This window comes from Aquarana catesbeiana, linkage group LG02 (genome assembly GCF_042186555.1).
Source record: "Aquarana catesbeiana isolate 2022-GZ linkage group LG02, ASM4218655v1, whole genome shotgun sequence".
Lineage (NCBI taxonomy): Eukaryota > Metazoa > Chordata > Amphibia > Anura > Ranidae > Aquarana > Aquarana catesbeiana.
This window is the reverse complement of record NC_133325.1, coordinates 657,922,059-657,994,147: the sequence shown is the minus strand read 5'-3', so window position 1 is coordinate 657,994,147 and position 72,089 is coordinate 657,922,059. Positions and strand designations below refer to the sequence as shown.

At 43.4% G+C, this 72,089-nt stretch overlaps 1 protein-coding gene across 1 annotated transcript; it reads right to left on the bottom strand.

Moving 5' to 3' along the window:
* Nucleotides 1-23,133: 23,133 nt before the first annotated feature.
* On the bottom strand, nucleotides 23,134-51,385 carry TBL2 (transducin beta like 2). The gene is made up of 7 exons (XM_073616578.1): nucleotides 51,193-51,385; nucleotides 41,284-41,411; nucleotides 37,909-38,093; nucleotides 37,564-37,712; nucleotides 35,378-35,504; nucleotides 28,218-28,370; nucleotides 23,134-23,648 (listed from the first exon to the last, which is right to left on the bottom strand). The coding sequence occupies exons 1-7, from the start codon at nucleotides 51,299-51,301 to the stop codon at nucleotides 23,192-23,194; spliced, it is 1,308 nt and encodes a 435-aa protein (XP_073472679.1). The 5' UTR covers nucleotides 51,302-51,385; the 3' UTR covers nucleotides 23,134-23,191.
* Nucleotides 51,386-72,089: the final 20,704 nt, after the last annotated feature.

Below are 72,089 nucleotides of genomic sequence, written 5' to 3'. Positions count from 1 at the left end.
AATGTATGGAGGAAGGTGCTCTGGTCTGATGAGACTAAAATTGAACTTTTTGGCCATAAAAGAAAACGCTATGTCTGGCGCAAACCCAACACATCACATCACCCAAAGAACACCACCCCCACAGTGGTGGCAGCATCATGCTGTCAGGATGTTTTTCAGCAGTTGGGACTGGGAAACTGGTCAGAGTTGAGGGAAAGATGGATGGTGCTAAATACAGGGATATTCTTGAGCAAATCCTGTAACACTCTGTGTGTGATTTGAGACTAGGACGGAGGTTCACCTTCCAGCAGGACAATGACCCCAAACACACTGGTAAAGCAACACTTGAGTGGTTTAAGGGGAAACATGTAAATGTGTTGGAATGGCCTAGTCAAAGCCCAGACCTCAATCCAATAGAAAATCTGTGGTCAGACTTGAAGATTGCTGTTCACAAGCGCAAACCATCCAACTTGAAGGAGCTGGAGCAGTTTTGCAAGGAAGATTGGGCAAAAATCCCAGTGGTAAGGTGTGGCAAGCTCAGAGACTTATCCAAAGCAACTTGGAGCTGTGATAGCCGCAAAAACGTGGCTCTACAAAGTATTGACTTTAGGGGGGTGAATAGTTATGCAAATTGACTTTTTCTGTTATTTTGTCCTATTTGTTGTTTGCTTCACAATAAAAAAAAATCTTCAAAGTTGTGGGCATGTTCTGTAAATTAAAATGATGCAAATCCTCAAACAATCCAGGTTGTGAGGCAACAAAACACGAAAAATGCCAAGGGGGGGTGAATAATTTTGCAAGGCACTGTAGTTAACAGCCATATGGGTCTTACAACAATAATAGCACAACATGACCTTTGTATTATACTGATACCACCTTACTACCTTAACGGTCTTGTTTTCACATATTTGAAATTATGAAATAAAGAATAAGGCGCTATACATGTTCATATAAAAAACCTGTCACAAAGAAAAACACTACATCAAACTCAAATGTGCACATTAATGAAAAAATAAGCAAGCATAAATTCCATAAGTGAATAAATACCAACACCAAAACGGAATCCTCTGAGATAAAACTTCTCGATCTTCCACCACGAGTGCTCAATATGAAGATGGCCACTCACCAGAGCTGTTTGACCCCTTTTTACAGGATGGTCAAGAAACACTTTAGGAACCCCAAATTGGTTCCACTAATAGCATGAATCCACTCCAATGGCCACTCAGGAAGGAGCTAGAATGTAAAAAATGACACCACAGGAGACACAGATGAAAGTCTCATAGTGTAGTAATTTTTAATAGAATAAAAAAAGCAGCAATAATAACAGTTACATTCACATGCGATAGTGCCTGGCCTGGCACTAGGTGTAATCATCGTGTGTGAGTCAACTGATCCCTGGGGGTAGCGTGCGTTCCACGTCTCAATCCGAAGGTGCAAAGCCTGGTGTGGTGTATCAAAAAATGGACCCGGAAATGACGGATCCTCTGCTCCGACATATGTTTCGCCGTGATTGGCTTTTCACATATGTCAACGTCACTACCAGGGATGTTTTTATATATACACTATATTACCAAAAGTATTGGGACACCTGCCTTTACACGCACATGAACTTTAATGTCATCCCATTCACACCTGAGCGATTATCTGCTTGAAGCTTGAAAATGAAAAACGCTGGAGGAGAAAAAAAAATAAATTATTCTCTATGGAGATGGTGCACATCTCTGCACTCCATGTTGCCTGAAGCCCAACACCTGAAGCTCAAACAAGTTCTGGAGCTTTTTTTGTCGTTCGAATCGGGCAGATTTGGGTGTTTTTGGTGCGTTGCATTCCCATAGAAATGAATGGAAATGCGCCATTCGCTCGATTTTCTGCTCAAATGAAAAAAAGTAAAAAATAAAATAGTAATAATATGGATTAAATCAATGTAAAATAAATACACAAGTAACTAAAAATCATCATAAATAAGTAAAATAAATGAATAATATGTAATAATACATTATAAATAAAAATTAACCTCTAACCTTAAAAAAATATTAAATACATTATTATTATTAATAATAATAATAATAATAACAATAAACACCAAGACTCGAACAAAAAAATACATTATTAATAATAATAATTTATTTTGTGCTAGGGTTAGGGTGTTTAGTTATTTTTTTTATGTTTTTAAGGGGTAAGGGTTAAAGTTAAGGGTTAATTATTTATTTATTGTTACTTAGTATTCATTTATTGAATTATTTTTTTTAATCTTATGATTTTTATTTGTGTATTTATTTTAGATTTATTCATTTATTATTATCCGTATAATAATTGAAATAATAATAAAAACCCTAACCCAAACTCCTAATCCTGACCCTAACCTAAACTGAACTCAACAAAAAAACATTATAATAAATGAATAATAATAAAAGAAGAAATAAAAGCAAATGGAAAAGCTAAAAACGCTGAAATACCTAGCAATACATAATGCAACAGATGATTTCTCTATTGGCTAATTAAAAAAAAAACGTTAAAGGCCAGAAATTCTGCATACAAACGTGCAAAAATCCGCCGGAAAAGAGCTCAAAGACACTACACTCAGGTGTGAATTCAGCCTTATGCCGTGTACACACGACCGACTTTTCAACAGCAAAGGTCCGATGGAACTAATCTGCCAGACAATTCGATCGTGTGTGGGCTTTATCGGACCTTTGCTGTCGAAAAATCAGACAGACTTTAGAAATAGAACAGGTTTCAAATCTTTCTGACAGACCCGAGTCCGGTCAAAAAATCCGTTCATCTGTATGCTAGTTCGACGCACACACGATGACTCAAGGGCAGCTACTGGCTACTGGCTATGAACTTCCTATTCTAGTCCGGTCGTACATCATCATGTTCGAATCAGTCGGACTTTGGTGTGATTGTGTGTAGGCAAGTCCGTTGCGTCGGAAATCTGACGAAATTCAGTCAAAAAGTCCTTCGGAGTTCAGTCCGTCGAAAGTCTGCTCGCGTGTACACGGCATTAGTCCGTAGGGTTCAGTATTGAGTTGGCCCACCCTTTGCATCTATAACAGCTTCAACTCTTCTGGGAAGGCTGTCCACAAGGTTTAGGAGTGTGTCTATGGGAACATTGGACCATTCTTCCAGAAGCGCATTTGTGAGGTCAGGAACTGATGTGGACGAGAAGGCCTGGCTTGCTGTCTCCGCTCTAATTCATCCCGAAGGTGTTTTGTCAGGTTGAGTTCAGGACCGCAGGCCAGTCAAGTTCTTTCACCCCAAACTCGCTCATCTGTGTTGTTATGGACCTTCCTTTGTGCACTGGTGCACAGTCATTTTGGAACAGGAAAGGGCCAAACTGTTTCCACAAAGTTGGGAGCATGAAATTGTCCAAAATGTCTTAGTATGCCAACGCCTTAAGAGTTCCCTTCACTGGAACTAAGGGGCCAAGCCAAACCCATGAAAAACAACCCCACACCATATTCCCCCCTCCACCAAATGATTTGGACCATTGCCAAAGCAAGGTCCATAAAGACGTGGATGAGCAACTATGGGGTGGAGGAACTTAACTGGCCTGCACAGAGTTCTGACCTCAACCTGATAGAACACTTCTGGGATTAATTGGAGCGGAGACTGTGAGCCAGGCCTTCTCGACCACATCGGTGCCTGACCTTGCAAATGCGCTTCTGAAACAATGGTGAAACATTCCCATAAACACACTCCTAAACCTTCCCAGAAGAGCTGAACTGTTATAGCTCCAAAGGGTGGGCCAACTCAATATTGTACTCTACGGACTAAAACTGGGATGCGATTAAATTTCATGTGTGTGTAAAGGCAGGCGTCCCAATACTTTTGGTAAAGTAGTGAATGTTCTTATACATATATATATTTATATGTGGGTAGCGCTTTAACAATATTATTTTCCATACCAGTTTGATATTGTGAAATTTTACCATGTTTTAGAACTTTAGCTTATTTTCTGACTGTTACCCCTGCAGCCATCAATTTATTTGAAGGCTTCATTTGAAGTACTTTGTCTTTTTGTAATTCGATTTACTATTGCATTTGTATTATTTGTATGTTTAATCTCTTTTTTTATTAGTGTCTTTGTATTGGCTATGTATTTTAGTCCTTTAATTACCAGTTTTATGCAGTCATTTAACCGCAGACACCTGTAATGCCACAGCCGTGCAGTATTCCCCCAGTCTATATAAGGTCTCCCACTGTAATACCACCCCAGGCCTCTTGAAGGAACATATAGTTTATAGCACGTAGCCTATCCATTCTCCGGCCATCTCCGCTCCTCCTAGTGATGTCACTTCCCCACTGTGGTCCATGCTGGGGGGGGGGGGATGACCACTACTCATTCCTAATTAACTGGTTATTAGCAAAGACTACACGCCTGTGGAAGGAAATTCCACATCCTTGCCGCTCTTACAGTAAAGAACCCTCTACGTAGTTTAACCACTTGCTTACTGGGCACTTAAACCCCCCTCCTGTCCAGACCAATTTTCAGCTTTTAGTGCTGTCGCACTTTGAATGACAATGGCGCGGTCATACAACACGGTACCCAAATGAAATTTTTATCATTTTTTTCCCACAAATAGAGCTTTCTTTTGATGGTATTTGATCACCTCTACGGTTTTTATTTTTTGTTAAAAAAAATTTAAAAAGACAGAATTTTTTTTAAAAAATTATATTTTTTTTATATTTTGTTATCAATTTTTGCAAACAGTTAATTTTTCTCCTTCGTTTATGTACGCCGATGAGGCGGCACTGATGGGCACCGATAGGTGGCAGTGATGGGCACTGATGGGTGGCGGTTATGGGCACTGATGGGTGGCAGTGTTGGGCACTGATTGGGCACTGACTGATGGCAGCACTGCTAGGTGGCACTAATAAGTGGCACTTGTGGGCATTGATAGGTGGCACTTTTGGGCATTGATAGGTGGCACTTGTGGGCTTTATTAGGTGGCACTTGTGGGCTTTATTAGGTGGCACTTGTGGGCACTGGTAGATGGCACTTGGAGGCACAGATGAGGCATCTGTGCCTCCTTCCTATTCGGGACCGATGTCCCTTTGACATGAGCCGGTGATCGGCTTTTTTTTTCCTCCAGCGTGAGGAGAAAACGAAACCGATCACCGAGCTTTTGTTTACATCATGTGACCAGCTGTCATTGGCTGTCATTGGCTGTCATTGGCTGAGTACTCCCAATTTATCACCACCCTCTGAACTCACGCTTGTAGCCAGTTTTCAATCCATGTACTCACCCTATGGTCCATGCCAACGGACCTTATTTTGTACAGTAAACGTTTATGGGGAACTGTGCCAAATGCTTTTGCAAAATCCAGATACACCACATATACGGGCCTTCCTTTATCTAGATGGCAACTCACCTCCTCATAGAAGGTTAGTAGATTGGTTTGGCAAGAACGATTCTTCATGAATCCATGCTGATTACCGATAATGATACCGTTCTCATTACTAAAATCTTCTATATAGTCCTTTATCATCCCCTCCAAGAGTTTACATACTATTGATGTTAGGCTAACTGGTCTGTAATTCCCAGGGATGTATTTTGGGCCCTTTTTAAATATTGGTGCTACATTGGCTTTTTTCCAATCAGCTGGTACCATTCCAGTCAGTAGCCTGTCTGTAAAAATTAGGAACAACGGTCTGGCAATCACTTGACTGAGTTCCCCAAGTACCCTCGGATGCAAGCCATCTGGTCCCGGTGATTTTTTTATGTTAAGTTTCTCAAGTCTAATTTTAATTCTGTCCTCTGTTAACCATGGAGTTGCTTCCTGTGTTGTGTCATGAGGATAAACACTGCAGTTTTGGTTACTGAAGCCCCCCGATTCACTTGTGAAGACTGAGAAGAATAAATTCAATACCTTCGCCATCTCCCCATCCTTTGTAACCAGATGTCCCTCCTCATTCTTTATGGGGCCAATATGGTCTGTCCTCCCTTTTTTACTGTTTACATACTTGAAGAATTTCTTGGGATTTTTTTTGCTCTCCTCCGCTATGTGTCTTTCATGTTCTATCTTAGCCGTCCTAAAGTCTAAATGATGAGGCTAATGCCCTTATTTAATATGCTCTTAAAGCAAACCCATCTCTCCTCCGTATTCTTTGTTCCTAATCTTTTATCCCAATTTATGCCTTTTAGCAAGGTTTGTAGTTTAGGGAAGTTGGCTCTTTTGAAATTCAGTGTCCTCAGTGTATTCCCTTTATGTTTCCTATTTGTGTGATTTATACTGAAACTAATTGACCTGTGATCGCTGTTACCTAAATTGCCCCGTATTTCCACATCCGTGATCAGGTCTGTATTGTTGGTAATCAGTAGATCCAGTAATGTTTTATTTATAGTTGGTGCGTCTACCATCTGACCCATAAAATTGTCCTGCAAGACATTAAGGAACTGGCGAGCCTTAAATGAATGTGCGGTTCCCTCCGCCCAGTCTATGTCTGGATAATTAAAATCCCCCATTATGATAACACTTCCCATCCTTGCTGCTAATCCAAATTGTGATAGGAGATCTGTCTCCACTTCCTCCCTCAGGTTAGGGGGCCTATAGCATACTCCCAGTATTATTTTCCCCTTAGCTTCATCCCTTTGGAGCTCTACCCATAAGGATTCCACCTCCTCCCTAGCTCCCTCAGTGATGTCATCTCTCACATTCACCTGTACATTATTCTTGATATATAGGCATACCCCTCCCCCTTTTTTACCCTCTCTATCCTTGCGGTAAAAGGTATACCCTTGAATGTTTGCCAGCCAATCATGAGAGCTGTTGAACTAGGTCTCTGAAATTCCCAAAAAATCCAAATCTTCCTCGTACAACAGTATCTCTAGTTCACCCATCTTGTCCGCCATGCTCCTGGCATTGGTGAACATGCCACATAGTTCAGACCGGTCGCATATTGTCCTCGTATTGGGTGTTTCGAGATTGCAACTAGGACTTGCTACTATACTTACCTTGTGTTTTTGTGCTTTGGTCAACCTACCACTAATGCCCCCAATACTACCCTGTGGAATATCTTCTGCGCTGACTATCTCTGCCTCTGGACCCCCCATTGCCTAGTTTAAAAACCATTCTAACTTTTTGGCCATCTTCATTCCCAGCAGATCTGCACCCTCCTCATTTAGCTGCAGTCCCTCCCTTCTATAGTATCGGTTATCAACTGAGAAGTCAGCCCAGTCCTCCAGGAATCCAAACCCCTCCTTACTACACCAACTCTTCAGCCACTTGTTTACTTCCCTAATCTTCCTCTGCCTTTCTGGTGTGGCTCGATGTACCGGTAGTATTCCTGAGAATACTACCTTGGAGGTCCTTTTCCTCAATTTAGCTCCTAAGTCCCTAAAATCGTTCTTTAGGACACTCCATCTGTCTCTGACTTTGTCATTGGTGCCAACGTGCACCATGACAGCTGGGTCTTCCCCAGCCCTTCCCAGTAATCTGTCCACAAGATTCGTGATGTGCCAAACCCGAGCGCCCGGTAGACAACATACAGTTCGGCGCTTCAGGTCTTGGTTACAGATTGCCCTCTCTGTCCTTCTAAGAATCGAGTCCCCTGCCACCAGAATCTGTCTTTCCTTTCCCTTCGCTGCCCCCCCCACTCTCACTGGAGGAGTTCTTTCCCCGGCAGCTAGGAGAGTCCCTCAGCTCCAGCAGTTCTGGTCCCTGACTGGTTTCACCAATGTCACTCAATGGAGCGTACTTATTGGGATGCTCCAGTCCTGGATCGGCCTCCCTGGCACTTCCCCCTCTACCCTTCCTGACTGTCACCCATCTACTCTTTGCTAGTGCCTGCACCTCTTTGTCTCCACCCGCCTCTGTGCTGGCCCCTGCCGTGTACGTTCCTGGCTCTCTGTTAGTATGGAGGGACTTCTCAGTGCTGACAATGAGGGTAGTGACAGTAACCCTATGGAGGAAGACAGCTTGCCCACATCCCTATGAAACTATATAATAGAACATTGTTTTCCTCTAGTGGGACTTTGTAAAGCAAGAGTCTTCAAACAAAATATAAAAAAAATATAAGTATAATTTTATTGTCAAAAAGTTAAGATCGTTACAAAAAACATAAAATACTTAAATAGGAAGAGAGGATGCTACCAATTCAAATAGTGATTGAGACCTCTTCTTCAGGGGCTGGTGATGAGATTAGTGATTATCATTTAACTTCTAAACCCACAATTAGAAAGCATCCAACTTTAAAAACAAGAATGAGCACAGTGACCCACTGGCAAGGAATGGACCCGTGAGACAATGCTAGCACCAAGGACACGGCACGGACACGTAGCCCAAAACAGGACACAAAGGGCATCCTACCATCTGCAAATTGACACCAATGATGACAGCTGTTGTGAATGGTATATATATCACCTATAGACTCATACGAGGTAGAAAGCACTCCTAGCATAAATAGGAGGAGGTCATGTGAGGGTCTAGCAATGGTAGGGAGGGATGCTATGTCCCTCCGTGTGACCAAGTCTCACATCAAAAGAGGGAGAGCAGGGTGGTTGGACACATCAGCATGCAATCGCTTGGAGAGTAGTGCGGCTGAACGACCGGTCCGACGCCTGTCATCATTGGTGTCAATTTGCAGATGGTAGGACGCCCTTTGTGTCCTGTTTTGGGCTACATGTCCATGCCGTGTCCTTGGTGCTAGCATTGGCTCATGGGTCCGTTCCTTGCCAGTGGGTCACTGTGCTTATTCTTGTTTTTAAAGTTGGATGCTTTCTAATTGTGGGTTCAGAAGTTAAATGATATTCACTCATCTCATCACCAGCCCCTGAAGAAGAGGTCTCAATCAATTTTAAACCTCGAAACGCGTCGGGCCTGTGTGTGTGTAGATTTCAGTCACCACAGTTGATGTTGCCATTGTCTTCACTATTTGAATTGGTAGCATCCTCTCTTCCTATTTAAGTATGTTATGTTTTTTGTAATGCTCTTAACTTTTTGACAATAAAATTATACTTATTTTTTTTTTATATTTTGTTTGAAGACTCTTGCCTTACAAAGTCCCACTAGAGGAAAACAATGTTCTATTCTCAGTGCTGACAGTTGTTCCCCAGATTCAGAACCTGGGCTTCCAGGGAAACAATGTGCTTACATTTTGCACAGCAGTATTCGCCCTCGATCGGATGATCAAGGAACGCATACATGCAGCAAGATGTACAAAGAGTTGCCTCTCCACACCTGCCAGGCATCGTACCTATTAAATTTAGTGAGGATTGGGGATTTTACCCTGTCCAAATTACCTAACTGCTAGCTTCCTTGCACTAATACTCAAGACAATACACAGGTACACAACAAGACAATACACAGGTACTCACAGACCTACGTGCACTCGCAGAACAGTCGCAGACCTACACACACTTGCAGACCTACGTGCACTCGCAGACCGCTCGCAGACCTACGTGCACTCGCAGGCCACTCGCAGACCTACGTGCACTCATAGGCCACTTGCAGACCTATGTGCACTCGAGGCCACTTGCAGATCTACGTGCACTCGCAGGCCACTCGCAGACCTACGTGCAATTGCAGACCTTCGTGCACTCGCAGACCACTCATGAAATAATAACAGCACAGCCATAGTAAGGACATAATTACTTTCCTCAGTTAATTTGTAATGTTTCAAGTCCATGCACCCCCATGTCAGTCAGTATGGGGAATCAATGGAACCCCTTAGCCTCCTAGGTAAAGTAGACATCTGAAACCTGTCATATTTATATTCATTCCAAAGCAAAATTTTACACTGAACAATAATATGCACATTAGCAGACTGTAAACCCGTAGGTATTTAGAGATATTAACACCTATAGAAAACTGTATCTGGGACTTGGTCATAAGCGTCTTGACATCCCAGCAATCACCACTTAGACTGGATGATTGGTCAGATGGTCTCTGACAACACCTCCTTGATATTAGAGAAAAGAAGACTGCTCCTGAAGTTTACAGATCTCCTGTACCATCAAGCAAATAAAGACCCCTCAAGCTATGAGAGCCAATATATCAACTTGCTCATGGACTGAAATCTGTTGAAACAGCATATTCAAATATTATTCTTGTTTCATCCCTTTATCTTTCTGTTGCTTGTTGTCTCTTTATTACTTTGTAATATCTTTGTTTTTTGTAATATTTTATTTGCACCATTTTTACCTTTTCATTATTAAACTATATTTTGAAACGCGCTAAAACAGTCTCTGACACCCTAATGAAAACTAAAAGAATCCCTGTCTCTTGAAGAGTGCTACTATAGTATAAATCTCTGAATATACCTGTCTGTGGTGACAGCGTGTGTACAAACGTTTATTTTAGAATCATAATTGTTATTGCTAATCTTGTGAAATTTTCCTGCTTTTCAGAAAAAGCAGGTGGTGGCAGTTAATTACCAGGGTGCCATGGCAAAATTACATAAAGCCCTGAATATTGTCCAATGATGTTAACTTCTGTGTATATGGAGCAGGGAGAGCACATCCCCTTCCTCCTCCAGGCTCTCTCTCCCTCTCTCCCTGCTGCTCTCTATAGTACTACAAAACTGAAAGCTGTATAAGCTGGTCGCCCGCATCCTACCAGCCAATGTCATCAGTTGCTAAGAAAAGGTCAGGCAGTGCACACAGCTTTCAGTTTTGCCAGCAGTAGTATAGATAGCAGCAGGTAGGGGGATAGAGCTGGAGGAGGAATAGGCAGTGGTGTATTTTGGTTTTGTGCTGCCCTAGGCAAGACCAAAACGGGCCCCATCCCAGCCGCTTTAAAATTGCGCACCCATGTAACAGCAACAAACTACGTAAATTTTATAACTTTAGATTTACAGAGGGGGTCTGGTGCTAGAATTACTGCCCACGAGCTGACGCTCACGGTGATACCTCACACGGGGCACTTACATTTTTTTAAAATTAAATAATTAATCTACTTATTTATGTTTGTACACTGTTGCTTTAACCACTTCAGCCCCGGACCATTTGGCTGGTCAAAGACCAGAGGACTTTTTACAATTTGGCACTGCGCTGCTTTAACTTGTAATTGCGCGGTCATGCAATGTTGTACCCAAACAAACTTTGCGTCCTTTTGTTCACACAAATAGAGCTTTCTTTTGATGGTATTTGATTGCCTCTGCAATTTTTATTTTTTGCGAAATAAACGGAAAAAGAACGAAAATTTTGAAAAAAAAAGATATTTTCTACTTTTGTTATAAGAAAAATCCAATAAACTAAATTTTCATACATTTAGGCCAAAATGTATTCAGCCATGTCTTTGGTAAGAAAAATGTCAATAAGCCTATATATAGTGTCTACAAACTAGGGTACATTTTCTGGAATTTACGTAGCATTTAGTTTATGACTGCCTATCTCATTTCTTGAGGTGCTAAAATGGCAGGGCAGTACAAACCCCCCCAAATGACCCCATTTTGGAAAGTAGACACCTAAAGTAAATTGCTAAGAGGCATGTTGAGCCCATTGAATATTTTATTTTTTTGTCCCAAGTGATTGAATAATGACAAAAAAATTTTTTTTACAAAAAGTTGTTACTAAATGATATATTGCTCACACATGCCATGGTTAAATGTGGAATTGCACCCCAAAATACATTTTGCTGCTTCTCCTGAGTACAGGGATACCACGTGTGGGACTTTTTGGGAGCCTAGCCGCCCTGAAAACCAATCACCAGGATTTCTAAGGCCGTAAATCTTTGATTTCACTCCTCACTACCTATCACAGTTTTGAAGGCCATAAAATGCCAAGATGGCACAACACCCCCCCCCCCCCAATGACCCCATTTTGGAAAGTAGACCACCCAAGCTATTTGCTGAGAGACATGGTGAATATTTTGCAGCTCTCATTTGTTTTTGAAAATGAAGAAAGAAAAGAAAAATGTATATATTTTTTTTTTCTTTTTTCAATTTTCAAAACTTTGTGACAAAAAGCGAGATCTGCAAAATACTCACCATACCTCTCAGCAAATAGCTTGGGATGTCTACTTTCCAAAATGGGGTCATTTGGGGGGGGGGGGGGGGTGCCATCTGGGCATTCCATGGCCTCTGAAACTGTGATTGGCAGTGAGGAGTGAAATCAAAAATTTACACCCTTAGAAAGCCTGTAGGCGGTGCTTGGCTAGGCTCCCAAAAAGTCTCACGTATGTGGTATCCCTGTACTCAGGAGAAGCAACAGAATGTATTTTGGGGTGCAATTTCACATATGCTCATGGCATGTTTGAGCAATATATCATTTAGTGATAACTTTGTGCAAAAAAAAAAAAAAATGTCTTTTTCCCGCAACTTGTGTCAAAATATAAAATATTACATGGACTCAACATGCCTCTCAGCAAATAACTTGGGGTGTCTACTTTCCAAAATGGGGTCATTTGGGGGGGGGGGGGTTGAACTGTCCTGGCATTTTATGCACAACATTTAGAACCCACTCTTCTAACCACTTGAAGACAAAGCCCTTTCTGACACTTTTTGTTTACATGAAAAAATATTTTTTTGCAAGAAAATTGCGCGAGAGCAGGGGGGGACAGGGGTGCTTTTTTTTAACTATTATTTATTTTGCTCTTTTATTTTATTTTTAAACTGTTCCTTTCATTTATATTTTTTTATCATTTTTATTGTTATGTCAGGGAATGTAAATATCCCCTATGATAGCAATAGGTAGTGACAGGTACTCTTTTTTTTAAAAAAAATTGGGGTCTATTAAACCCTAGATCTCTCCTCTGCCCTCAAAGCATCTGACCACACCAAGATCGGTGTGATAAAATGCTTTCCCAATTTCCCCATGGCGCTGTTTATATCAGGCGAAATCTAAGTCATGATATGGTCGTAGCCTCCGGTTTCATAGGCCATAGAGATGATTGGAGCTGTTCTGGTCTCTGATCAGCTCTATGGTCAGCTGGTGGAACCACCAGCTGCATTCTCAGGTTCCCTGTTGGAACAGGAGAGCCATAGAAAACCATGAAAGACAGTGGGGTGGGCATTCCCTCCCACTACTTGTAAAATCAGTCTAGAGGCTAATTAGCCACTAGGATTGCTTTTACATGAAAGCCAACCGCTGGCTGAGAAGATTGATACCAAGATGACACCTAAGCCCACAGGCATCATTCTGGTATAACCACTCAAATTCCAGCAACATACCAGTACGTTGCTGGTCCTTGTTGGGCATATATTGTAATCTTTTTTTCATGCAGCCTGTGGGCTGAACGAAAAAAAGAGATCGTGGGTATGCCCACCATTAGAATACCTCCCTTCATCCACCCACTTCTAATGATGGGCATACATGCACCATTTTGTTTTTAACTGTGGTGGTGAAATCACCTGCTACAGCGCTGGAGTCACGGCTTTATGTATTGTGGGAGCAAACGCTGTTGCTGTCAAGATAAATAAATCCATGCTGCAGCCGAATGGCGTACCTGCTAAGCAAATGATGGTTAACAATAAAACAAAGTAACATTACAGTATAACAGTAAGACTTACCATACCTGCAAAGCAAATACAAAAAAAAAACATATTAAAAAATAAAACATTTTTTAACGCAACCTGTGCCTAAAATTATATATATATATATATATATATATATATACACCGAAGCATGGGGGCATCCACCCCAAAAGTTAGAAGCAAATCGCACCTCCACCCCTGCTGCCCCCATGCTTCGGCATATATGCTCTTTTTTTTTTTTTTTTAAATCACCTCCGACAGCGCTGAAGTCACGGCTTTATGTATCGTGGGAGCAAACGCTGTTGCTGTCAAAATAAATAAATCAGCGCTGCAGTTGAATGGCGTACCTGAAAACAAAAAATTGTTAACAAAAAAACACAGTACACAGTAAAGTATAAAAAAAATTACATACCTGAAAAGCAAACATGATCAAATATAATAGCAATAAAACATTGCAGAATAGAATACAGTAAAAAAGAGCAGAACAATAGGGAGAGAAGAGAGAGAGAGAGAGAACACAATAAAACGACAGCTATTTTTGTTTTATTTTTTTTACACTTTTATTTGTAACTGTAACGATTCGGGTCTCTCAAAATGCGATGGCATCTTGGGAGACCCTGTGAAAGTGTGCCTAGTCTGTGCAATGCTGTACCCTATGCTAAAACTCCACTAGTGTATGGTAGCATTCAAAACATTCACCAATGCAAAGACCAGGATTGTCAGGACAGGAGGGACAAAAATAGCGAGTGTCATGCCTATATCCGCGCTTTCTACAGACACGACATTTTCTTTGGGGGGCCCGTTGGGTATGGGTACTCGGGAGGACATAAGGAAAATGCCTCTCATACACCTGGCTTGCTGCATTTGGATTGGGAAGGTGAGGTGGAGCACCATCTGGAAACAGAAGGGCTCTGACGATCTCTTCCTGGAATTTAAGGATCCAGTCCGTCCTGAAGCTCTGTATAACACATGAGCGTTCAGCAAAGCCAATTAAAATAAATAAACAGCCACTTTTTTGTACCAGCGTCTGGCCTTATGGGCAACTAGGTACGGCGCCAACAACTGGTCGTTGAGGTCCACCTCTCCCATATTTTGGTTATATTCATGGACACAGAGGGGTTTCTCCACAACACCAGTCACCGTAGTAATTTGGACCGTCGTGTCTGCATGAAGGGAGGCAAGAACAAAAACATTCTTATTATCCCTCTACTTCATAGCGAGCAAGTTATTACACTTCAAGCAGGCTCTCTCCCCCAGCCTAAGACGGGAATCTACAAGCCGCTGGGAAAATCCCTGGCGATTAGATCCAATCTGATGATCAAACAAGTGACTAAAAAGTGGCACGCTCGTGTAATAATTGTCCACATACAAATGGTACCCCTTTCCAAATAAGGGTGACACCAAGTCCCACACAATCTTGCCAGCGCTTCCTATGTAGTCAGTGCAGTTTGTCAGCTCTATGTGACTATCTCTTCCCTCGTAAACCATAAAACTACATGTATAACCTGTGGCCCTGTCACAGAGCTTATACATCTTGAACCCGTATCTGGCATGCTTACTGGGAAGATCCTGTTTGAATGACAAGCGGCCAGAAAACTTAATCAGGGACTCATCAACACAGACAACTTGATGGGGAGTAAACAAATCTGTAAAACGTTGGTTGAAGTGGTTTACGAGGGGCTGAATTTTGTAGAGCCGATTGTATCCAGGGTCTCCACGAGGACGACAGAGTTCATTGTTGTTGAAGTGCATTAAACGCAAGATCTGCTCGTATTGTGCCCTGGCCATGGAAGCAGAGAACACGGGCATATGGTAAATTGGGTCAGTGGACCAATATGACCACAACTTACTCATTTTAACTATGCCCATGTCAAGGGATAGGCCCAGAAAGGTCTTAAATTTGGAAACCGTAATTGGTTTCCAATCTCTGGCAAGGGAGGACTGGGGATTAGTGGCGATGAATTGACCAGCATACAAATTACTTTGGTCCACAATAGATCTATAGAGATCTTCGGTGAAAAACAGTGAATAAAAATCAAGTGACGTAAAATCAACTGCTTCCACCTGAATGCCGGGTTGGCCAGTGAATGGGGGAAGTACGGGTGCTGCAGAAGTGGTGGGCTCCCAATTAGGATTGGCGAATTCTGCAGGAATTCGTGCGGGGGGGGGGGGGATTTGTGTGCCTGCGTGTTCTACTATATGTGTAGTGTTGGTGCACTTACTTGATGTCTTTTCTCCTCAGCGCCGGAACGAAAAGACCGACATGAAGAGAGATTACATCACTTCTTCTGCTTCTGTTTACATTACAGAAGCAGAGGAAGCATTCCAATCGTCAGGAGCGATCGCGAGGGGGAAGCCCATGAATCGGTGGCCTCCCCCTCAGCACCGATCGCTCCTGTAATGAATCCGACCGCCGCAGGCCCCGGGGGGGGGCCCCGATCGGGCCCCCCCCCGCTGGGAGGCAGAGACGTACAGGTAAGCCCTTATGCCTGCCCTTGCCATTCTGCCGACATACATCGGCGTGTGACGGTCGTCAACTGGTTAATATTATTATTTTTTAGCACTTTTTTTACTGTCACAAGGCATGTAAACATCCTTCTGACAACAATAGGCAGTGACAGGTACTCTTTATGGAGAGATCTGGGGTCTATAAGACCCCAAATCCCTCCTCTGCACTTAAAAGCATTCAAAACACCAAGATCTGTGTTTTTGAATGCTTTAGATTTTTAAAAACTGGTGCTGATGGTTCCAGAGTAAACCAGAAGTGATGTCATATCTTTCGGTTTACTGTTACGAACAGCCGAGCAAAGCCAAACCGGCTTTGCTTGGCTGTCCGGCCAGCCTGGTAGCTTGGGTTTCCCGGTTGGATGGGAGAGTCGTAAAAGGCAGCGGGAGGGGAACTTTCCCTCCTGCTGCTTGTAATAGCAACCAAGCAGCTCGTAAGCTGCTCCAATTGTTATTACAGGAAAGCCGACCGCTGGCTCTAAAAAACGATACCGGGGTGATGGCCGCAGCTGCAGGCATCATCTCGGTACAGACTTGGCCCCCCTTAAAAATGCCACCCCAGGCTGTCACGCTTACCCCTAATGTAGGTGGTCTGACCCTATAGCTGGCTACTGTGTTCTTCACCTACAGCAGCCCCCATTCCCATAAGGCAAGCAGGCCTACCGCTGCCGTTGCCCCCAGGTCTTATACCCAATGCTATAGTGCCTGGCCACCACGCCAGGACAGACACGAACTGAGCAAAGCAAACAGGTACTTGCGCTTGGCAGACAGGCAGAGTGGTTCAGTGACAGTCCAGGTAAAAGGCAGGCAGAGTTCAGAGAATAGTAGTTATCTGGTCCAAGGTCATACATAGGGAAAGCCAAGCGAGCAGGACAGATAGACAGGGGCGTTGAGCAGATATTACACACATAATCACTCTCTATCACAAGCATGAGACTGAATGTTTGGCTGGCTTAAATCAGGTCTGGTCTCCACCCAGAGACTGGCCATATTAATCACCTTACAGGTAAACAAACAAGGATGCTGGAATGAGGAGCAGGATGCTAGTTGCTGCTGACATTACCCCCCTCAGAGGAGGGGCCCCAGGACCCATTGGAGCAGGTTTGTCAGGATTCTGGCGATGGAAGTTCTGTACAAGTCTGTTAGCATAAACAAATGCAGCTGGGACCCAAGAATTTTCTTCAGAACCAAAGCCCTTCCAGGCCACCAGATACTGGACAGAATTTCTTACCTTCCTGGGATCCAGAATACATTCTACCTCATATTCTTCCTGTCTGTTGACCATGAGAGAAGGCTGAGATGACTGAAGAGGTTTTAGAAGAGAAACATGGAAGACATTAGGGATCCTCATAGAGGCAGGAAGTTGTAATCTAAAAGATACCAGGTTAGCCTGGTGAATAACTATGCAAGGCCCAATAAACCTAGGGGCCAGTTTCCATCAGGGAACTTTTGAGAGACGGATTTCTTGTGGACAGCCAGACCCGATCTCCAACTTTAATCTGAAGAGCCTGAGAGCAGAGGCGATCTGCAAAGCATTTTTGGGCAGCGGAGCTAGGAGGACAAGGTAGCCTGGGCTTTACACCAAATCTGAGAAAAATGTGTGAATTGTGGTTAGCATAGGGAATATCAGAAGAAATGTCTGCGAACGAACAGAATTTAGGATGGAAACCATAAAAGCAATAGAAAAGAGAAATTCCAGTAGAAGAATGAGGCGAGTTGTTATGGGCACATTTAACCCAGGTCAATGCTGAGGACCATACCACTTGCTTATCAGAGATAAAACAGCAAAGATAGGTCTAAAGGGATTGGTTTGTCCTCTGCCCACTCGAATGAGGATGATAGGCAGACAAAAAAGAGAGGCTGGTTCCCAAGAGGTCACAGAAGGCTTTCCAGAACCTGGAAACAAATTGTGTACCCCTGTCGGAGACAATGTTCTGTGGCACCCCATGGAGCCAAGTATTTATCGGACAAACAAGGAAGCCAGAAGTTTTGGAAGAGGGGAGTTTGGCAAGTGGAATGAAATAAGCCATTCTACTAAAGTGGTCCACTACCACCCAGATGGCCGTGAGCCCATTTAGGAGGGGGGGGGGTCTACAGTAAAGTCCATGGCTACATGCGTCCAAGGGTGTTTAGGGACAGGCAAGGGTAGGAGTAGTCCAGAGGGCTTGACTTTTGAGGACTGCGAGAGAGCACAGGTTTCGCAAGCTTTTACATAGGAACAGGAGTCCTTACGGAGAGAGGGCCACCAAAGCCTGCGAGAAATCAAAGAAAAAGTTTTAGTAATCCCTGTGTCCCCAGCCATCTTAGCATCATGTGCTTCAGAAAGCACTTTAAGTCTAAGATGGAGGAGAACAAACAGCTTTCCTGGGAGTAGATGGAGCACTAGACTGAGCCTTTAAAAGAAGGTCAGACGAAAGGGCCCCTAACACTTGTACTGGAGGTAAGATATTATAAATCTTTTTGAACAGGGCTCAAAACTGCGAGACAAGGCGTAGGTAATTAGTGAAATCAAAGCAGGTAAAGAAGAGGGACCAAACAGGCCTGACGAGAATTAAGGTGCTTGGTCATCCTATTGTACTTCAGATTCATATGGTCGTTATAGGACTACAAATGGATGACGAGTGATTGTAAAGCTTCATTTTTGTATTTTTTTATTTAAAAAAAAAAAAAAAAAAACTATACTTACCAGCTCTGTGCAATGGTATCACACAGATCGGCCTAAAACTACTTCTTCTGGGGTTCACCACCAGCTCTCTGGGTTACTCCTCTTCTAGGTAAGCCACCATACGAGCTGGGCTGCGTGCATCTATTGACACACACACACACAGTGCAACCCAGCCCAGGCTCCCGCTCTCTGGTCTCAGGATTTTATTGACAGCAACAGAAGCCAATGGCCCTCGTTGCCTCTGTGAGCTGAGAAGAGAGATGCACTGCAGGTGCGCACAACACTGGATTGAGATTGGGCTCAGGTAAGTATAAAGGGGGGGGGGGGGGGCATTTTTGTTACCTTAACCACTTAAGGACCAAGCCTATATTTCTGACACTTGTTGTTTACCAGTCACAAGTTAAAAATCAGTGTTTATTTGCTAGAAAATTACTTAGAACCCCCAAACATTATAATATGATATAGATATAGATAGAGAGAGAGAGATACATCTCTCTCTCTCGATATATCTATCTATATATATTTAGCAAAGACTCTGGAGCACAAAATGGCGGTGGTTGCAATATTTTATGTCACACGGTATTTGCGCAGCGGTCTTTCAAACGCAAATTTTTTGGAAAATATACACTTTACTGAATTCTAAAAACAGTAAAAACAAGTAAATAGATACCCAACATGTTATGGTTTAAAATTGCGCACACTCGTGGAATGGCAACAAACTACAGTATTTAAATATCTCCATAGGCGACGCTTTAAAAGTTCTTACTGCTTACCAGTTTAGAGTTACAGAGGAGGTCTTTCTTTTTGTTAGAAGTATTGCTCTCGCTCTGATGATCGCGGCAATACCTCACGTGTGATTTGAACACTGTTTACATTTGTGGGTGCGACTTACATATGTGTTTTCTTTGGTGCATGAGCACACGGGGATGGGGGCGCTTTTTTTTCTCTTATTTTATTTTTTTTTTACACTGTCTGATCCGCTGATCCCCGCTGAGCAGGCAAATGATAGATCCTTGTCCGTTCTGTTGTGCACAGCGGGCACAGTCCCACTCTTCATTTCCATCTGATCCGCCGGACTGATGGAAAATAGGACCACCATCCGTCTGTTTTTGACGTACAGGATTGGATCGGATGGCGGCAGATCAGTGGACATGTGTCCGCTGACATCTGCCGCTCCATAGAGGACATTACAGTGTCCGATCAGGTCTGCCTGAAAAACTGGCAGGCAGACCTGATCGGAGAGCCCGTGTGATAAGGCCCTAAGTCAGAGTATTGTGTCAATCTTTGAGGAGCAAAAATTTTGCAATTTTAAAAGTGCACAGAGGACCTCCTGGTTGGGTCGCCTTGAGGAAGTGCAGTGATCATGCTTCCATGCGAATGTAATAGGGAAGAGCTTTTGGCCAGAAGTGCAGGTAAGCAGGTCTAAGAACCCCAGTAGCCCCACAGACCTGAGATTGCTCTGATGCAGGGGGGGGGGGGGATTTACTAAATCTGGTGCAGCTGTACATAGTAACCAATCAGGTTCTAGGTTTTATTGTCAAAGCTTAAAGTGGTTGTTAAACCACTGTATAAAGTACATGCAATCCCCTCTTGTTAGAAAACGTTCTATGCCCCACTGTCTGCTTTGTAAAAAAATATGCCCATTAATAACTTATTTCACAGCGCCGCTCGGCGCTCACATGACTCCTCGCTGCTCCCTCTCCTGACCTGACAGCTACAGTGGGAGGGGCCGAGAATCCCCCACTGACGTCAGTCGGGAGGAGAGAGCTGAGACTTCAGCCAGGGAGGAGGGGGGCAGCGAGGAGTCACGCAAGCGCCGAGCGGCGCTGTGAAAAAGGGTAGTAATGAGCATATTGTTTACAAAGCACAGACACTACAGCATGGAACTTTTTCTAACAGAGGGGACTGCATGTACTTTTTACTGTTATTTCAGCAGCAGGAGGGGTGTGGGGTGGGTGGTCCCTGACACAGAGCTGACAGGCAGGGAGGGAGGACTGAGGAGACCTGATGGTGGCACATAAACTGACCACGGTGTCAGGGCTCAGCAGTCATAATTAACTGTGGTCAGTTTACAGGGGGGGGCATAGCCAGGCAGGATCAGCCAGGTATTTTAGATGATATGGGGGTCAAATTACACAGCACAAACACTGTGCTGTATAACATGCTTTAAGGGAACAGGACCCCCCTCCCCTTTTTTTGGGGGTTGCAAACACTTTAAAAAGAAGTATGGCCAAACCTTTTTTGGCCATACTTCTATGGATCACAGGAGTTCAGTTCGTTCTGTACTCCTGTGGCCCACTCTCAGCTGATATTATTCAGCCAACCCAGAAGCCTGGACTGGCAGCTGGCTCAGGCTCCCAGCAATCCGCTGAGAGCCTGAGCCAGCCCCTCCCGCCCCCTCTTCAGCACATGGCTCCAGTAAGCACTGGAGGGGAGAGCAGAGACCTGCTGACTGACAGTCACTGCTCTCTGCTCACAGCTGAGGGGGAGGGCAAAGCAATCAGCGGTGTTTGATTGCTCAGTTCTCACTGCAGAGACAGCGGGGTACAGATGCAGCGTCGGATCGATGCTGCATCCATCTAGGGGAGTATAAATGTTTGTTATTTTTACAATTCCGAACTTCTCTTTTAATTGAAGTTAGATGCTGATTGGTTACTATGCACAGCTGCACCAGATTCTGTGCATGCCAGTTTTAGGTGGGGTACACACTATAACAAAATCGGGCAAATGTTCATCCAATTTTTCTCGATATTTCACAGTAAATCAGAACGAAAATTCGTATGAATATTCTCAAGAAAATTCTCCTACAACAAAGGCTTTTTCTTGTCGAATATGGTTTCTGATCATGTGCAGTCTTTCTTTTCTGATTTTTTTGTACGAAAACGGTACCCATTAAAATGAAAATCGTTTGTTCTGTTCCTGTATGAGAAAAATTTTGGAGTGTGTCCCTTCGGGAATTTTCGTACAAAATTCAGAATCGGCTGTCAAAAGTTGTGTACACCTATATACGATCATACGAAAATTCTTAAGACGAAAACGTTCGCCCGATTTACTTATAGTGTGTACAAGCCTATAGTACATCTCCTTCATATGGTTTTTCAGGTCATCCTGGTGGTGGTGTAATGCTTGAAGCTGGCTGGTCTAGTGTTCTGTCGAGTGCTACATCGGGGGTATCTAATCCCCAACTTGCTTGATGCAGGATTCGTTTTCAGTCAACCTGTCCTGAAGCCTCTTCCTACTCCATGCAAAGCCAGGACCACTCTCCATCCTTTATTGTTTTTAAATAAAAAATGTCTCTGATTAAAGAAAGGGGTTTCCGATTTACTGAAACTGTACACTGGTTTCATCTTAAAAATGGGCCTGTCAGTAATTTTAGAAATCTATGTAAATTCCCAATACGTCACAACATATAGCAACAGTATCATTTTTCAGAAAAGTTTTACCTTTTATTATTAAAAAGCAATTCTTGAGCTCCAGTTAACGGACTCTGCCTAGGCTGAGATGTCCGTCTGGTGCAGGCAGGAGGATTTACATAGTCACCGTGAATATCACCCGAAAGCACCCGAGCTGCAACACAGTAACATGTAAGGCACACGGGTCCCCACCCATCTAGCGGATCAGATGGAAACAGACAGGCGGTCTGTTTCCAAGCGATTGCCCCATAGAGGAGAGTGGGACTGTGTCCACTTTGTATAGCGGATTGGACACGGACCTCTCTTCCGCTTGCTTGGTGGAGGGATTCCCCCCCCCCCCGCTGAGCAAGCGGAGGCCTTAGTGTGGCTTGGAGTGCGCTGCCAACAATGTTGGAATTTTGGTTTGTTTAATGAGTTATGCAGTCTGCTCAGACTGTGAAAAAAAACATGTGTTAAAGTGGATCTTCACTGCATCTGAGCATCACAAACCAAAAACACTATTTAACTCATTTTTAACACTCAAAGCAAACTCCCCCATGGAGAGTGTGCTTAGCTGAGAAAACCCCTCCTCCTCTCATGAAGACTCCTGGGATGTATAACATCATCGCTTAGGCAGGAAACCAGGAAGTAACTGAAGAAATGTATAAAAAAAAAAAGTTTATAAAAAATAGGATATACTTTCCTATCAATTTACTAATGCTAGCAGCATGAGGATTAGAAATAATCAGCGTTGATAGGAAGAGTGATGTTCCACTGCAGGGGACTGGGCATGGTGTGAATGAGCTGCAATACAAGGAGAGGCCATTTTTCAAGCAAACCTGTGCTTTGCCAATCCAGGGAAATACAACATGTTTTCTGTTACTGTGCCGAGTCAAGCAATAGCATCACTTGGGCAGTCCATAATCCTGTGTTAGTTACAGTTTTAGTGACTCACAATTTACACACATTGCTATCGTTTCTCTCCTGGTGGCTAAATGGATGAGCAGGAAAGCAAATGGGAAGTACAAGGCACTGGGGAGGTATGCATTCATATGAACCTGTGCTTGCCCTAGGTGGACAAAGTGCAGATTCGTTTTAATGTCAGTCATGAGGCTACTGAACACACACACAACCAAAATAGCTGGCGAAGCATATATTACCAAGTTCCGCAGAAATATTTTAATTTAAAGGTTTTAATTTCTTTTAGTAAAAAATGGTAAAAAACAGAGTCGATCACTTTCCCTGTTTGCACACAGCATCTAATGCACTCTGAGCATCTTTAATTTGTTGCTGTAGCCGGTCCTTCATGCCCTTGTTAGTGGCTTTCTTTAGCAGCTCCTTCAGGTCGACAATAGCCGCTCTGTATCCAGCTGTATTATGGAATACACGGATAGCTCGATCTCCAGTGGAGACTATGAATCTATTGGTAGTGTCAAAACCAAGGTCTGAGATTATCTCTCCATGTACCAAATGGAATTCTTCCTCTATCTGCCCTGTTTGTGCATTGTACACCGTGATATCTGAGACACTGGCAATGGCAACAACACGGCCATCAGGAGACAATGCTATGCGGCAAGGCTCTCTCCCACACCATTGTCCTGTGAACAGCAAATAGGGGTCCTGCTGCTTCTTGTACTCCACATCTGTATTCCAGAGCTTCCATGTTCCATCTTTAGATACAGTTGCCATCCTGTTAATGAACAAATTAGGTAAATAGTAGAAGTATTTGAACACATCCTTTGCAGGAACATACAAAACAAAATGGCTTGTTTCTACAAAGTTAAATGTGCCATTACCATGCATGTTATTTAACAGACTAAAGCCCCTTTTACACAAGCGGTCCAATTGGGTCCACCTGTGCATTTTTCCAGCAGACCATTCTCCTCTACGGCACGGCATCTTATAGCCAAGCTAAAAATAGTTGAAGGGGTCAGTTCTCCTCTGTCTGGTTGGATCGGGTGGCAGTTGAGAGTAAACAGACAGGCAATCCATTTACATCCAACCAACCATAGAGGAGAACGGGCTGTCTGTGTCTGCTCTGCATAAGTGGAGTGGACACGGACTCAGTCATTAGTTTTTTTAACCCCATTGTTACTAAACATCTTAAGCCTGGTTCACATCTATGTGTTTTTTTGCAGAAAAGCACTACAGTTCATTTATATGGTTTCCTATGGGACACATTCACATCTATGCTTTTTTCAGCCGCTGCGTATTTGGAAAGGGTCAGGGACTTTTTTTTTTTTTAACGTAAAACAGTGCTTTTTTGGTTCAATATACTTCGATGGAGAAGCTGCAGAAAAGCATGTAATGCATTTTTGCAGCAATTTGTGTTTTTTAATCTTCCCAACAGATTGGCCAAAATAATGCAAAAACGCAGATCGCAGCACAATCACATTCGTAAAAATCAAAACGCACAGCAAAAAGCACTGCAGAAACAGATCCAAAGCAAACTGCATGGGTGTGCACCGAGCCTTATGCTGGCCACACGGATCAATTTTCAGATAAGAATATGCAGACGAAAAATCTTTGTACATTCGCTGAAAGAAAGAATGTCGTTTGAAATTTTAACTTGTTATTAACATTCTGTTTTTAAAACGAATGTAATTTCTGAACGAAAACCACATACACTGTCTGAAAATTCCTTTGACCAAGAAGTTTTCTATTTCCAAATTTTCCCATCACTGTGGTTGAAAATGAACTTTGATTTGACCCCACTAACGATCAGAAAATCAAACAAACGTTCTTAAAATTACGGTACATTTTTTTTTAAAGGAAGATTGTATGTTTTTTAAATTAAAAAAATTTGATCTGAGTCTGATGATGATATTTACCAGATTCACCCTTTAAATAGTATATACAGTATATCTCTTCTGTCTGTTATTCTCAGAGTGGATTAGAGATTTTGCTCCCTAACCATATAGTTGGCTATTTATATTTACCACTGCATATAGATATTTAAGAATAAATTGCCTTTTTTTAAAACTTTACATATTAACTAAATTATACACCACAATTTTTTTCAAGGTTATTAACCGATTAATCGAACCAATAAATCGGCCAACTAATCGATTATGAAAATAATCGTTAGTTGTAGCCCTAGCCACAACTGACATTTTCCTTCAGGTTCGGGCCAAACTTAGCTTAGGTCATCCTTAATCTGGACCACTAACATACAGCGTAAGGGAGACAAATAAGCCTAGTTCTGTTGGTCACAAAGAGTCAGAACACACCATCCACTCACGCCAGATTGTTATCTTTTTTTTTTTTTTAAGATACCCTTGAGCATCATCGGTGATTCTATAAAGAGGAAGCATCTTATTTACAAAATTTTTCCTATCATTAATATGTAGGTTTTTCATTTGATGATTATTTAGGTGTGTTTTGGATTGCCATTTTGTTGGAATATACAACCTCTATGCAGCTGTAGAATCATTATGTTAAAATGAGGATGCCACCAACTCACTAGAATATATACACTGTATCGCTCAGCATATGGGCAGGTGCAGCGTCCCTTTGATTTGCTGACTTACCGAGAATGGTGCGGTCTACGCAACTCAAAAATGCATACAGCAAAAAAAGCATTAAGGGGTAAAAAGGACCCTTTAAAGAAAAAGGAAGTTACAAAACTGACCATGCAGCTTAAGCAAGGGATTTTATTGCACATAAAAAATTGATTACAAAAAACTGTGTAAAACCACCAACACCTAGGCTTGGTTAAAAAGACAACATTTTCTATAATGTTGCAGCTGCATCATGCATCACATCATGCACACATCCTATACTGTAGGGCTGCAACTAACGATTATTTTCATAATCGATTAATCGGCCGATTATTTTTTCGATTAATCGATTAATCGGATAAAATCATTAAAAAAATCGTAATGTGCCATTTTTTTCTATTCCTCCCGGGGACACCAATGACGGGGCGCTATTCCTCCCGGGGACACCAATGACGGGGCGCTATTCCTCCCGGGGACACCAATGACGGGGCGCTATTCCTCCCGGGGTCACCAATGACGGGGCGCTATTCCTCCCGGGGTCACCAATGACGGGGCGCTATTCCTCCCGGGGTCACCAATGACGGGGCGCTATTCCTCCCGGGGTCACCAATGACGGGGCGCTATTCCTCCCGGGGTCACCAATGACGGGGCGCTATTCCTCCCGGGGTCACCAATGACGGGGCGCTATTCCTCCCGGGGTCACCAATGACGGGGCGCTATTCCTCCCGGGGTCACCAATGACGGGGCGCTATTCCTCCCGGGGTCACCAATGACGGGGCGCTATTCCTCCCGGGGTCACCAATGATGGGGCACTATTCCTCCCAGGAACACCAATGATGGGGCACTATCCCCCCACCCCTCCCAGGAACACCAATGGGGCACTATTCCCCCCCCCTCCCAGGAACACCAATGGGGCACTACCCCCCCCCTCCCAGGAACACCAATGGGGCACTATGTCTATTCTCCTCCCACCCAGGAAAACCAATGATGGAGAACTACTACTCCAGGCAGCCACCCCCCGGAACACCAATGATGGGGAATTATCCCCCCCCCTCCCAGGAACACCAATGGGGCACTATTCCCCCCCCCTCCCAGGAACACCAATGGGGCACTATTCCCCCCCTCCCAGGAACACCAATGGGGCACTATGTCTATTCCCCTCCCTCCAGGAACACCAATGATGGGGCATTCCCCCCCCCCCCCCTCCCTCCCCAGTAATACTGTTAGGATGGTGCCCGGTCATAAAAATGTGCTGTTTTTACTGTGTTATTAGCTGCTACCTTTCACTATGAATGAGCAGCTCGGCTCTCCTCGCTTCTTGCCCTCGCCTCTCTGTTCCCTCTAGGCAGCGGGCAGGGCTGAGATCAGTGGGGATGACGTCTGCAAAGAGGAGGAGGGGGAGAGGTGCGCCGCGGACGTGCCTGGTCACAAACGGCGGCGCCGAGGACACAGGAGGGAGGATTTTTTCTCTGTTCCCTCGAGGCAGCGGGCGGGGCTGAGAAGATCGGGGGGGGTGACGTCAGCAAGGAGGAGGAGAGGCGTGCCGTGGACGTGCGGCGGCGCAGACGTGCCTGGTCACAAATGGCGGCGCCGAGGACACAGGGAGGGAGGATTTAAAACGGACGGACAGACAGAAGGAAGGTGCGGACCAACTAATCGATAATGAAAATCGTTGACAACGATTTTCATTATCGATTATTATCGATAATATCGATTAATCGTTTCAGCCCTACTATACTGTACTAGTATCCTCATTTCGGTGGTATAGAACAGGTTGTAGAAATGTCATTAGCACATGATAATTGGTGACACGCACTGTCAGGATATGCAAACAGTTCTTGCTACCTAGTAGCCAACGGGAATTCCCATCCAGATAAGTAAGTGTTGAGTTGTAGTACTCGAATGAGGACCTTCCGACACCATAAAACAGCTTTTCCCGGGAAACATTTGGAGCAAACTAAACATTCATGATGAGATGCAGGCTTCTCATAAACAGCCTCAGAGTTGCATGATTGCTAAATGTACCCACAAATTGTCAGTTCCTCAGAGCTTGTATGCTCAAGACTGACTAGTTGGCCAAGGATGTACAGAGATGTGTCAAGACACGCAGGTTTAGTCATATAGTATAAGTATTAAGTCTCTGAGGTGAAAAAAGTGCACATAAGTAGGCTGGTAAAACAGTCAAGGACCGATCAGTTCACCTGACCATATGGCAAGGATATCCCGTCATAGGTAGCATCCCCAATGTCCTAATTGGAGCCCGCTGTCCATATGCGGCTCACAGGGGACAAGTCTTGTTGGCTGCCTTCACTTGTATCCTGGGTCAGGAATACTACAGCGTGGGACTCGTGTGGTCCATTCACTGAAAAGCCGCCTCAGCGTGCCTTCCCCAAAATGGATTCCGCTGTCATCATTATCCGCAATGTCAAAGCGTCACTGCCATGGTGTCGTGACCGACATGAGCGTCAAGGATCAAGGAATATGGATGGTGGTTTTACCCAGTTTTTTGCAAACAATTTTTTTATGTGTAATAAAATCCCTTGCTTAAGCTGCATGGTCCATTTGTATCTTCCTTTACCACTTAATGCTTTTTTGCTGTAGAATCATTATGTAATGGCAATGGGACGATTACCTGTCTAGAATTCATTCCTTCCTTTACCCACATAATAGTTGTTTTTCCACAAAAGCACAAAGATCGAAAATAGTTATTTCACATGGGAGTATAATGCACTGGAGGTACAGATTACAAATCTACTAACCTTCTTGAGTCATTGGAGAAAGCAAATCCACACACACCGGCAGAGTGGCCTTTCAACTCGAATGCCCGACACACTTCTCGGAAATCCCCCGATTTACCGAAACAAACCTCCCAAACCTTCACATCCGAAGTAAATCCACAGCTTGCAACAAACCTTTGAATAAATAAAATATGCATGAAGAAGAAAGTAGTGGTACCAGAGTGCTCAATTGGTATAGCTAATATTTTACAGTGCTTAAAAAATACAATTCTATTACCAAGTGCTCAGCGAGCAACACCAAGTTGAGCATAATAAACGCATTTTTCTTGGGGATCCCTTTACTGACTTTTGGTTTTAACCACTTCAGCCCCGGAAGGTTTTACCCCCTTCCTGACCAGAGCACTTTTTACAATTCGGCACTGCGTCGCTTTAACTGCTAATTGCGCGGTCATGCAATGCTGTACCCAAACGAAATTTGCGTCCTTTTCTTCCCACAAATAGAGCTTTCTTTTGATAGTATTTGATCACCTCTGCCGTTTTTATTTTTTGCGCTATACACGGAAAAAGACCGAAAATTTTGAAAAAAAATGATATTTTCTACTTTTTGTTCTAGAAAAAATCCAATAAACTCAATTTTAGTCATACATTTAGGCCAAAATGTATTCGGCCACATGTCTTTGGTAAAAAAAATGTCAATAAGTGTATATTTATTGGTTTGCGCAAAAGTTATAGCGTCTACAAACTAGGGTACATTTTCTGGAATTTACACAGCCTTTAATTTATGACTGCCTATGTCGTTTCTTGAGGTGCTAAAATGGCAGGGCAGTACAAAACCCCCACAAATGACCCCATTTTGGAAAGTAGACACCCCAAGGAATTTGCTGAGAGGCATGTTGAGCCCATTGAATATTCATTTTTTTTGTCCCAAGTGATTGAATAATGACAAAAAAAAAAAAAAAAAAAAAAAAATTACAAAAAGTTGTCACTAAATGATATATTGCTCACACAGGCCATGGGCATATGTGGAATTGCACCCCAAAATACATTCTGCTGCTTCTCCTGAGTATGGGGATACCACATGTGTGGGACTTTTTGGGAGCCTAGCCGCGTACGGGGCCCCGAAAACCAATCACTGCCTTCAGGATTTCTAAGGGCGTACATTTTTGATTTTACTCCTCACTACCTATCACAGTTTTGAAGGCCATAAAATGCCCAGATGACATAAAACCCCCCCAAATGACCCCATTTTGGAAAGTAGACACCCCAAGCTATTTGCTTTGAGGCATGTTGAGTCCATGGAATGTTTTATATTTTGACACAAGTTGCGGGAAAGTGACAAATTTTTTTTTTTTTTTTTTTTTTTTGCACAAAGTTGTCACTAAATGATATATTGCTCACACAGGCCATGGGCATATGTGGAATTGCACCCCAAAATACATTTAGCTGCTTCTCCTGAGTATGGGGATACCACATGTGTGGGACTTTTTGGGAGCCTAGCCGCGTACGGGACCCCGAAAACCAATCACCACCTTCAGGATTTCTAAGGGCGTACATTTTTGATTTTACTCCTCACTGCCTATCACAGTTTCGGAGGCCATGGAATGCCCAGGTGGCACAAACCCCCCCCAAATGACCCCATTTTGGAAAGTAGACACCCCAAGCTATTTGCTGAGAGGCATGGTGAGTATTTTGCAGCTCTCATTTGTTTTTGAAAATAAAGAAAGACGAGAAAAAAAATTTTTTTTTTTCTTTTTTCAATTTTCAAAACTTTGTGACAAAAAGTGAGGTCTGCAAAATACTCACTATACCTCTCATCAAATAGCTTGGGGTGTCTACTTTCCAAAATGGGGTCATTTGGGGGGGTTTTTTGCAACCTGGGCATTCCATGGCCTCCGAAACTGTGATAGGCAGTGAAGAGTGAAATCAAAAATTTACGGCCTTAGAAAGCCTGAAGGCGGTGCTTGGTTTTCAGGGTCCCGTACGCGGCTAGGCTCCCAAAAAGTCTCACACATGTGGTATCCCCGTACTCAGGAGAAGCAGCAGAATGTATTTTGGGGTGTAATTTCACATATTCCCATGGCATGTTTGAGCAATATATCATTTAGTGACAACTTTGCGCAAAAAAAAATAAAAAAAATAAAAAATTGTCTCTTTCCCGCAACTTGTGTCACAATATAAATTATTCCATGGACTCAACATGACTCTCAGCAAATAGCTTGGGGTGTCTACTTTCCAAAATGGGGTCATTTGGGGGGGTTTTGAACTGTCCTGGCATTTTATGCACAACATCTAGAAGCTTATGTCACACATCACCCACTCTTCTAACCACTTGAAGACAAAGCCCTTTCTGACACTTATTGTTTACATAAAAAAATAATTTTTTTTTGCAAGAAAATTACTTTGAACCCCCAAACATTATATATTTTTTTTAAAGCAAATGCCCTACAGATTAAAATGGTGGGTGTTTCATTTTTTTTTTTCACACAGTATTTGCGCAGCGATTTTTCAAACGCATTTTTTGGGGAAAAAACACACTTTTTTACATTTTAATGCACTAAAACACACTATATTGCCCAAATGTTTGATGAAATAAAAAAGATGATCTTAGGCCGAGTACATGGATACCAAACATGACATGCTTTAAAATTGCGCACAAACGTGCAGTGGCGACAAACTAAATACATTTTTAAAAGCCTTTAAAAGCCTTTACAGGTTACCACTTTAGATTTACAGAGGAGGTCTACTGCTAAACTTACTGCCCTCGATCTGACCTTCGCGGCGATACCTCACATGCATGGTGCAATTGCTGTTTACATTTGACGCCAGACCGACGCTTGCGTTCGCCTAAGCGCGAGAGCAGGGGGGACAGGGGTGCTTTTTTTTTTTTTTTTTTTTTTTTTTTCTTTATTATTATTATTTTTTTATCTTATTTTTAAACTGTTCCTTTCATTTTTTTTTTTTTTTTAATCATTTTTATTGTTATCTCAGGGAATGTAAATATCCCCTATCATAGCAATAGGTAGTGACAGGTACTCTTTTTTGCAAAAATTGGGGTCTATTAGACCCTAGATTTCTCCTCTGCCCTCAAAGCATCTGACCACACCAAGATCGGTGTGATAAAATGCTTTCCCAATTTCCCAATGGCGCTGTTTACATCCGGCGAAATCTAAGTCATAAAATGCTCGTAGCTTCCGGTTTCTTAGGCCATAGAGATGTTTGGAGCCACTCTGGTCTCTGATCAGCTCTATGGTCAGCTGGCTGAATCACCGGCTGCATTTTCAGGTTCCCTGTTGAGACAGGAGAGCCAGAGAAAAACACGGAAGACGTTGGGGGGGGGAGGGGCATTCCCTCCCACTGCTTGTAAAAGCAGTCTAGAGGCTAATTAGCCGCTAGGATTGCTTTTACATGAAAGCCGACCGCTGGCTGAAAAGAATGATACCAAGATGATACCTAAACCTGCAGGCATCATTCTGGTATAACCACTCAAAGTCGTGAATGGCGTACCTGAAGACAAAAAAATGGTTAACAATAAAGCACAGTAAACGGTAAGGTATAAAAAATTGCATACCTGAAAAGCAAACATGATAAAACATAATAACAATAAAACATTGCAGAATAGAATACAGTAAAAAAGAACAGAACAATAGAGAGAGAGAATAGAGAGAGAAAGAACAATAAAACGACAACTATTTTTTTTTTATTTTATATTTTTGTATGTTTTTTTTTTTTTTTTTTTTTTTACACTTTTTTTTGTAACTAACTTTTATAACTGTAACCGGTTCCAGGTTCGGGTCTCTCAAAATGCGATGGCATCTTGGGAGACCCTGTGAAAGTGTGCCTAGTCTGTGCAATGCTGTACCCTACGCTAATACTCAACTAGTGTATGGTAGCGTTCAAAACATTCACCAATGCAAAGACCAGGATTGTCAGGACAGGAGGGACAATAATAGCGGGTGTCACGCCTATATCCGCGTTTGCTGCAGACACGACATCTTTTTTGGGGGGGTTCGTTGGGTAGGGGTACTCGGGAGGACATAAAGAAAATGCCTCTCATGCAGCCGACTGCATTTGGTTGGGGATGTGAATGGGGGAAGTACGGGCGCTGCAGAAGCGGTGGGTTCCCAATTAGGATTGGCGAATGCAGCAGGAAGGGCACTATGGGCACGACGGGCCTGTGTTTGTCTTCTTGGTGGCAGCGGGACACTACTTGTGCTTGCCACCTCACCAGCTTGAACTGCACTTATGGGACTCGCCACGTCACCAAGTGCTACTGCAGTGCTGGTTTGACTACGACCGGGGTGTACTAGGCCGCTGGTGCTTGCCAGTTCACCAAAACGCTACCAAAAAAACTGTTAGCGATCGCAGGGATCAGGCCTGACTCTGCGAACGCTGCAGTTATGCGTTTAGTGTTTTGTAAGTGTCAGTGATCGATCGATACTGCACTTGGGTGGGCTGGGCCGGGCGGAGGGGCAAAACGCAGGTGCTAGCAGGTATCTGGGCTGATCCCGCTAACACTGCGTTTTTGGGAACCCTAAACTGCTGGGGACGCTAGTATAGATCTGATCGGATCAGATATTGATCCGTTCAGATACTATACCACTAAGGGAGGTGTACGGTGCGTGCGTGGGTGTTAGCGGTACTGGTGCTAACCTGACGCTGCCTGGGGCTGGTGCTTGCCAGTTCACCAAAACGCTACCAAAAAAACTGTTAGCGATCGCAGGAATCAGGCCTGACTCTGCGAACGCTGCAGTTATGCGTTTAGTGTTTTGTAAGTGACAGTGATCGATCGATACTGCACTTGGGTGGGCTGGGCCGGGCCGGGCGGAGGGGCAAAACGCAGGTGCTAGCAGGTATCTGGGCTGATCCCGCTAACACTGCGTTTTTGGGAACCCTAAACTGCTGGTGACGCTAGTATAGATCTGATCGGATCAGATATTGATCCGATCAGATACTATAGCACTAAGGGAGGCGTATGCTGCGTGCGTGGGTGTTAGCGCTACTGGCACTAACCTGACGCTGCCTGGGGCTGGTGCTTGCCAGTTCACCAAAACGCTACCAAAAAAACTGTTAGCGATCGCAGGGATCAGGCCTGACTATGCGAACGCTGCAGTTATGCGTTTAGTGTTTTGTAAGTGACAGTGATCGATCGATACTGCACTTGGGTGGGCCGGGCGGAGGGGCAAAACGCAGGTGCTAGCAGGTATCTGGGCTGATCCCGCTAACACTGCGTTTTCGGGAACCCTAAACTGCTGGGGACGCTAGTATAGATCTGATTGGATCAGATATTGATCCGTACAGATACTATACCACTAAGGGAGGCGTATGCTGCGTGCGTGGGTGTTAGCAGTACTGGCGCTAATCTGACGCTGCCTGGGGCGACGCATATCACCACCGGGCGATCAGGGGGCTAAACCTTTATTCGGTAATAAACGGCAGGTGCCCTGACACTATAAAAAATAAACGAACTAACCAGCGTCACTCGTAACAGTTATACGGTGATCAGTGGTGAAAGGGTTAACTAGGGGGCAATCAAGGGGTTAAAACCTTTATTAGATAGTATATGGGGGTCCCTGACGCTATAAAACGCTGACGGCGAACCTAAATATTTACGTTCCTAACTAGCGTCACCAGCGACACTAATACAGCGATCAGAAAAATGATCGCTTAGTGACACTGGTGACAGGGGGTGATCAAGGGGTTAAAACTTTATTAGGGGGGGTTAGGGGGGTATCCTAGACCTAAAGGGGGGTAATATTCACTGCCCTAACACTGTAACTGTCACAAACTGACACTATGCAGTAATCAGAAAAAAAAAAAAAAAATACTGCTAATGTCAGTTTGTGACGGGGGGGGGGGGTGATCGGGGGGGGGATCGGGGGGCGATCGGGGGGGGATCGGGGGTGTAAGGTATGCCTGGCATGTTCTACTGTGTGTGTGTGTGTTGTGTGCACTCACATGTCTTCTCTCCTCGGCGCTGGGACGGAAACTGCCAGACCGAGGAGAGATGACATCACATCCTCTGCCTGTGTGAAACTACACACAGGCAGGGGAGGATTCCTATTGGCTGGGAGCGATCGCGAGGGGGGGGCCACGATCGGATGGTCTCCCCCTCGCCTCCCGACGCTCCTAGTCAGATGCCGACCGCCGGTGGCACCGGGGGGGGGTCCGATCGGACCCCCCGCCCGCGGGAGGCAGATCACGTACAGGTACGTGATTCTGCCTGCCCGTGCCATTCTGCCGACGTATATATACGTTAGGCGGTCGGCAAGTGGTTAAATATCAACATACTGTGCATGCTGTTAATATACTCTACTACAATAAATGTTAAAATATATATTCACACCATTTATTACTTTATACTTTTCGCATAAGTGAAAATCTATGAACTTTTGGATTGCAATTTATCCATTAACTTGCTTTTGAATAAACTTTTGTACTGTGTCCCTGTATTAATCAGCACAGAGTCTCTCTTCATTATGCAATAATTTTAGAAAATGTTATTCTGAAATAAGGTGCTACATTTGGAATAAATTAGTGTGGATAAGCAGCAGAAAAAGCAGTATAAAAACACTCATATGGAGCATATAGTACACGTGTTTAGGCGCGTGTATGCATGTTTGCATTCAATAGTGTTTTTCCCCAAAACACTAGGAAAGGACGTACACTTAAAAATGTGCCACATGCCTAAATGCCATGTTCAGATGTGTTTAGTCGCATCAATCATTTTTTCAGCCCAAAAGATCCTTTCAAAAATGCACTTGAATATTTATTTTTTTCAGCCTGTAAACACTGTGCATGGACACATAGGCCAACACAGAGTTGCTTCAGCATTTTTTTTATGCCCAGTGTGCATGAGATCTTAAAATGGCCCCTTACGCATCATTATATAAACCCCCTCCACCCCCCAGCTTCCTGAAAGATTACTACTAAAAGAGGTCCTGAAATACAAACCTTGGCTAGAGAAACTACTATTCTAGGTAATATGGCAGAGAAAGATCAGCCAATATGAATAGTAATTCTCGATTTAGAAAATCATCAATTGGCCACAAATGTAACCCAGTTAGTCAGAATAACTAGTAATAAAGTATTTCAGTAGGTCAGTTAATTAGGCAAAATCATTTTCTGAGTTGCTGTACATACAAATATAACAGTGTGGTGAAAAAATAAAACACTGTTCTTACCTCCCACAAGGTGAAACTGTAGCATATGCATTTGCAACCTGGTTGGTATTGATGGAAGCTAGCACCTCTCCCTTCATATCCCAAATTAATATGCTGGTGTCATCTGATGCAGTCATGATAAACTTCCCTGTGGAAAAGCCAAAATGTTATTTCTTATTGTGATTTAAGGAATGCTGCTTCCCTCTTAGATCCCAGATTATTTTTAAAATGCACAGTCTGCATTTTGCAAAAGAAATACATTTACCCACATTAAGAAAATAAAAAATGTGCATTTACATTTTTGCATTCAATCCTACATTGCAAATCAATAAATACGTTGTGGGAGCAATGCACAGGCTCCTAAATCATTCACCCCCGGCTCTAGGTCCATACAGGAGGTAAGGACCTCCTGTTATGGGACTGGGCAAAGTAAAAAAAGACTACAAGTGTGGTGATGTCACAGCATGTGTGTCAGTGCGATCTCAGAGTCTCTCTGCCATGGTGGGACTTTCTAGTCTGCCTGTGAATGGATGATGTGGCGGTATGGGTAGGGAAACGCACAGCTGTGCTAAATTCAAATATTAATAGATATCATTCAGATAACTTGGGGCAGTTTGAGGAATGTGAGCATGTTTCATGTGGACTATGCCTTAAGAGTGGGGCCTGGCAAATTTGCTTTGAATCTGGGAACCCGCTAAAAAAAGTTAGGAGCCAGTTTTTTCATTTCTTGACGCCATGGTGACCTGGCACCTAGGATTTGTCAAGCCCTGCTTAAGTGTGTATATCACTTTTTGGGAAGCTCAGAACAATCTACATTTTCTTTTATTTTGTTATGTGAATAAACTTCTTTTAGTCATGAACTTTTGGTTTGTTAAATACTATGTACCATTGAAAGTGCTCAATGAGCACACAGGAAATTATCAATGAGCTGATAACTTCCTGAACATTTTGCCTCTGCTGCACTCTTCTAGTCAGCATTGTTCCCAGTCTGTGGACTACAGAACACCTCTTGGCTAGGTTTTGAAGATGGGAAGAGGTGATCTGTAGTATGCACACATTTTGTCCTAGGGTGACAATGCTGCTCCTTCATAGATACCGTACAGTGAGTGAGTTCACATTTTTATTCTTGGGTTTAAATACACCTTAACAATATGACCATAAAAATTACTCCACTGGTATTCAATAAAACCACCTGTATGTGCAAACATAATATAAATCAGCTACTCCATTCATCTGCAGTGTCCAGGAAGGCTGCCATGTGCAGACTGGGACTTCTTTTTCCCATCCAATGCACATAAGCATAGTGAGTATTAACACGTGTTGGGTTTTCATAACAATATGAAACACAGTATTACAATGTGTTCCAGTAATGCACTTCTTAACTTATATAAAGCAAGTCAGTTATGTGAGCTCACCGGATGTGGTAAAGCTCGTATTTTGTTTCAGCCCTCGTTCACACTTGTGTATTTTCTATTGCTGTCGTGCTGACATGCATAACAATGGAAATTACAATATTCTCTATGGTGGCTGTTCACAGCAATGCAGCACAGTGCAATGCGTTTTTTGAAAGGGTGCAGATGCGTTTTTGGTGCACCACGGTGCATTTTTGGTTCCATAGACTTCAAATGGAATGTAAAGAAAGTGCACGTAAAACTCATGCACATGCATTTCTATGGAGTTTTTGGCAGAGATCTGTGTAAAAATTCCAATCATTTTCTCCTACAAAAAAACAGTATGAAGCATGAAAATGCATCATAAACGCATGTAGAAACGTGCTGCACAAACACATTGAAAAAGGCATAATTTTAAAGCAACATTCGTGTGAACCTTGGCTTAAGTCTTTTCAACATGCATAGGATTTTTGGGTTTTAACTTTATACAGAAGAATCATCCCAAAAAAAAAAAAAAAAAAACAAACAGTCCCAGATATCCATTTAAAGGGAATGTACAGGGGTTTGGTATATATTTGTATGGTCCTGACCACTATAAAACACATTTTCTAATTTTCATAGGTAAATGAAATATTGCATATAAAGATTATGCAGTGTACTGCTTAGTCGGTGGGAGTAGGGGTCTAAGAGTCTAACCTCCTTTCACACCATTACCTTACTTACTTTTCAGAGTAGACAGTAGACATTTATTCCAACAGAGGTTGGAATAAATGCTAGAATGGCTCCAATTAAACGTTTTATGTGTATTATTTATACCTGTTTCTGCTATTCCAATATTAATGATGGAAGCTTTGTGTCTCTTTGGGAAGTCATCATGAGCTGCAGAAAAGATGAAGGAGTCGTCTTTCTTAGTCATTTTAAACACTCTGATCGTATCTCCATTAGCTAACCAAACTATAAAAGTTCTGAAAAAAATGAAGTAATTTTAGTCCATTAATAATATTTCCACACAGGTTTGTTACAATTTCACATCTGATTCTTGTATTCATAATTGTGAATAACCTATGATAACATTTTATTTCATCATTTAACAGCTTTGAGCTTAAAAAAAAAAACAAAAAAAAAAACAGTGTATATTTTATTTTCAGAAGAGCACATTACCGGCAGTCAGGACTGAAGCGGACACGAGTGGCATGGTCGAAGTCCACATTGGCTCTCATGCAGCGGTGCTCTCTCTCAAGGAAGTCCTTGGTGCTCCATATTCTGACAGTCCTGTCATCAGAGCATGAAGCCAAATATTTGCCATTGCTGCTAAAATCCAAACAAGTTATATTTCCACTGTGAGCCTGCGGGATAAAAGCCAAAACACCATCAATTAAAATTATTGATAGATCCAGAATAGATTAAAGTGCAGTTACATTACAATGCACTCCCAATTTTCTAGCCACTGATGTTTTAACACAGACAGTGAAATCCACTAGATCAGGGGTTGGCAACCTACGGCCCATGGACATTTTAAGTAAGAGCAGAGCAGAGCAGAGCAGGGAGAAGGAAGCTGAATGAGAACAAGGGAGAGACATACAGCAGTGCTGATAAGACAGCGGGAGCTTCCGGAGTTAACTTTCCAGGTGATTGGTTGCTAGGTGGTCCTAGCAACCAATCACCAGCTTTATAATATGAAAAATAAACTCTTGAAGCTCCCGCTGTCTGATCAGCGCTGCTGTATGTCTCCTGTGTTTTCATTCAGCTTCCTGCTCTGCTCTGTCTCCCTCTCTGCATGGGTCAAGGTAGGAAAGGGCAGAGCTGCAGGGAGAGTCTGTGTAATATGCAGAGAGGCTGTAAAAATGTAAAGGTGTCCAGAGGTGCAGGGGGCAGTGTAATGTAAAGGGGTCCAGAGGTGCAGGGGGCAGTGTAAGGTAAAGGGGTCCAGGAGGTGCAGAGGGCAGTGTAAGGTAAAGGGGTCCAGGAGGTGCAGGGGGCAGTGTAAGGTAAAGGGGTCCAGGAGGTGCAGGGGGCAGTGTAAGGTAAAGGGGTCCAGGAGGTGCAGGGGGCAGTGTAAGGTAAAGGGGTCCAGGAGGTGCAGGGGGCAGTGTAAGGTAAAGGGAACCAGCTGTGCGGGGCTGTGTAATGTAAAGGGGTCCAGAGGTGCAGGGGCAGTCTCAGTCATGTCATCCTCAGCCACCTGGTACAAGCCACGATCAGTATAATCCCAACACGTACCATGCTATTGCTAGAGACAATTAGTAAACGTCTAGCTACGAGTCCAATGATTGTAATAATAGTTATATATATTTTTTCAGCAAATCATGAGAAAAATAAAATAAATAAAAAAAAAAATAAATTGCAGAAAGGTGGATGCCGACCATTCCAAGACAGTTGGGTAGAAAATTACTTTTTTTACAGAACACCTCAGCAAGCCAATATGCCCAATTTGTCATGCAGGTGTTGCTGTGAACAAGGAGTTCAACCTCGGATGACACTAGAAGACTGACATCCAAGATTTAGTGGGCAGAAAACCATCTTAATGTGCAACAAGGCAGTTTTCACTTTATAACGTCAGCATCAGTGGTCACGTGTCAGGAGGCATGTTGGAGCTGCATGAGAGCAATGGAGAGGGCGAGTATAAGTCGAACAAACTAATCGCTGCAGTGATGCTGGAGCCTTGAGGGAGCGAACCTGCATGCTCCCTCAGAGTGAACTGGCTTTGTTTTAGTGAAGCACCTTAAAGTGAGGTAAGCCTGTACGGTTATTATTACTATGTTAGGATTAATATTATCTTCATTAATTAGCAGATGAATGCGGCTCTTCACGCATTTACATACACTGAACCTGGCCCTTAACTGGAAAAAGGTTGCTGACCCCTGCACTAGATAGTAAAATATAATACCTAGACACCAGATGAACACAAATTTGAAAGAAAATCCCATGCTGTCCATGTTACTTTCTAAAGCAGGGCTACCGGTTAGATTTTAAATACTTCTTAATAAAAGACTAAATCTTTCCAACAACTGCTTCACATACAGTACGTTAACTTCAATGGAAACAGCTGTCAGTAAGGGGTTAAATATCTTGCTAACAAGCCATTAAATATTCACACGTAGCCCCAGCTTAAGGCTGCCAGTGGATGAGTATTGATGTCAGTAAACAAGCCCTCCGTCAGAAAAATTCCAACCTGGCTAACAGAAATGAATAAATACTAAAGATCATATACTTTTCAAGGAAATTATTAATTATGAATGCTGCCCCCATGACTCTTGCCAGATAGCAGACTTGTGTCAATATCCTGCATGGATTTACATTGCCTACAAATTAATTAAACAGTCCCATCTGGATCAATTCACTGATCTCCACTGGCCAGTAGATTTTCCCTAAAACTTTCTATTTCAGACATTGACACAGTATACATAGCCAGACAGTTGTCCAATCCTACATAAGAACTGGACAAAGGATTTCTGATATCTATTCACGACCCTTAAAGGGTAAGTCTACCTTAATGGAAAGTACACTTACCCACTCTGCTTCTGTCCCCAACTACAACCCCCCCACCTCCAAGTTTTCCTCTATGTGCTTTAAAATCAAACTGTTTGTGATGAGCGGGATCTTTATTGGACAGCGAGGTAGAGCAGCAGAGAAGTGTCGGTTTCCTGTCAGCAATCGAAGCGACGTTCCGGCGCCGCCATCTTGGTAAACCCGCACTCGTCCGCAGTAAGCCTACAATCAGAAGGCTGCAAGCAGACATCTTTTTACACCCACCAAGGTCTTGCATTTCACACTTATTTTTACCAGTACACCACTTAGCCTATATAGTGAAACACAGTATTTGAAAATCCGTGACACTGTTTTGATGTTAAATGATAAAAGCCTGCTGATCTCACAGGTTTGCCCTAATCTGACAGAACACCGCTGCTTTTAAAATTCAACATCAAAACAGTTTGACGGATTTCAAAATACTCTATTTCACTATATAAGCTCAGTTTACTGGTAAAAATAAGTGTGAAATGCAAGACTTAGGTGGGTATATAAAGATGTCCGCTGCTACCTTCTGACTGTAGGCTTACTGCGGAAGAGTGCGGTGTACCAAGATGGCAACGACACTTCGGTTGCATTTTCTGATAAGACCCCGGATAAGTTCACTTTGGTAGAAAGGGCAGTTATGCTGGCCGTGCCCTGCTCAAGTTTCAACTCATTTCTGCTGATTTAGCTGAAATTCGAGACTTGGGTGGCCATGTCGCCACCACTTGGCTCAATAAGCTTTGATCCAAATATCAAAGGAGCCAATCAGTCACAGCAACTGCCAATCCAAGCAGCCTATTAGTCACTGCTGGGGTATTCAGACAGTTGCAGGAGCAGCAGTTATCAGAATACAATAGCCTGCAGTTGGGGACTCCAGTTGAGCATAGATGGAGGAAGCTAGCAATTTCTTAACAAGTATGGCTAGCCATATCCTTTAATAATTGTGCTGCTCTGCATAATCAAGAGAACTCTTGAGCAATTTAAAGTAAGCTCTAAACATGCATTAAACATGAATAAGAATACCTTAAGGGCAGATGCCAGGAGAGGGTGGGTGAAGGTGTGTTGCCGAGTTTTTTCTTTACGTGGTTTTTGCTGTTTCTGCTTTTTAGATAGCTGCTTCTCTGGAACAGCTTGTCCATTGGCTTTGTAATCTGAAAAGCAAATGAATACAACAGTAAAGCACACTTAAAGCATAACAACATGTTCCCTAACACAGTGGTTGCCAACCTTTCGAACTATTAAAACTGACAATTTTGAATCACACGGACCACTAACATGAATTTTAAATGCCCGAGCATTCTGCCGCCCCTTTGCATCACACTGTTGCCTTAAACATAGTAAACACTATTAGTTTTTTTTTTTCTTTTTTTTAATTCAACCCAGCAGGGCTGAATGAAAAGAAAAAAACCCTGACAGCTCAGGAGTCGTCCCTGTACTAACTTTTCGATGCTAGTACAGCGATCTCCCCTGCTGTGCTACTGTGTTCTGACAGGGGGGCGGCCCCCCTGCCAGAACACTCTGGTCAGCGCTCTCAGCTATTGGCCGATCGGCAGATCTTTTTCAGTCATGCCCCATTGACAGAAGCCAGCCACAGTACACACGGGCCAAATGTCAATGTCACTCGACGTTCAGCCTGTGTGTACTAGGTTCACCTCCCACGCTCTTCACTACTCCCGACAGCTCCCTCTGAGTTCACAGTATTGACTGTCAGCATGCATTGAGAACACTGGAAACAACATTGGGCGGTATACATCCGCCACAACCTTGATTTGCGGCAGAACCCCCTGGGAACCCCCAAAATGTTCTCATAGACCGTCAATGGTCCACGGACCACTGGTTGGCGACTGCTGCCCTAACACCTGTGAGAAACTAAAGTATCTGCAGACACCAAATATCTTTTCCATAGGGAATGATCTGTCATACAAAACACATATGTTTTTTTGCATAATGGGTCTGAAAACAGTGGGGAAATGGATACAATTTTCTAAACAGAGTGATCTACTTTTTCTTCTTTCTTAGAGCTAAAACTTTAGCTCCTTTAGAATATACATTATCCAAATTCTAAAGATCCAATCGTGCTAGTCAGACACTTAAATGCTACATTTCAGCATGTGGGCTGGTGACAGTTTTGATGTGCAGTTTCAGAACAAACAAGGGTTTCTTTTCATGGCAATAACTTGTTTTCTAATAATTTTAGGGGCCTTCCTGTCATGAAAAGCAATAGTTTTAGGGCTGGTTCACACCACAAAAACACTCCAGATCCCTGTCTAGATGCGTTTCTAGCAAATTTTTGACGCGTTCTGGTGCGTTTTTGTTGCGTTTCCAAATGCATTCCAGATCCTTTTTTCTTCTTTGTTCCTGTTTTTTTCCACTGGGGTCCAGTGGTTTTTTGATGCATTCCAGTGTGTTTTCATGCGTTTTACTGTGTTCCAGTATAGTCCAGTGCAGGAACTTTTTTTCTGGAACTGACCGCACTGGTGTGAACTATATAACCTACCACCCATGCGTTTCTGATGCAGAAAAAAAAAAAAAAAAAAACGCACTGGACTGCATGTGCTGTGAACTGGCCCCTTATATAGTACAGCAGCACAAGAAAACAAATATTTGTATACAAAATGGTTAAAAAAAAATGCAAAGCAAAGAAAGGGAGGAATGAGCTTATAGCTTGAATTTATATAGTGCCAGCAAATTACACAGAACTGTCCTTGTATTGCAAGTAAGCTCACAAGCTGGCCCCTCCATTTCAACACACTAGGGCTTAGTTAGAATTCCAATGATCAAAAAAAAAACCAAAACTGCATCTCATGTCAGGAAAGGATCACTGAACAAGCTGGTGATCTGCAGTATCAGGACTGCAACAATAACTTTGTAGCAGTTTACAATGACTGATAACTGTAACAAGTTGTTCTAGTAGCCAGATTATTGTAGAGAAGAGAACTTTGGCTGCCTGGGGAGTAAGGAATAAGGCAAGTAAGGAGACACAATCCCTGGTACCCCAAAGACAAGCAATTAACCCTTGCAGTGTGGAGCCTTATCGCAAGGGTCACGTTTTCTGTTCCCAGGGGTTCAGCTTTAGTGCCGGTGTTCTGCCGAGAAAGTTCCGCTTGGCTGATAAGTTCCCCCCTCTACTTGATTCAGTGTGATTTTCAGCCCATTCATTTGAATAAGCTGAAATCACACTGGATTGCACCAAAAGTAGCACATGCACTGCCTTTAAAGAAAAACAGAACACTGCAACTTGACTGTGTGTTACCGCGATACCAATGAGATCTGGTGCAGGCAAACACTGTTTGCTATCTGCGTTTGGGATGTTTTTAGGAATCTATTCACAGAACACGCACCTAGTGCGTTTGGAACATGGTGTGGGAAACGGGTGGGGAATGAGGGTTTCCTGCACCGCGTTCTGGTGTGAATTGGCATGTAATGTAGATGTAAAATCTTTCTAGGTGTATCAAGATGTATCTTTTTTTTTTTAGTTTTAAATAAGAGTGGAGATGGTTTTAGAATACCTGCCACACTTTTATTGATGTCTGTGCCCCCCAGTACAGAGATTCACCCTCTCTATTTGTCCTGTTTACTGTTATCATCGACAGCGAAAGTAAAAGAAAATTAAAAATTTTGGGTTGTCCTCAGAAATAGAGAGGAAATGGGGAAAAACTTTTTCTGTTAAAAAAAAAAATAAAAAAACACACCACAGGGATTTCCTCTCACATCATGCTTTGGCATTCAGACATGTAGTAAAGGAAATCTCCCCAATGGGATACAGATGGCAAATAATAATAATGATAATCATAGGGGGTATAACCCTTCCTTTTTCTATCCAAAATGGAAAAATAGGTTTTGCCTTCAGTTCTACTCTAATGACATTTAGTTTGTTTAAGCAGAACTTCACCCAAAGGAGAAGGTCCACTCTTCCTTCCCAGAGCCCCCCCCCCTCCCCTGCCACATTTGGAGTACATTTTTTTTTTTTTTTTTTTTTAGAGGGGGGGGGGGGGTTTGGGTTGTAACAGGTACCTAGTTTTGACAGGTACCAACTCCTACTTCCGGCCAGATCGGTGCGGCAGGTCCACTGGAAGTTCTCCCCCCCACCTCTGCCACCTTCTGGGACACTGCCAGAACTGGGGACTCGAAGGACTGGCCTTGCCGAGGACGGAGCTGGATCCTTGGACAGGTGGGCGTCTTTTTAATAAAAACAGCAAATACTAGCGCTCAGGATACCGGCATCGTGGCTCGCAATCAATTAGATTCAATAAAAGTAAATAAATAAAAGCAGGGCTGGAGGTGGATATTAAATCAATTATAAAAAGTCCACGGATAAGGATAAAAAGTCCAATCAATTAAAGGAAATAGTGGATCTTGAAAACTTGATGAAGATGACAAAGTCTATTAAACAAGCACTAAGGGCAGCTCTTCTCAAGAGTGAAGCCAACTAAGGATATGGACATGGAAAAAAAAAGCACAGAAAAGCGCCTCTGATTGCAATGTTTAATACATAATACAATAAAAGTATCCAACACTTACATTTGGGTAAGTACAGATGTGCTCGTAGGAGATTAACATCTCACGATGGTGTTGTCAGTGTCTAGAGCGTATCCAGAGGAGTACAAAGTCCAGGCTATAAAAGCTGCAAGGGGCCAGCTGTTTCCTTCGGAGAAGATGGTGACAGTCTGCTTGTGGAACAGCATGTGACGTCAGCAGGATCAGGGGAAACACAACGCGTTTCAGAGCATGCGCAGGGCCCGAATGGAGCATGCGCGCTCCTTTCTCAAGTGTACAGGGGAAAGGAAAGGGCGAGATTTAAATGCTCTGCCCAAAAACAAGTGTCAGCTGGCTGAGCGCTTGGTAATTATACTATACGGCAGTTAATAAAATATGACATGAAATAATGCAATAGGGTAAGAGTAACATTACTTAAAAACACTAATATACATTCACAGATGGTAAAAAGAATATATATATATATATATATATATATATATATATATATATATATATATATATATATATATATATATATATACACACACACACACACACACACACACACACACGTGTAAATATATACACACACATATGCGTGTATACCCACACACAGTGAATGCTGGATAGGCATTAAAATAAATTAAATTAAGAGTAACACATTGGGTTGTAAAATTAATAGTGTAAGCTATTTGATCAGGATTGCTATTGAATAAATGGGACAGGAAGACATTTATTTGTAGCTCACGTGCAGAATATAAGGTGAATTTGACGATCGATATACAGAGCTGAAACAAGAGTTGATCAGATTGATATATCATATCAGAGTGATCCAAAGGGTTATGAAGAAATTAATTAATAAAAAGTGGCAATAAATTTATCAAGTATATGATATAATGTATGGATAAATTGATTAATTAAACGTAGCAATAAATTATTTTTGCAAGATATATATGAGGATATGATATAATGAACGAATGGGCAGGTCATCATTGTCAATAAAATATTATAAAAATGGTAATAATATCAATGGTGATCAGCAGGGGATAATTAATGATTAAAGAATTATATAATGGGGTTTACTTCTAGTTCTTCGTTGAGCCCATTGGGCACAAGGGTATCCAGGGTATATATCCAGAACGTTTCACGTTCGCATAACCTTGAGAAATGTTCGGCTTCAGACAGACTTCTGGGTATGGCTTCTATAGCCCATACCCACAATCCCATCGTGGACTGGCCATGATGCTGTAGAAAGTGGCATGACACTGTGTTCATCGCAACCAACTTCCACAAAGCGACGGTGTTTACCGAAGCACTGTCTCAGTGGGCGAATGGTGCGACCAACATACAGCAGCTTGCAGGGACATATAAGACAGTATACAATCAGATGAGGATCTTGTTTAAAAATGTTCCAGCATTTGTTGAGGATGTGTTCCATCTTCTTATATTGTCCATGAAACCCTGTGATAAACTGAACAACTAGTTTCTCCGAGTGTTTAACACTTTTGGGGTTTTTTCCAGGGAGAAAAGTGGTGTAGGCCTGATCTGCTATTTTTTCTGGATATACATTTTCAAGGAACTTTTGTTTAAGATGTATACTCTGGGAGATATAGTCGCAATCTCTTGTGCAATTTTGCCTCAATCTACAGAACTGTCCTTTAGGTATGTTTTTAACCCACTGAGGATGATGGCAGCTGTCAAAGTGAAGGTATGAATTTCCCGCAGTTGGTTTCGTATAGTTACGGGCAAAGATTTTGTCATGTTCGTGATTGAGTTTGAGGTCCAAGAAGGCCAGGCTATCCTTGTATCAAACAGCTGAAAAGGAAAGTCCTAGGTTATTGGCGTTGCAGTGGGCGAGAAATTCATCCACCAGGGACGAAAAGGGCCTTCCCAGATGATGACAATGTTGTCAATGTACCTGCCATAAAATACCAGGTGCTTGGCAAAGGGGTTATTTTTCCATATGAGTTGATTCTTCCACAGACCCATGGTTAGATTGGCATAGGACGGGACAAAATTGGCACCCATCGCTGTACCATGGGTCTGCAGGTAGAAAAGTCGCCATCAAAATAGAAATAATTATGCGTGAGACAAAAGAAAATAGCATCCAAAATGAAGGTAGCCTGTTTGGTTTTGAGCATGGGGTCTGATGATAAAAATTGTTGTACAGCCAATAAACCTATATTGTGGGAAATAGAGGTGTACATGGAGTTTACATCAATGGACAGCCAAGAATAGCTGTCAAGCCATGTGTAAGGGGATAGAAGTTCCATAAGATGTGTAGAGTCTTGTATGTATGATTGAAGATTCTGGGCTAGGGGTTGCAGAAAGAAATCGATGTACATTGAGAAGCCACTAGTAACACTGTTCATTGAAGCCACAATGGGTCTGCCAGGGGGGTGCAATGGATCTTTGTGCACCTTGGGCAAGTGATAAAAATAAGGTGTACTTTAATAAAAGTCAGCAGTTTTTGTAGCTGCTGGCTTTTAATATTTGCACAACTGACTGAAATTCCTCTTTAGAGAGTAACTTAAAGTGGAAGTCCATGCAAAAACTAAAATCCCTGCATCTATAGCCACCAACATTCTAACACTAACCTATCTAGCCCTGAAAATAAAAAAGTCAGTATACATACCTTTCCTGCAGGCGATCCGACCCGATCTCCAGTGGCGGAAGCTCTGATCCCAGGCTGAGCTGTCAGCCGCGTCTTCGCTGTGTGGTCGGGTGCAGAGGACACGTCCGTCAATGGAAGCCCCATAGTAATTCTATGGGTGATATCATTTCCCATTCATTTCACAGCCGTTATCGGACGCATATTCAGCAGAGCTTCCGCCGCTGGAGATCGGGTCAGATCGCCTGTAGAAAAGGCACGTATACTGATTTTTTTCTTTTAGGTTAGTGTTAGAATGTTGGTGGCTATAGATGCAGAGATTTTAGTTTTTGCATGGACTTCTACTTTAACCGCTTCAGCCCCGGAAGATTTTACCCCCTTCCTGAACATAGCACTTTTCACAATTTGGCACTACGTCAATTTAACTGACAATTGCACGGTCGTTCAACGCTGTACCCAATTGAAATTTGCGTCCTTTTTTTTTCCCACTTTTTTTTTGGTGGTATTTGATCACCTCTGCAGTTTTTATTTTTTGCGCTATAAACAAAAAAAGAGCGACAATTTTGAAAAAAAAAAAAAACAATATTTTTTACTTTTTGCTATAATAAATATCCCCAATTTAAAAAAAAACAATTTTTTTCATCAGTTTAGGCCAATATATATTCTTCTACATATTTTTGAAAAAAAAAAAAAATCGCAATAAGCGTATATTGATTGGTTTGCACAACAGTTATACCATCTACAAACTATGGGAAGGATTTATGCCATTTTTGTAATCTTTTACTAGTAATGGCGGTGATCTGCGATTTTTAAACGGTATTGCGAGGGACAGATCAGACACTTTTTTGGGACCATTGACAACTTTACAGCAATCAGTGCTATAAATATGCACTGATTACTGTGTAAATGTCACTGGCAGGGAAGGGGTTAACACTAGGGGGTGATCAAGGGGTTAACAGTGTGTTCCCTCAGTGTGTTCTAACTGTGTGGGGATGGGAGTGACTAGGAGAGGAGACATATTGTCTTTCCTACTTAGTAGGAACAAACGATATGGCTCCTCTCCTCTGACAGCACAGGGATTTGTGCGATTACCCCGTGATCGCGCGTGGCCAGCGGCGATCATTCGGCGATCGGTGTGCGTGCACCCTCTGGTGGCCGAAATGCAGGAGGACATACCCATACGGGTTTTCGCCCAGGGGATTCATTCTTCCTCATTATATCTGCATGAGCCGCTCGGGAACCAGTTAAAGGGGTTGTTAAGGTAAAAATTTTTTTACCTTAATGCATTCTATGCATTAAGGTGAAAAAACTTTTGACAGTACCGCCGCCCCCAGGCCCCCCGTTTTACTTACCTGACGCCTCGAATCTTCGCTCCTCGTCCTCGTCAGCTTCATTGCAGCTCAGCCTGGTCGCTGATTGGCTGCAGTGGATGGATTGAAAGCAGCGCAGCCATTGGCTCGCGCTGCTGTCAATCACATCCGATGACGTGGCGCGCCGGGGGGCGGGGCCGAGTGATACAGCGAGCGGCTATAGCCGCCGGCTGTATCACGGGAGCGCGCCTGCAAGCACTCACCACCGTGCGAGGGAGCTTGCATGAAGGTGGTAAATGCTTGCGGGGAGGAGCTGAAACAGCCGCCGAGGGACCCCAGAAGACCAGGTTCGGGGCCACTCTGTGCAGAACGAGCTGCACAGTGAAGGTAAGTATAACATGTTTGTTATTTTAAAAAAAAAAAAAAAAAATAACTTTACAACCCCTTTAAGGCAAAACTTTTTTTTTTTCGGATAGAGTTCATGAGGTTGATAACCCCTGTAAGTTTTTTTGGCAATCCATTTTAAATTGGGAAAATTTCCCTTAATTTCCTGTCCCATAGCCAAAACCGGAAATGAAGAGAAGTCCCTCCAAAGTGAGGAAATTCCGGCGGTGTCACCAGAATCACATAACAAGTGTCCCCATTGGAAGATTTCACCTCTATTCTAGTTCTGGTGACAACCCAAAATTTGCGATTTTCTTTGACTGAGAACTTTAAGCACAGACAGCAATAAAAACCGACAGGGGTTCTAATCCCTCTCCACTCTAATGCCCCGTACACACGGTCGGACTTTGTTCGGACATTCCGACAACAAAATCCTAGGATTTTTTCCGACGGATGTTGGCTCAAACTTGTCTTGCATACACACGATCACACAAAGTTGTCGGAAAATCTGATCATTTTAAACGCGGTGACGTAAAACATGTACGTCGGGACTATAAACGGGGCAGTGGCCAATAGCTTTCATCTCTTTATTTATTCTGAGCATGCGTGGCACTTTGTCCATCGGATTTGTGTACACACGATCGGAATTTCCGACAACGGATTTTGTTGTCGGAAAATTTTATCTCCTGCTCTCCAACTTTGTGTTTCGGAAAATCCGATGGAAAATGTCCGATGGAGCCCACACGCGGTTGGAATTTCCGACAACACGCTCCGATCAGACATTTTCCATCGGAAAATCCGACCGTGTGTACGGGGCATAAAACTAAAAAAAGTTTAGCCTTTAGCTATACTTTAAGGAATAAGCCTAAATTAATTATAACCACTTCCTGCCCAACTACTTCATTCGGCGCCATCGACTTTGAGTGGGGATATCTGAATGATGCCTGCAGCTACAGGCATCATTCAGAAGGAATCGGTCCATGCCGGAAGTTTACCATAGAGCGGGGGTCTCAAAATTGCGGCCCACCAGCTGTTGTGAAAGTCCCATCATGCCTCAGCCTGAGGGCGTCACGCCTGTAACTATAAGCCTTGCAATGACTTGTAGTTTTGCAATAGCTGGAGGGCTGCCAGTTTGAGACCCCTGCCATAGAGAATTTGGCGGGCTAGATGGCCCCCAGACGTCTCTATAAACTTTCAGAGGCCAGGCGCGATGTTATGACATCATGCCCGGCCTCTGCATTTGAAAAAATGCATCCGCCTCGGCTGGGAAGCCAGGATCGTTTTTTTTCAGGCCTCCCAGCCTAGAGGCGAAATGTGGAGACTTATTGACCCCAGATCTCACTGTAAAGGAGGACCTGTCATGCACTATTCCTATTACAAAGGGATGTTTACATTTCTTGTAATAGGAATAAAAGCGATCAAAAAGAAATTTTTGATGCATGCAGAAGCGAACGCATATGTAAACAACGTTCAAACCATACATATATGAGGTATTGCCACGAACGTTAGAGCGAGAGCAATAATTCTAGCACTAGACCTCCTCTTTAACTCTAAACAGGCAACCTGTAAAAATTTTTAAAGGGTCGCCTTTGGGGGTTTTTTTTAGGTACAGACGTTTGGCGCCATTCAACGAGCGCGAGCAATTTCAAAGCATGACATGTTAGGTATCTATTTACTCGGCGTAACATCATCTTTCACATTATGCAAAAAAAAAAAAAAATTGGGCTATCTTTACGTTTTTTTTTTTTTACTGTGCAAAGACGATGCAAGATAAAAAAAAGTTGCAACGACCACCATTTTATTCCCAAGGGTCTCTGCTAAAAAAAAAAAAACACATTAAATGTTTGGGGGTTCTGAGTAATTTTCTAGCAAAAAAAATGATGATTTTTACATGTAGGAGAGAAGTGTCAGAATTGGCCTGGGTGGCAAGGGGTTAAAGAGCTACTATAGTAAAGCGGTTACTATACATTAAGGAATGAGTACCATAACCGAATGACATTTTTAAAATAAAGTACTTTTTTTTGCCTGTCCCCTGTATACATGCCTGACCCCAGCAGTAGCAGTATAGCCGGGCTCTGCACCGTATGCACTTTATTCATTCAGTGCACCCCTCCTATCACTGCTCCCCGGCACTGTACAGCCACTCACCGCTCGGCTCCGGCTCGCTGACCTCTCTCCCCTTCTGTCTCCACACTGCCAGCAGAAGAATGATCCCCCCGAGCACCACAGACACGGCCACCAGCGCCACCACCTCCATGTCTGCCCCTCACTCAGCCACGTCACGCCGACTGGATGGAGCTGCTTTTTTTTTCTTCTCTCCTTTTTTTGACAAAACTTTATTGTACGTCAATATTAGCTGACACAAGGGGTGTGCTTGTAATTTGAGGGCGGGGCTAGATAACTGTATGAGCCTCCAGATCACATGACCTTTCTCTAATGCTATCACCAATAATCGAATCCTCTTTATTCCAGTCAGTGCTCTGTAATCAGAACAGCTTCCGCTCTATACAAACAGACAGGTCAGCATGTGCTGGGTCATCTCATACAAAGCACAGCAAGTAGCTTCCTCTAGGATGGATCATCTTCAGTAAAATCTGTATGAAATCACACTTAGCCCACGTTTACATTGGAGCGATTTGGCATTCCAAATCGTCGTCAATGGCACAGTCGGAATCGGTGCGACACTGAACTTGCGATTCCCAAAGGTAGTTTCTGTACTACTTTTGGCGACTTTGAGGTGCAATTTCTGCAGCAACCCGCACAGATGTCTTTGAAATCGCCCCCCGAAGTCAGGACTGACATGCGGGAATGAAATCATGCGAGTTCAGCCGAACTCTCGCAATTTCATTTCCGCTGTCAGTGTGAACCAGGGCTAAATAGGATGCTTTCACACCTGAGCGTAGTATATTTAAAGGGGTTGTAAAGGTACGTGTTTTTTTCACCTTCATGCATCATATGCATGAAGGTGAAAAAACACCTGGCAGTCACCATCCCCGCCGTCCCTCTCTCCACAGGGACCCAGCTCTGGATTGGATAGATTGATATCAGCGCAGCCATTGGCTCCCGCTGCTGTCAATCAAATCCAATGACATGGGGGGCGCGGCCGAGTCCTGCATTCGGCCTCTATGGACGCCAAATGCTGGACTCGAGAGAGTAAGCCCCTCGGGAGAGCGCTTCTTCAAGGGGGTTATCTAATGCGGGACCCCAGAAGAGGATGTTCGGGGCCACTCTGTGCAAAACGAGCTGCACAGTGGAGGTAAGTATGACATGTTTGTTATTTTAAAAAAAAATTAAAAAACGATCCTTTAGTACAGTGATGGCGAACCTTGGCACCCCAGATGTTTTAGAACTACATTTTCCATGATGCATTGCTCATGCACTCTGCAGTGTAGTGGAGCATCATGGGAAATGTAGTTCCAAAACATTTGGGGTGCCACAGTTCGCCATCACTGCTTTAGTATCACTTTAAGCATTTTCTGGCGCGTTTTTATACAGCGTCTTTGAGCTTTGGCATTTTTTATTAGCCAATAGAGAAAACTATCATTTGTTGCTAGGTTTTTCAGCTTTTTTTTAGCTTTTTCATCAGCTTTTATTTTATTTTTTTAATTATTATTCTTTTTTTTTGTTATGGTAAGAGGTTAGAGTTAAGGTTTGGAGTAGGGGTTAGGGTTATTTATTTATGCATTTTTTGTGTTAATACAACTACTACTAATAATAATAAATGAATAAATAAATGTAAAATAAACATAAAATAAATAAAAATAATCATAAATATAATAAATAAATAATCAACCCCTAACCTTAAAGTGGTTGTAAACGTTTTTTAACAAACATGTCATACTTACCATTGCACAGAGCAGCCCCAATCCTCTTTATCGCTGGCGCTCCAAGCCCCTCCTTTTCATCGGCTGCCCCCACGGAAAGCCACTTTTCAGGAGGGGAACCCGCGGGGGCTCGCTCCCGAGTCCCGCTGTTGCGTCCATTGACACAAACAGCGAGGCCGGCCCCGACACCCGCTCCAGTGTCACAGCTTTTGATTGACAGCAGCGGGGGCCAATGGCTCCTGCTGCTATCAATCCATCCAATAAGGAGAGCGACAGTGGCTGGAGCTGCTGCACCTATGCACATCTCTGGATCGGATCGGGCTCAAGTAAGAATAAAGAGGGGGGGGGGGCAAAGAAGGTTTTTTCACCTTAATGCAAAGAATGCACTTCGCTGGATCGGCTTGAGCATAAAAACATGCAAAACTGCATGAAAAAAACGTGCAAATGGGGTTTTTCCTTTCATTTCTATGGGAATAAAAACGCACCAAAAATGTGCACATCTGCCCAATTTGATCTACAAAAAAGCTCCAGAACTTTTGTGAGCTTCAGGCATTTGGCTTCAAGCAACTTGGAGTGGAGATGTGAGCCATCTCCATAGAGAATAATTGATATTTTCTCCTCAAGCGCTTTGGAGATTCAAGCTTCAAGCTACAAAACGCTGAGGTGTAAATGAAGCCTTAGGCCCCATTCATATCTTACGAGCATTCCCACTTGCGTTTTTTTTTTTTATTCTTTGAAGCACAATTTGCACGCATTTTTGCATGTCAGGCACAAGGCAGCTCGTTTAGGCATTTGTTTCCCAAAAGAAGTCCCTGCTACTTTTTGGGCCATGAGCTTTTAAAGCTGCGTTTTGATGTGATTTCTGCGCAATTCTGTCACTTGACAAGGCAGAATTGCACTGCGTTTGGAATGTCGTTAACTGGTTGCCGCCCGTCCACTGTCAAATGATGGCAGGGCGGTGCGGCTCTTGTTCTGGGATGCCGTAATATGACAGCGTCCCAGAACAGCCGCCCTCGCGCCCGCGGGGGCGCGCAGCGTGGCGATCGTGGCCGCGCCATGTTGCTAGGACACTGCGCGACCCCGATCTGTGGAAAGAGCCGCGTCCGTGGCCCTTTAAACATGTGATTGGCTGTGTCCAATCACTGGCAGCATTTGATGGGGAACAGTAGCGGCAATTGATGGGCACACTGGCAGCAATTGATGGGCACACTGGCAGCAACTGATGGGCACAGTGGCAGCAATTGATGGGTACAGTAGCTGTGTTTGATGGCACAGTGGCTCCACTTGATGGGCACAGTAGCTGTGATTGATGGGCACAGTGGCTGCGTTTGATGGGCACAGTGACTGCGTTTGATGGACACAGTGGCTGCTTTGATGGCACAGTGGCAGCAATTGATGGGCACAGTGGCTGCATTTGATGGCACAGTGGCTGCGTTTGATGGGCACAGTGGCTGCATTTGATGGGCACAGTGGCTGCGTTTGATGGGCACAGTGGCTGCGTTTGATGGCACAGTGGCTGCGTTTGATGGCACAGTGGCGGCAATTGATGGGCACAGTGGCTGCGTTTGAAGGCACGGGTGGAGCAGTAGATTTCCACTGCGCTGGTATGCAAGACCTGGCCGCGTTGAGCAAATGCCTCACCACCAATTGTCGATATCCATTCTTTGAAAGAGAGCTAATATGTAGGAGACAGGCTGCTGGATTCTGACCTAAAGAAAGGCCAGTAATAACCAAGCACAGATCTGCTTGGTTGGATGTGTCCCCTGGCTGTACCAGCCAGGAAATGATGGATCTGAAACTGTAAAGGCCCTTTCACACCGGGGCGGCGGCTATTGTAAGCGGCGCTTTACCGTCGGTATTCGGCCGCTAGCGGGGCGGTTTTACCCCCCGCTAGTGGCCGAGAAAGGGTTAACAACCACTGCAAAGTGCCTCTGCAGAGACGTTTTGCCGGCGATATAGCCGCTCTATCCCATTGATTTCAATGGGCAGGAGCGGTGTATACTCCGAAGATGCTGCTAGCAGGGCTTTTTTTCCCGTCCTGCTAGCGCACCACTCCAATGTGAAAGCCCGAGGGCTTTCACACTGGAGAGACAGCAGCGGCTGTTTCGGGTCGGTTTGCAGGCGCTATTATTAGCGCAATAGCGCCTGCAAACCGCCCCAGTGTAAAAGGGCCCCTAAGTGATGCAACCAGCATCACTTTGGGTTCCACTGTTTGCATACTGTGGTTGTGGTCCCTGGCTTTGGTAAGTACCAGAGGCCTCAGCAACCACGGGGCGCCTGCCGGCAGGGGGGAGGTAACCCCCGCTACCCGCTGAGTGGAAGTGATCGGAGGCTAGGGAGCTGCCGCATCCGTTATAAGCCCACAGCCTGCTGAACAAATGGATCACCGGTGATGATAGTCACCAGCTCTCTGCTCAGAGAAGACTGAGTGAACAGCGGTCTTTGATCGCTCAGTTCTCAGTCTTAGAAGCGGAGCGGAACAGATGCAGCATCGAATCGATGCTGCATCCAACTAGGTGATTTTTATTTTTTTTATGAAACCCAAACTTAATACCGCTTGAAAGTGAAATCCACTTTAAAGTCAACCATATAATTTTTCTTGCTATCCTTGCTATCCTAACAGATGCAGTTGTCAGCTCTTTATTGCTTTTGTGTTTTGTGTCGCAGCTCTCTAGCAATTCCTGGATAGCAGCTATGAAATTGCTTTAAAAAAATCGACTTTACCAATAGAAGACTGTGTAGGTATAATGCCTGGAATAGGAAGGTTCACTTTAACATATAACTAAACTCACCTCCCCTCACTCCCTCACTGGTGCCAACATCTTCAAAGTCTTCTTTTGGGTTCAAGATCTTCAGCCATATTTGGAGATCTTCGTTGGGAATAACTTTCCAAGAATGTGTATGGCAGTTTATTCATGCTGGCACCAAGATGTACTTAGAATGTACACGGAGATGTGCATGCTTAGCTCATTGTGCATTACAAAGATTCCAAACAGGCAGGTTTGGCTTATTGCAGAAGAGACATAACGTGTCTTCAATAAAGAGCTTGTCTGCTTACGTTTTTTTTTTACAGTTTAGTTCCTTTAAGTGTATCCAGGATTTTAAAAAAATATATATATCTATATATAGATATAGATATATATATATCTATATATAGATCTATATATATTTATATATAGATCTATATATATAGATCTATATATAGATCTATATATATATACTGTATATTCAGTTCCACATTGTATTTCAATATTTTCTAGCCTACTCCTATCACCCTAAACGATCTTGAAGTTTGTAGACATAGTGCCCTCTTTTAGTTAGACTGCTAGGTTAAATTTAGTGGAGTTACTGATTATTTTTGTTTAGTCAGGGTTTTCTAGCTAGGTGTTTAATTTCTCTCACCTGCTTCTGGAAGACGCTTCCAAAATATAGGGCAGGGAGAGTCAAATGACCAGTATGAATGTTCATACCCCAGCCAATCTCTCGAAGGAGGCGTCCAAAAGGTGGCTGGGAAGGTGATAAATATTTGGGAAGCCTTTCCAGAGTGTTCTTTCCTCTCCACAGAGGGTTCCAGTGCTCTTGGGGCTGCTGACCCGGGAGATAGATAGGGAAACAAGAAATTGCAGTCTGGGCCTCAGGAGGTGCTGGGCTGAGGACCTGGAGAAGATTTCTGAAGGATTATTTGTTGGAGGGCATTATCCTGAAGTACTGGTCTAAAGAAGGATCTTTTGTCCCCATCACTCAGGAACTACCTGTGGATGCTGGGTGGCAGACAATTCCAGGGACATTGTGAGTAAAGACCTTGCTGTTGATTTTTGGGTGTGCACATGTCAGCAGGCAACTAAGTGCCAAAGGATTCTATGTAGACCGGAACTGCTCTTTTAGCGTCCTAGATATTCTGGCCATCTTCTGTTACCTCCAGGACAGGATGCTCAGAGAAGGTTAGTGAGAAGCTCTGCTCCTGTTATTTTTGCTAAGGTTTAGAGTATCGTGATCCCTGAACCCATTTCCTGTTCAACTTATTGAGCATTAAATTCTAAAAAGACACCCCCTAGACTGAGCCTGTGTGCGCATGAAACCCTGCTTGAGGATGGCAGCCTCTGTATTATTCTGGGAGAACTTGCGTATTTACAGTGGACCCTTTAGGGGTAGCTCTACACATTTACTTCATTGCATTCTGTGACACATATTCACTATGCCCTGTGAGTAGGCAGTGCTGTCACACATTCAAAGGCAACCACAATTGTATTAACAAATTCTTAGAAGAAATCGATATGATAAAATCATGTTTCAAATTATTAGTAAAAATCTCCTTGCATAGGAGAATTTCTCAGGAACGCATGAAGGTTTTTGCAATCGCAGCATTGCTTCACCAAGCCAGCCCAACTCCGACCGTTTTCACAAGGTATTGTCACAGAGGGGAGCAAGCTTTTCAATTGTTCCATCCATGCAAGAATATTTTAATCATTCATTACATGTTACTAATAGATTAACACATGATTTTATCATATTGATTTCTTCTGAGAATTTGTCCATACAAGACTGTCCCGGTCAGCGCTTTTAATTGTGGTTGCCTTTGAATGTTTGCTCTTGTATTCACACCTCTCCTGGTGTGCTCACCCACACAGCTGCTTTTTGGGCTCCTGTAGGACATTCACATGGTTCCCAGTGCACTACATGTCCCAGTTTCCTGGCACCAGACCTTTTTGTCATTTCAGTGCTGTGTCACACATTTCACAGAGCCCGCCTTCTGAACTACAGAGATGCTGAAAGGAGGAGTTTCAGGGGGTGAAGTTAGTACAGGAATCACTGCTTGCAGGCATCAAGGTACCATGGGATATGTGGTCTTTAGATATTGAAAATAAACAGCAGAGGAGAAGCTGCAAAGCATCAAGGAAATTGTGTAAAGATTTCACCAGCAGAAAGGTAGAGCTCACATGTAAAGAGGTTATTCAAGTAAGCATATATTGGATTGTCTGTTGTCTGATTGTCTATTGTTTGTATTGTTATTACAATACTGTTGATTTAAACTTAAAGTGTATGATGTGATCATAGATTACCTTTAAGTAATTTAAAGTGGTGAAATATGAACAAAGTATATCCCTCTATAGTGTGTACAGTGCCTTGAAAAAGTATGCATACCCTTGTTACAACCAAAAACGTAAATGTATTTTAATGGGATTTTATGTGATAGAATAACACAACGTGGCACATAATTGTAAAGTGGAAGGAAAATGATAAATGGTTTTCAACATTTTTTTACAAATAAATATCTGAAAAGTGTGGCGTGCATTCGTATTCAGCCCCCTTTACTCTGATACCCCTAACTAAAATCTAGTGGAATCAATTGCCTTCAGAAGTCACCTAATTAGTAAAAAGAGTCCACCTGTGTGTAATTTAATGTCAGTATAAATACAGCTGTTCTGTGAAGCCCTCAGAGGTTTGTTAGAGAACCTTAGTGAACAAACAGCATCATGAAGGCCAAAGAACACACCAGACAGGTCAGGGATAAAGTTGTGGAGAAGTTTAAAGCAGGGTTAGGTTATAAAAAACATATTCCAAGAGTATGGCACAACTGCAAACCTACCAAGACATGGCCACCCACCTAAATTGACAGGCCAGGCAAGGAGAGCATTAATCAGAGAAGCAGCCAAGAGGCCCATGGTAACTCTGGAGGAGCTGCAGAGATCAACAGCTCAGGTGGGAGAATCTGTACACAGGACAACTATTAGTCCTGCACGCCACAAATCTTGCCTTTATGGAAGAGTGGCAAGAAGGAAGCCATTGTTGACAGAAAGCCATAAAAAGTCAGTTTGCAGTTTGTGAGAAGCCATGTGGAAGATGCAGCAAATGTGGAAGAAGTTGCTCTGGTCAGATGAGACGAAAATGTAACTTTTTGTCCTAAAAGCAAAAAGCTATGTGTGGCGGAAAACTAACACTGCACATCAACCTGAACACACAATCCCCACTGTGAAACATGGTGGTGGCAGCATCATGTTGTGGGGATGCTTTTCTTCAGCAGGGACAGAGAAGCTGGTCAGAATTGATGGGAAGATGGATGGAGCCAAATACAGGGCAATTTTAGAAGAAAACCTGTTAGAGTCTGCAAAAGACTTGAGACTGAGGCAGAGGTTCACCTTCCAGCAGAATAACGACTCTAAACATACAGCCAGAGTTACAATGGAATGGTTTAGATCAAAGCATATTCATGTGTTAGAATGGCCCAAAGTCCAGACCTAAATCCAAGACTAGAAAATTGCTGTTCACAGACGCTCTCCATCCAATCTGACAGAGCTTGAGCTATTTTACAAAGAAGAATGGGCAAAAATTTCACTTTCTAGATGTGCAAAGCTGGTAGAGACATCCCCAAAAAAACATGTAGCTGTAATTGCAGCGAAAGGTGGTTCTACAAAGTATTGACTCAGGGGGGCTGAATACAAATGCACACCACACTTTTCACATATTTATTTGTAAAAAATGTTGAAAACCATTTATAATTTCCCTTCTACTTCATAATTATGTGCCACTTTGTGTTGGTCTATCACATAAAATCCCAATAAAATACATTTACGTTTGTGGTTGTAACATGACAAAATATGGAAAATTTCAAGGGGTATGAATACTTTCTCAAGGCACTGTACTTGTCTCAATTAAGAGCGCCAAGGGGTTTATTTACTAAAGGCAAATCCACTTTGCACTACAAGTGCACTTTGAAGTGCAGTCGCTGTCGTTCTGAGGGAGCATGCAAGGAAAATAAAAAACAGCATTTTTGTTTGTACATGATTAGATGATAGAAATCAGCAGATGTTCCCCTCACATCTACAGCGACTGCACTCCCAAGTGCCCTTGTAGCGCAAAGTGGATTTGCCTTTAGTAAATCAACCCCAAAGTGTCATTTCTGCCTGCTGCTCTATTCCTCTGCTTTCAGCATGAATCACTTCTGCCAAAATTCCTGGCACCAAGAGAAAAAAGGTGACAGTGGAGGGAGCTCCAGCTGATTGACAGCCTCAGCTCTGTTCCTTTGTGAAGGGGTGTGTGTCCCTTCCCTCCAATCAGCTGTAAGAGCTCTCCTCACTGAGCTCTGTAGAGTGTAACTTCAGCTCTCTGCCCCCTTTTTTCTGAACTCTCAGCCAGCTTATAAATTCTGGACTTTGAACGGATGTAGAGAAGAGAAGACTGCAGATAAACAGGTACAACGTATGTAGGAGGATTTTTTTCATCTCTGTGTATCATCCGAGGCCAGTCACTTCACTGGGTATATGGAAGTGTAGCGCTGGTAGATTTTTATCTACCGCTGATAGGTAAATTTAGTGGGTCGCTTATTATAGGAAGTTAGATTTGCCTCTGTTCCAGCTTGGCTGACGTTGCATGTAGTTCCACATTGTGCCGGTGGGTGTCGTTGTCACCATCGGCAGGTGTTGGAAAAGCAACGTGTTGAAGCGAATGAGTGCTCCTCTGTCCCGGAGATAACTCGGTGGAGGTGGTCCTCCGAGTTGCATTCTGGGAGAGGGTATTTATGGGACAGACGCCATGTTTTAGGGTTCGTTTTCAGCCACCTGCTGGCCCTCCTGGCCGACAGGTATGCGTTAAGAGTACCACCTCGTGGTCCTCCATTCCGGAGGCCCGCGTCGCTGCGGCGTGTGGGTGGGCCCAGAAGCCTGTCCGGGGCCTACCACAGCAGCGGAGGAATGGTCCTGAGCTGTCTATCCTGAGTGAGGAAGCTGGACAACTGAGAAGATCCCAGGGGAGGACCCATCATGGAAGGATCATGCAGAGTGCTGGTCTGGAGAGGGGCCCGGTGACTCGGATGGAGGACGCATTCCGAAGTAATCTTACGGTATAATACTGCCGGGTTGGCTTAAAGGTTCAAGTACTGTATCTGACATTCATCACAAACCAATACATCCTGTGGCAGAGGATCGTACGGCTTTTATTCCAGATAAGTCTGTGGCAGAGACTTTTGTTCGTGCTGCGTGCTGGCTGCTAGGCAAGTGAGAAATGTCTATCCAGGCGGGCAAAGATTAAATTCTACGAAATTCTACTATTCAATTACAAGTGTTCAATTGCAAAGAATGTTCTGAAGAAATACAACAGAAAGGTATTTGAGCTTCCCTGCAGCTTTCCTACTACCTCTTTCCTGCTACTTCCCTTGTTCGTTTTATTAAAGCATTGGAAAACCTACTCAAGTGTTTGGTGCTTATATCGTCCAGAGGTAAACTCAACGGAACCCTAGACCCGGTGCCAGTGAAACAGAGGTATCGAGAGTGAAGGTAACAAGCCCGCTTAAACCAGCAGCTCCACCGAGAGTTACAACCATTTTAATCCATAGTTATTTTTTTAACACAGCAAACAGTGTAGAGTTTTCTGGATGCGCATCATTATCTTCTATATTAGATGAAAAAGAAAGTATACCAGTGTAGGTTTGTCATTTATCCAGTTTAGATTTGTGAGCACAAGATGAAATAACAGAAGGAAACAGCCACCCTTTATTGCTTAAAGATTTAAGACTGTGGATGAAGATGACCTTGAAATTGGAAATCATAGCAGGTTAGGTGTTTTCATTTTTGAGGCTGAACACTAGGCACAAAAACTTTAATTGAAATATATCTCTCAATATCAGGAAAAGAAAACAATTACATTTGTGTGCACCAAATGCCTTTGCAAACAAAGTCATTACCTTGTAAATGTAGTGGGGACATCATCACTGTGCTGTTTATTGTCTATGCAGAGAGCAGAGCTGTTGTAGGGGCTCAGAAAGTCCACCCAATAGAAGCTGACTGCAGAAAACTACAGGAGGGGGCAGATACAAGCCAGTTACCCTACACAGGAAGAGAGCAGACGTGACTTTTCCTAATGCAGGACCCTCCTGCACAGAGACAAATGGGTTGACTTACTAAATCTGGTGCAGATGTGCAGGTTCTTACTCCAGCTTGTTTAATTAAAGCGGTGTTCCAGCCGCAAAATTTTTTTCTTTAAAAAGTCAGCAGCTATAAACACTGTAGCTGCTGACTTTTAATAAGGACACTTACCTGTCCAGGGAGCCTGCAATGTCGGCCCACCGAGGCCGATCCGTCCATCAGATCGGGTGCAGGCGCCACCATTCTAAGGGAAATCGGCAATGGAGCCTTCAGGCTTCACCTCTGGTTTCCTACTGCTCATGCGTGAGTCGCGTGACGCTTTCTGAATGGACCCGTCGTCTTCGGGGACACAGATCCCAGAAGGCAGCGGGGGGGGGGAGCAGGAGGAAAAAAATGTTTGATCCAAAAAAGGAGTGGTGCAGGGGTGGTCTTTCCTTTAAGACCAACTTGTAAAAAATGGGTGGAACTCTGCTTTAAGCTTTGCCAAAAATAAAACCTGTAAGCCGATTGGTTTCTATGCAGAGCTGCACCAGATTTTGAACTTTCCAGTTTAAATTACTTAAAGGGGTTGTAAAGGTTCATGTTTTTTTCACCTTAATGCATCCTATGCATTAAGGTGAAAAAACACCTGTCAGTGACCGGCCCCACAGCCCCCCTTGTTTTACTTACCTGACCCCTCGAACTTGACCCACGGGGACGCGCTGTCTCTCTGCCCAGGGTTCTTGTCTGTTGATTGGATAGATTGATAGCAGTGCAGCCATTGATTCCCACTGCTGTCAATCAAATCCAATGACGCGCGCGCTGGGGGAGGGGCCGAGTCCTGCATTCGGCCTCTATGGACGCCGAATGCTGGACTCAGGACCGCGCCCGCAGGGTAACCTCCAGGAGAGCGCCTCTCCCAGGGAGTTATATGATGTGGGGAGGAGTCGCAAGAGGCGCCGGGGGACACCCAGAAGACCAGGTTCGGGGCCACTCTATGCAAAACGAGCTGCACAGTGGAGGTAAGTATAATATGTTTGTTATTTAAAAAAAAAACAAAAAAACGAACCCTTATGCCCTGTACACACGATCGGACATTGATCGGACATTCCGACAACAAAATCCATGGATTTTTCTGAACGGATGTTGGCTCAAACTTGTTTTGCATAGACACGGTTGCACAAAGTTGTCGGATTTTCTGATCGCCAAGAACGCGGTCATGTACACCATGTACGACAAGACTATAAAAGGGCAGTTCAGAACCAAGCGCTGCACCCTTTGGGCTCCTTTTGCTAATCTCGTGTTAGTAAAAGTTTGGTGAGAGACGATTCACGCTTTTTCAGACTCGTGGTTTTCAGATTGTTTTCTGCTGTTCAGTTTGTGCTTGTGGGTTTGTATCTGGTCCTCAGTGCGTGCAGTGAGTTTGTATTTGACTATTCAGTGCGTTCTTGTCCGCTCGTTGCTGTTTTTCAGGTCGCTCTTCACAGGCCTTGCTGTTCTTCAGTGCGTTCTGTTACTTCGTTCTGAGCAGCCGACCGTTTTCTAGCCATGTTGCGTATATGTACTCCTCGTAGAGTTCGTGCTGTGCGGGGGCTTGGTGTTGGGGTCCTTACCTTGACACAAGTCCAGTCCATGAACAGGGTGAGGAGTTCATGGACCAAGAATTGGTTGCTCCAGCGTGACCAGTTCTATCATATGCCTTTGCTCCGTGAGATCCGTGAGAATAATCCTGATGATTTCAGGAACTTTCTCTGGATGACGGACCCCGTATTTCTCCATTTGTTGGCTTTTCTGACCCCTTATATTAGCAGGCAGGATACCTGCATGAGGCAAGCCATCACTCCGGAGCAGAGGCTAGTCGCCACCCTGCGGTACTTGGCGACGGGGAGAAGCCTGCAGGACCTCAAGTTCTCGACAGGCATCTCCCCCCAGGCTCTGGGGATCATTATCCCAGAGACCTGTTCTGCCACCATCCAGGTCCTGCAGAAGGAGTATATTAAGGTAAGATTTTTATCCTTTAATATCAAATTTTATTGTATTTAATGTTTGTTAATATATTGTATTTCTTTCCTCATTCCCTAATTACCATGATTGTAATATGCTGTGAATGTCCCCTTTGTCCTCATACATGCTGGAATTTTAGGTTTTATTTTTTGTCCTTCATGCATATTTGCCTTCACTTACCTCCCCAGCATGCTCTCCTGGTCCTATATCCACCTCGTGTAGTCACTTAACAATGTATTTTGTCAGCTCCATAGTAGTGCTTTACCCTAAAAACCCCCTAAAATGTAGAAAATTGTGATGTGTGTTTGAAATTCAGGCAGAGTGCCAAAGGCTTTTTTTGGTGTCCCAAAATCATTTGGAACCCCCCCCCCAACTGCTAACTCAGCTGATAACAATCCTCTATCTGCTGACTTTGCCAAACCCATACACACTATACCCACCTCTTTAGTGGTCAGATTTATGGATGAATTCCCCAAAGTATGTAGTGCAAGGGCCTGCCTGAATACTTTCAAATGGTACTGTTTAAAGTTTTGGTATCCTATTATTACCTCGATAGGTAATAGCAGAATGTAAAAATGTGCTAAAATGTGTACAGTGTGTATTTATATCTTTGTATTATGCACTTCTTACCTGTCCAGTGGGCTGCCAATAGTGTAAAGTAAGGAGGGGCTGGCCAAAGTAATACACATTATTTCGCTATTCATCTCTCAATGAAGTGGAGAGGGTTACCTGTCCCAAACATATCCCCCCCATAACATTTTACAAATGGCCCATAAGAGGGGGGAGGAGGAATCTCATAGGTGGACCTTATACCTTGGTCTTTAAATACTCCCTAAAATAAATGTTATACTGATGTTGGCCAAGAATGTTTGTGTCTAATCTGCTTTCCATGTTTATGTGCAAAATGATTAATTTCTTTTTCTTGTTTGACTTCATAGTTTCCTTCCACGCCACAGGAATGGCAGACTGTGGCCTCCCACTTTGCCCAGCGGTGGAACTTTCCTAACTGCGGAGGGGCAATTGATGGGAAACACGTCCACATTGTCCCACCACCCAACTCGGGGTCATACTATTACAACTACAAGGGGTTCAATAGTATTGTGATGTTGGCGGTGGTGTCGGCTACTTATGAGTTCCTGTATGTGGACGTGGGGAAGAATGGCCGGATGTCCGATGGTGAAGTCATCGCCCAGACGGAGTTCCACAGGCGTCTCCAGAATGGCAGCTTGGACTTGCCACCTCCAGAAGACAATGTGGAAGGACTCCCATTCGTCTTTGTTGCGGATGAAGCGTTTGCGCTGGGGGACCATCTTATGCGGCCATTCCCTATGAGGACCCTCACCCCGGATCAGAGGGTTTTTAATTACCGGCTGGCCAGAGCCAGAAGAGTGGTGGAGAACACGTTTGGAATCATGGCCAGCCGGTTCTGCCTATTTCTTACACCCATACAGATGGCGGAGTATAAACTGAATCATATCATCCTGGCGTGTTGTGTTCTCCACAACTTTTTAAGGTGAAATTCTGCCAAATATGCTGCCTCAGTTGGGACTGAGGCTGGAATTCAAGTAAATGAACCAACCCTGATGGCGCTTGAGGCTGGCCGTCCTGGCTTGCCCCCCCCGAATGCCCGCGAGGTCCGTCTTAGATACCTTGATTACTTTGCGGGTAGGGGGGCCATCAATATGCCAGACAATGTTTGATACATTTTTCAAATAAAAAAAAATTTAACTACTAAAATCTTTGGTGGCATTTACTGCTTGTGTTTCTTTTAGCTGACCCTGACAGAAATGTGGGGAGTCCTGAAAATGGCGTGATTGTGTAACCTAAAAAAGCACTGTTGGGTGTTATTTACTAAAGGAAAATACACTTTGCACTACAAAGTGCACTTGAGCCTGTACTGAAACTGCACTTGTAGTGCAAAGTGGATTTGCCCTTAGGAAATAACCCCCATTGTCACTGAAAACACCAATTTTACCACAACAAAATTTTAGGAGCATTGAAACAATAATCCACACATTCTAGAGTATCAATCTTTTTAATACCAGCACAATCACATGTGCATTTATAAAAGGTTTTTAAAACAAACTAACATGTTTGTTGTATAATAATTTTTGGGGTTACATTAATAAAAGTAGAAATGTCAATTTAAGGTAAAACAGGCATGTTTCAAACAAACAAGAAATACACAAATCTGGAACTTACAAAGTTCAACTTTTGTAGAAATTGAAGGCAATATCAGACATAAGTATTTATAAACTGTGTTTGATATTGTGTTCAGATGGGGTGAAGTCACCCCTTGAAAAGTCAAATTTTGAAGATGCACACAAATTGCCGAATGTCAACATGTGCTAGCTGCCATCACGGGGGATCAAGGGACGTGTTTTGGGGGTGCAAACCCTTCCTCACAGCTACTTTATTATTGAGGAAGGGGTTGTACCCCCAAAACGCCTATATTGATCTCCCGTGGTGGCAGATAGCACATGTTGACACACTGTGTGCATCTTCAAAATTTGGCTTTTCTCGAATATGTCCAAAAATCTGAAAAATTTTTCAATTCAAAAAACAAAAAAAAAGTAAGGGATTTGAAGGCATTTTAAACTCTCCCTTAAACATCAATGATGTTCTTCATTTTGTTTTTAACATCATTGATGTTTTTCTGGATGTTTTCCAAATCCCTATTACACCCCATGATCTCCCCGATCAGGATCTGGGCACTCTCACTGGTGAAATGTCCTTCATCCACAACATCACGATCACCTAAAAATATAAAAACAAAAACACACCATGTATTATAAATATTCTGGCATCCATCTCTTACCTGAGCCTGTGGTCGCAGACACTCACCTGTTGTGGTGACTATTTCCACCATCTCCTTCCTCCTCCTCCTGTTGACTTTGTTGGATTTCCACTTCCTCATGAGGTGGGGGGTCTGTGGTCTCCTCAGATGAGGGGTGTCCTCCGAGTCTTTTCTCCCCTATGTTAAAAAAAAAATAGGTATACTTAGCACACAGATATTTGATGACAGAAATAGGAACATGAAACATTGCTTGGAAGTGGGGTACAATTGTCTGTTATGGCAGAGTTCCAAGATGAAGAATTGTTTTGGTCACTTTGTCAAGCTTGAATACTTACCTGTTTTGTACAAGCTTCACAGATGGAGACACCCCTATAGTATACACTGGAGCACCTGTGTGGGACCCCCTGATAAAAAGGGTGTTCTTTTGTCCCACACTAGTGCTCCAGCATCCAGATGTGTAAACAGCTGCTGAGTGTCCTCTCCTTACACAAAATCTAGTTTGCATTTCATTCTAGTTACCAACCCAACTAGACAACAAAATTCTTTGACGAGAAGTAGGCTAGCAAAAATGTATTTAAATGCATATGTCCAAAACATGGTGTTTTCTATGCCGAACGAACAATGTTTCATACGAACGAATAATGTGCCCATGAACATGAAAGTTGCCATTTTAAACTGTACAACAGTAAAGAAAAGCACACGGAGCAGCACGAACGTTAGAAAAATAAAGAATAGGAACACAGGACAACTACTTATTTTTTGCAGCACTCTCTTGATCCTTCTGTACTGCTCATGCTCCCTTAATTTGAGGTCCGACCACCGCTTCCTGAGCTGATCCTTGGATCGTCGTACCCCGAAATTCTTCTGCAGACTTTTGACCACTTTCACCATGATCTTGGCCTTTCTGACATTGGGGTTGGGGTAAGGTCCATACTTCCCATCATAGTCGGCCCTCTTCATTATGTCGACCATCTCCAACATCTCCCCAAAGGACATATTTGAGGCCTTAAATCGTCTCTTCCGGGATCGGGACGTTTCAGGCTCCGGGCTTTCCTCCTCCTCGTTGGTGTAATTATCAGACACCTGCTGTGTCTCCGCCATGTGCTCTTCCCCACTGCGCCGAACGAGAAGGGGCGTGGAATAGACTAGAAAGAACGTCAGGGGTGGGCGGAGTTTCAAGCGTAACACGCGTGTGTAGTACGTACGATCTGTGAGCGGAGGAAGGAGTATCGGAGGCGCCGATCGTGATAACGAAGGTAATATTTAAATTTTGGCCTATACTGCTTCTAGATTGAGGCCTGTATTTTTACAAGTTTATAAGACTTTAGGCTGACATTAGGGTTTGTCTGGTGTTGTGTCTTGCAGTGAAAATGGATCTAGTCAATGATCAGGACTTTATGCCAATCTTCATTGATATGTTCAGGGAGCTGCCCTGTCTGTGGCAGATAAACCACCCTGAATATAAGAACCAAACAAAGAAGAAGGCAGCGCTGGATAATTTGCTGCAATTTGTGAAGCCAGTGATCCCCACGGCAGACATCACCTATTTGAAGATCCTAATTGGTGACCAGAGGAGCACTTATCTAAGGGAGCACAAGAAGGTCCAGGATTCCCAGAGATCAGGAGCTGCAGATGACATTTATGTCCCCAGGCTGTGGTACTATGACAGGCTGCATTTTCTGGCAGGCCAGACTGAACCTAGGCCAGCACTCTCCAGTCTTCCTTCCACGCTTCCTTCCCCCCAAGCTGAGGTTTCTGATGTCCAACCTGGGCCTTCCAGGCAGCAACATGTGGAGGAGCCCAGCTTGAGCCAGGTATAGCATTCTTCTAAATATTTCTGGTTGTTAAATTAATGATGTTAAATAGATGTTAGTTTGGAGTACTAATTTATGATTGTGATTGATGAACCAAAAACTAAAACCATGTCCCTTTTTCATACACAGGAAAGTCTCAGCCAGGAGGTGGCCGGGCCAAGCAGGCTGCCTGATACCCAGGTCCCTCCCCTCTGCCTTAAAAGAAAAAGTGGCTGGAAGAGGAGTATATATAAAGCAAAACACGCGTACGTAGTACGTACGATCTGTGAGTGGAGGAAGGAGTATCGGAGGCGCCGATCGTGATAACGAAGGTAATATTTAAATTTTGGCCTATACTGCTTCTAGATTGAGGCCTGTATTTAGACAAGTTTATAAGACTTTAGGCTGACATTAGGGTTTGTCTGGTGTTGTGTCTTGCAGTGAAAATGGATCTAGTCAATGATCAGGACTTTATGCCAATCTTCATTGATATGTTCAGGGAGCTGCCCTGTCTGTGGCAGATAAACCACCCCGAATATAAGAACCAAACAAAGAAGAAGGCAGCGCTGGATAATTTGCTGCAATTTGTGAAGCCGGTGATCCCCACGGCAGACATCACCTATTTGAAGATCCTAATTGGTGGCCTGAGGAGCACTTATCTAAGGGAGCACAAGAAGGTCCAGGATTCCCAGAGATCAGGAGCTGCAGATGACATTTATCTCCCCAGGCTGGGGTACTTTGACAGGCTGCATTTTCTGGCAGGCCAGACTGAACCTAGGCCAGCACTCTCCAGTCTTCCTTCCACGCTTCCTTCCCCCCCAGCTGAGTCTTCTGATGTCCAACCTGGGCCTTCCAGGCAGCAACATGTGGAGGAGCCCAGCTTGAGCCAGGTATAGCATTCTTCTAAATATTTCTGGTTGTCAAATTAATGATGTTAAATAGATGTTAGTTTGGAGTACTAATTTATGATTGTGATTGATGAACCAAAAACTAAAACCATGTCCCTTTTTCATACACAGGAAAGTCTCAGCCAGTAGGTGGCCGGGCCAAGCAGGCTACCTGATACCCAGGTCCCTCCCCTCCGCCTTAAGAGAAAAAGTGGCAGGAAGAGGAGTAACCTGGAGGAGGCTGCAATAGACCTATTTTGGAAGGCTACTGAGGCCCTCAGAACACCCCACAGTGTGGAGGATGATTTTGCAGAGCTAACTGCATGCAAAATGATGCAGATGGAGGAGGGCCAACGACTCTTATGTGAGTTTGTAATTTTGGAAGCTCTAAATAAGGGGTTGAGGGGCCAACTCACATGTGAAACCCACATTTGTCAGCTCACCCATGGTCCTCCTCCTCCAGGTCCTCCTCCTCCTCCAGGTCCTACTCCTCCTCCTGCCACACCTCCAACACCAGAGCCACAGCCTTGAAGGAAGCGTGTAAGGAAGATCAGAGAGTGATGGCCTGAGTCCAGTCTGCTCTGGCAAAAGATGCAGCCTCTTGTATGACCACAGCCTGGGGACATAGATGTCATCTGCTGCTTTCATGATCTCTGGGACTTCTGGACCAGACTGCACTCCCTTAGATATGGACTCCTCAGGCCACCAATTTTGCAGTAAAATAATTGATGTCTGCCCTGGGGGACAAAGGCTTCGCCAATTTCTGATGTTTATCTAGCATTGCCTCCCTCTTTGTTTGGTTCTGATCCCTTAATAAAGAAATTCTGGTTTCAATTATACTCGCCTATGTGTGTTTTCCATCAAAAAGGACAGTTTGTTTGTGAGGAGGCAGGTACATTTCAAAAATACAATGTGAAATTAACAAGAGACACCAACACCAAGCAATCTCCTTGAGATTTAAATAATACAAGATAATAATGGTGTTGTGGTAACTTGACACACAAAACACACCCAAAAATATTCAGGAGTAAAAAAAAAAAAATACAAAAAACAAAAACACGATCAGGCTTGAAAAAAATACAAACCCTCCAAAAAACATATATCTTTTTTTGACAGATGTGACAAAGCAAAATATATTGATGAAATCATGATAAATAATAAAGAAAGAAGTTTGTGAGAAGTCTGTGTGAATATCAGCAGCAAAACTACTTAATTCTTCTAGCATTATAAAGAAGAACAGAGTGCGCTGCATTAAACAATTTTAAACATTGCAGCCTGACGAAAGTGCTATATCCATTCTGAACCCTAATTTAATCCAGACCGAGCTGTTCCGTCTCGGAATTTCTTCTGAGCATGCGTGGCACTTTGTGCGCATTGTCCACACACGGTCGGAATTTGTTGTCGGAAAATTTTATAGCCTGCTCTCAAACTTTGTGTGTCGGAAAATCCGATGGAAAATGTCCGATGGAGCCCACACATTTTCCGTCGACCGTGTGTACAGGGCATAAGTGTCACTTTAACCCCACAGTTTCACACTGAATTACTGCACAGATCTGGAAGAAATACAAACCCCACACCAAGATTCCAGTAAAAATACATGTGGTTCTTGTATTCAGGGTAAACTCACACCGCTCCGGCAGCTCTCTTTTGCTGGCTGAGGCAGGGGGCAGTGTGGTGCGCTATTCAGAGTATCACACAGCTGTTGTTTTTTTGTACAAACTTTTTTGAAGTATACAAAATGTACACTTTATTCATGCCAATGTACAGCAGTGCGATACGCTGGATTGCTGCACATTGCTGTGCGATCCGGCACAGTGCGCTGCAGCAGAGCATGCTGCAGCACAGCCAAAGGCTGCATTGCAGTGTGAATTGGACACATAGGAAACAATTGTTTCCTGGGTATCTATGCGGTGACAGGTGTCTTACCATGCAGTAAAATGTCTGTCGCCGCTTATAGTGGGTATATTGAGGTTTTTTGATTAATAGTTACATATAGTTACATAGTAGGTGAGGTCGAAAAAAAACACAAGTCCATCAAGTCCAACCTATGTGTGTGATTATATGTCAGTATTACATTGTATATACCTGTATGTTGGGGTCGTTCAGGTGCTTATCTAATAGTTTCTTGAAACTATCGATGCCCCCCTCCCCCCCTCCCCGCTGAGAGCACCGCATGTGTAAGGGAATTCCACATCCTTGCCACTCTTACAGTAAAGAACCCTCTACGTAGTTTAAGGTTAAACCTCTTTTCTTCTAATTTTAATGAGTGGCCACGAGTCTTGTTAAACTCCCTTCTGCAAAAAGTTTTATCTCTATTGTGGGGTCACCAGTATGGTATTTGTATATTGAAATCATATCCCCTCTTAAGCGTCTCCTCTCCAGAGAGAATAAGTTCAGTGCTCGCAACCTTTCCTCATAACTAATATCCTCCAGTCCCTTTATTAGTTTTGTTGCCCTTCTTTGTATTCGCTCCATTTCCAGTACATCCTTCCTGAGTACTGGTGCCCAGAACTGGACAGCATACTCTAGGTGCAGCCGGACCAGAGTCTTGTAGAGCGGGAGAATTATTGTTTTATCTCTGGAATTAATCCCTTTTTAATGCATGCAAATATTCTGTTTGATTTGTTAGCAGCAGCTGGGCATTGCATGCCATTGCTGAGCCTATCATCTACTAGGACCCCCAGGTCCTTTTCCGTCCTAGATTCCCCCAGAGGTTCTCCCCCCAGTGTATAGATTGCATTCATATTTTTGCTATCCTAATGCATTAATTTACATTTTTCTACATTGAACCTCATTTGCCATGTAGTTGCCCACCCCAATCATTTGTTCAGATCTTTTTGCAAGGTTTCTGTCAGGGCTGGGCTCAGCCCTTCCTTCTCTGAGCTGTCCGCTCAGCTGTCGGC

What these genes read in the sequence shown, in the direction of transcription:
- TBL2 (XM_073616578.1), bottom strand. Translation starts at nt 51,301, where the DNA reads ATGGAGGTGGTGGCGCTGGTGGCCGTGTCTGTGGTGCTCGGGGGGATC. An exon ending in TATTGGAATAGCAGAAACAG is followed by an intron (nt 35,505 to 37,563) that starts GTATAAATAATA and finishes GCTTTTCCACAG; the next exon opens with GGAAGTTTATCATGACTGCA. An exon ending in ACAGTTTCACCTTGTGGGAG is followed by an intron (nt 28,371 to 35,377) that starts GTAAGAACAGTG and finishes ATTTATTCAAAG; the next exon opens with GTTTGTTGCAAGCTGTGGAT.